Genomic DNA, 72,089 nt, shown 5'->3' with positions numbered 1-72,089 from the left:
GACATGATCTAAATTTTCTCTTATAAGATATATGTTCAATGATATTAAGGTATTTTAGAGGTTGATAACATGTGATGGTGCATACTTAGATGTTTTATGGAGTGATTAAACTTTTTAAACAGATTGTTTGTTTAAAGGAAGTTATTATAATGACAGGATGATTATATAATGAATATTGAATGAGTACTAAATGATTACGAAAAGAAATGTTTGGCGAACAAGCTCCTTATAATATTACATACCAGTGTCCATAAAAAAAGAAAAAAAAAAAGAAAAAAAAAGGAATTTGTTGCATAAAGAGACACGTGATAATGAGATGAGCAGATGATTCCTCAGAGCTGCTCCAGGAAAATTATTTCTGCATAGAGAAAACCTAGTATGAGCAGAATCGTATATATTTATATAATTGAATTATCAAAGAGAATATTTATTTCTAATGAGGTACCTGACTAGAGCGTGTGCGGAGAGACTTGCAACACCCCTGAACATCGACCCGGAGTTTTTCGTGCTGTCGCTGGAGACGTTCGGTATTCTTCTCCATTTCTAGCATCTTTGGTCCCAAGTATTCTGCGTAGGATAACATCATCTTTTTCAGCTGAGTATTCTCCTGCTTCAAATCCACGTGTTTTCGTTTGTAGTATTTGAGCATTCGCTGTAAGACCCCGATTTGGTTTCTTGAGACTTTCAGCTCAACATTTCTGGCACTCAAACGTTGTGCCATGTCAGAAACTGAAGCAGCACCTTGGATACTGAATGCCAATGAGTTATTAATAGCATCAGTATCCGACCTATCAGCTAAGAACGTTTGATCCCGTGGAATTACGAAACCTTTGGCCACTGCTACAGCAGTAGAATCATGGAGCATGACAGAATCGTGAATAGTGATAGGACGATTGTCAAAGACAAAAGTTGGCTGCCATACGTTAGGATATGCAGCAGGTTCATTAGGGTGTGTAACAGGTACGACGGGATGAATAGCAGACACTTCAGGGGGAACAACAGGCACATCCGGTTGCACGTCAGGCATAACAATGGGTTGTGCTGCAGGAGCAATATTCAAATCGAGGTTGTTAACGGATGATGATGATACTCCCATATTTAGGAGAGTAAGGAAAAATAGTTGAGAATACGAAGAATTTGGGAGAGATGAAGTATTGAGAAGAGACTGAGCGTCAGAAACTGAAGAGAATTTTTTTGAAGTTTCTGGAAGTAGCAGACGAGTGGCTTTAAAGAAATTTTTCACTTCAAGTGAAATAAACAGTAAACAACAAAGCGTTAGGCGACCTCGGGCCGCGATGGAAATTTTGTCAAAAGATCCCGTGGAAGTAGGATCTTGTCTCCTGTCATAAATTCGACTGAGCTCATTTTTCAAACCCACTGTTCAATCAACGACTTCGAATACCATGCGTGGGCAACTGAATGAATTGTCATGCCAACGCGCACCACGCGCTCGTTCATTACCAGAAATCTTTCCTATAAATTCACACCTCTTTCTCCATTGCAACGCATGCCTTCTGATCATACTCCTTCACCTGAAATCTTCTAATGACCTTCCATACAATGAAAGCTCGACTTTTCCTCCTAGTTGAGCGTATCCTCAAGAGAAAAATGCAGTCTCACGACTTGATTCACAAACCCAACTCCTTATACTCTCAGTAGTAAACCATTGAAGCAAGATTATCGTTGATCATGTCCTGAGGAAGCAAGATTATCCTTGATCATGCTTCTCAGGCTAAATATCTCCCTTTTCTTCTCAGTCTCCATAAATGACAGAAGAGAGAGAGCATCCGATGTGGGTATTTTGAAAGTCTCACATACATGCCATGTCCTGAAATGCTTTTCAAATCTTCATTTCTAGAAAGCAACAGGACTATCTTTCTCTCTTTTCTCTTCTTGACCTTGCAAGACCCAAGGGAGAGAAATTATAGCATGTGTACTTTGGAACATCCAGCTTGGAAACTTACCCATATCCTACTTTGCTTGCTTATCAATTTCATCTCTAGAACGCAGCAAGCACAATATGTATTAGTCAAGAATGGATGAGAATCTTACATTTGATGTAATCGTGTATTTCGTTTGAGTTGAAATCATAATTACGAGTTTCTATTGTTGAGTTATGATTTATCAAGTAAAGATGTAGTACTGAAAGATTTTCGCTGATATTGTAGCATCAACACAAAAGTTGGGATGAGAAAATAGAAACGGTTGTGTATTTAGAATGAATCGAATTATGATGTCACTTCTGAGGTATATTCATGTAATGATGTTTGAATGTTGGTGCTATTTACTTTTACAGGTTTATGATGGTGAGAAGTTAATAATTATTAGAGCATCATATTAAAATTTCGTATGCATGATTGGGAATACTGAGATACTAAAGAGAATATAGGCAGGAATGATTTTACACCTTTTTGATAAATTGATTAAATTAAATCGAGAAAATTATTGCAGGCTTGAAATGAGGATTATGATGTTTGGAGGTATAAACTATTGATCACATGATTTATTAATTTGATGTTTAAACCTTGATTGTAGACTGTTGATGAATATCTCGATTGTTGTTATTGAGGTTGGAAAGAAACAATGGAAAAGATTTTGAGGTAAGATTTTAGTGTGAATTGATGAATGATTGCAGAAATTGAGACTTTAGACTGTGAATAAGATTTACTCATAGAAGAAGGAGATGGAATTTCAATATGATAAAAGAGAGTAAGCTTTGATGAAGGATTGAAAGGAATATTATCTGAATCCCTCAACTTGAAGATTGGACGATGATATTATAGGTTTTAATTTCGAGGACGAAATTCTAATAAGGAGGGAAGATTGTAGTGTCCCAGAATTTTCAAAGCTATTTAAATAGATTATTTTGATAATGATGTTATTTTAATATCCATTGTAGCTAAGGATTTTAATTCTTGGGAAATTTATGAGAGTGGTAATTAGAGAATGGTAATTGGTGAAATAGTATAGGGTTGGTGAAATAGTAAAATGAGGGTATAATTGTAAATTGAAGATAGAATGAGGGTATAATTGTAAATTGAAGGTAGAATAGTATAGGGTTGGTGAAATAGTATAGGGTTGGTGAAATAGTATAGGGTTGGTGGAATAGTATAGGGTTGGTGAAATAGTATTTGATTTTCTCCTATAAATAGAGCTCTTCTCCTTCAGTATTTTCACCACTCATCTCCTCTCCCATCTCTTGCATATATTCTTCCTTCTTCCGCTTTTTACTCGGTCTTTCTTCTTTCTAAGAGTGTTTACTCAGAACAGAGAGAGAAAGGGCGAGACCAAGCACTACAAGAAAGAAAGAACACAAGAGATAGCGGACTTTAGAAATTTGTTTCAAAAGATATACTAGTGGTGTTAGTCATATTGGAGCAACTGGATTCCTTCATACCACTTTTAGCTTCAGTCTAGAGGTAAGTAAATTCACTACCCCTTCTAAAATTACTTCATGTCATGCTATTTATTCATTCTTTAGTAAATTGTAAATGATTATTTTATTTACGTATTATGAAGTTATGTTGCATGCATGAAGGATTTCTAAAAGAATTATCTAGAAAGTTTCTATTTGTTTAAATGCTTTTTAAGCACAACAAGTTTATATTTGGAAAAGTTTCTATTTTAAGAAAAGAAAGTTGAGAAATGATGATGATTATAAGAAAGAAAAATGATGATAAACCCTCCTACATGTTGCCCTAAGATGCATCAAAAGAAGTACAAAGAAAAGTACAAGAGATGAGATAAATGTTTATGAAATGAGGGCACATGTATGGAGGAGAGTATTTTTGGCCCCAAGATAAGATAAGATGAGAGTTCGGTACCGATACTCGGATGGAGGCGAAACCACTGAAGGAGGCTATGCCAGAAGGTGGTATTCCATCAACTAGACCGTTGAGTGCACCAAGAAAGAGTTAATTGACGGTCGGGCATGGCTGTGGCCACAGTTCAGTGCCATGGTCACAAGGACCCGCAACCCTCGTGCACAGGGGTAATAGTGTACATGGGCCTTATTATGAGAAAATGATACTATATTTTCAACGAAAATATACTAAGATGATTTACAAAGATTATTTATAATGATGCATTATGATGATGATTTATAAAGATGATTTACAACGATGATCTATTACTAGATGTAATAGTATGTATATGTTACGGGAGATGCAACCGTACATACAGATATTATTATGGCTAGAATTATATTTATTTGCGAAAATGATTTTCAAAACTGAGAACAAGGAGTAAAACTATTTATGGTTGTGGATTTTACTTGCTGGGCCCCCTTTGGGCTCATTCAGTTTTATTTCTTGTTTTCAGGTAGAAAGGATGCTGGAATAGGAGGCCGGAATGGGGTGGGAATAATTATTAATTTTCAAAGTCTTTTTATATAAGTTATTGTAATGATATGATATTCCGCAACTAAAGTTTAATGTTTTCTAATTTCGCTTGTAATAAAATCTCTTGAAAAATGTTTTATGCATTTTTCGTATCTTTCAAAATCAAGTACTCTGATAGACCTTATAGATCTTTGCAAGAACTTTTGTTGTGAAAGAAGAAAAGTAGCAAACTCGACCTTAACAAGCTGGGGATGTTACATAATCGGTTATCGGTTGGTGGGTCGGTTATAACTGACCGGGATGAACACCCATAAAATAAAGGATCTTGGTAAATAACAATTATCTTCAAGTCCTTAGAGGATTTTTAGATATAGATAACGCAATAGATATAGAGAGTCTTTGGAAAGATTTTGTGCCACCAATCAGAAGATGATACTTCAGCACATTGTATTAAACTTACACCTAAATAAAAGGCACAGCCACAATTAATTCATACCAAATAATAAACAAAAATAATTTTTAAAATAAAAACAAAATTAGGAAATTAGGAAGGGTGGCTGTGTAGCCACCCCCAGCCATGGCGGTGGCTGGGCGGCCACCCCACAGGCCAGAGGTGGCCGTGCGCCACCCAGTGGTGGCTGATCTTTTATTATTGCAAAGCATTTTTAAATTTGGTTTTTTTTTTTTTTTTAAGGAATAAACCTAATATAATCAGGTGGTTTGGTTTTATTTTGTTACTATGTTACATGCTGAGGTGACAACCTATCATTGGTGAGGTGACAACCCCTCATTGGAGGACACAAAAGGGTTGTTTTGTGCAACCTTCCCATATAACTTATTCTTAACGCAGTATTATATAAACGTGTATCAAATTACCAAATTCTAAATTATAGATAAGCATAGTATTAAAAATCCACAGAAATTGAGATTAAAAAGACAAACTAAATTACGTGTTTATATAGATAACGCAGCATTATCCTTTGAGGATTTCAGTAAATTAAAGATAAGCATAATATAAAACCCAAAAAACTGAGATAAAAAACACAAAGAAACATATAAAATAATTCATGTTTATCCACATATTTTGAATTCTCAGCATAATTGAGAGATTATCCCCAAATTTTATATTCAAACAGAAGATTACAACAGATATTGACATACATCCTTATCCATCACAACCAACAACTCTTCCAAAATCTCAACATAACTGAAAAAATACATTTTTAATTTTTCAAAATAAAAATTCATAATATTTTCACTAATACGACTAGGGCTGGGTATAGGTTAATGAGCTTATCGGTCGGTAACCGATAAGTTATTGGTTAACCAAATCCTAACCGATTACTAGGGGTGGCAAAATGGGTACCCATACACGACCCGATTAGACCCGCGGGTACCCGTTACACGATTAGCCTATACCAAGACACGACCCGTTTAGCTAAACGGGTAATCGGGTTGACACGATTATGACACGAAAATAATCGGGTAACCCGACACGACCCGTTTTACCCGTTTAAAATAACCGGGTATAAATGGGTAGACACGACCCGACACGACCCGATTACCCTAAACTATAATTTTTTTTAAAAAAAAATAAAATAAAATTCAAAATTGTAATAATAATACTAATACATCAATATAGTCAATGCAAAAAATTGAGTTCTAACTTCTAAGAGATTAAAGGTTTTAATAAAGGATAAGAAAAAAAAAAAAAAAAATTGGAAAGTGACCGTAATTGACAAATTGTACTCCAAAATAAATTACTAAACTCATAATTTCACCTAAACTTAAAAGTTAAAAGTTAAAACAAGTAAGTTCATTTATTAAAATAGTCCACTTATACCAGCTAAACATCTAAAAGATGCCTGAAACACCTCCAATTTTAGGGTCTTTTTGGTAGGGGGCTAGAAAAGTAAGAGGAATGAATAGGAAGGATGGAAAAAAAAAATTAGAAAAAAAATGACGAAGGGGTTGTTTTTCTTATACAAACTTTTGTTGGGAACTTGGGAAGGATGAAAAAGTATCTTGTAACTATTCATAGCGAATCAGCGATTACCTTGACACCATTCAAACCACTTATTCATGTCATTTTATCTCCTGCTTTCCTCCTATTTTTGCTGCAACTGGATGGAACATGGTGGGCCCATATGGAAACACATCATCCATCCCCTTCCTTTCCCACTATACCAACAAGAAGAGAAACTAAAGAGTAAAGTAAGGAGTCTGACTCTGAGGAGACTGAGGCGAGAGAGACCCGTGCGTGAGCTGCTGGCACGGAAAAATCAGAAAAAACCGGGTGCGTGAGCTGCTGACCCGGGTCCAGAAAAAAACCAAGAAAAATAAAACCGGGTTGGCGGGTCCAGGAAAAAGGAAAAAAAAACCGGGTCTGACGGGTCGACCCGCCAGACCCGCCAGACCCGCACAGTAATCGTGTCTGGCGGGTCGACCCGTCAGACACGAAATTTCCGGGTCTTAATCGGGTAGACCCGATTACGACCCGAACCCGATTAGCCCAAACCCAATACCTGTTTTTTCGTGTCGTGTTCGTGTCGGATTTGCGGGTCGTGTCAAAATTGCCGGCCCTACCGATTACCGACCGATAAGAAATGTTACCGAAAATTATCGGTCATATCGGTAATCGGTTAACCGGTCGGTTAAATCGGTTTTTTGTGAGCTTTTTATTGAGCTTTTAACTGGTTGCTAATTTGGCCAAAAATTAATTGTTTTGGAGGCCCAAATACGTTTTGTTGGGCTAAAGCCTAAAATAGCTTATTAAAAATTAGTTATTTTTGGTATATTTTTAGCTAAAATAGCTTATTGAAGCTTTTTTTTTTTTTTTTTTTTTTTAATTTTTTATATTGATCCACTAAAATATAAAATAAAAACCAAAACAATGTCGTTTTGGTTTCAATAATAAATATAAAATTAAAAAAATTAAAAATTAAAAAAACTTATCGGTCATATCAGTTTTTCGATAACAAATTATTAACCGACCGATAACTATTGGTTACGGTTACTATCGGTTCAGTTAAATTCAATAATCGGTCGGTAATTAGTAACCAGTTAATCTGTCTACCCCTATATATATATATATATATATATATATATATTGCTAACGGTAATCAACGTGATTAAGGAATTGGAAAAGGAAACAGAAAACTGCATATGAATTACAACCGAGAATGCAAAAGAGGCTGCTAACATGAATTTTGTGAACAAAAACAAAGAAGATACCGGATTCTAATTAGCTTACTCATTTTGTGAAAAAAAAAAAAAAATGCCAATAGTTGTAGCTTTTTAAAGAAATGGGAAAAAAATTGTTGTAGGAATATTGAGAACTTAAAACACAAATAAACAATAGGTTTATCTCTAGATTTTGAATTCTCAGCATAATTGAAAGATTATCTCCATATTTTGAATTCAAACAGAATATTACAACATATATTGACACACATCCTGAAAAATTTGAGAGGTTTTATTATTCAAAGTGATAACTTTACAATGCAGTATTAATGTTGTTTATATACACAACTTTGACCTAGTACTGAAACTACTAGGAAAATCTAATTTACAACTCATGCTCAATATTTTGTTCTTCCTTGCTGCACACGTCTTGAGTTACTAGTGAATCTTCCCTTCTCGAATCAATTTGATTGTGAGCTGTAGTATCAAGAGAGTATCCTTGTGATACTGCCAGTAGGGATCTTAAGACTCGTTGAGACATTCCATATTGGTTTTGAGTTTCTGCACCGCCACTGGTTTTGATTGTCTGTGTAGTTACGCTCTAGCGCATTTGACTTGCGCTCGAGCGCTTCGGAGCCTAATATACTCTAACACCCCCCCGCAAGCTGATGGGTGGAGGACTTAAGCTCAAGAAACCGTGATGGAGAAAGTCCTTGAGTAAACACATCTGCAACTAGATCCTGGGTGGAGATGAATTTGATGAGAATTTCTTTGTTGAGAACCTTTTCACGAACAAAGTGGTAATCAACTTCAATATGTTTGGTGTGAGAATGAAAGACTAGATTAGACGCCAAGGCTAATGCACTGAGATTATCACACCATTAAACAGGGGGAATATTGAGAGAGATGCATATCTCCTTGAACAGCATACAAAGTCAGTATAATTCAGTAGTGGTTAGTAAGAGAGCTCGACATTCAACTTTAGAGCTGGATCGAGAGACAATTGCCTGTTTCTTAGCACTCCAAGTAATGAGACAATCCCCTAGGAAGACTGAAAGCCAGTAGTGGACCTTCTATCATCAAGGCAGCCTGCCCAATCAGAATCACAGAATGCATTCAATTGCAGATGACTTTTGGAATAATAAAGGTCATGGTCAGGAGAGCCGTTGAGGTATCTTAACACCCTTTTAGCAGCAGTCCAATGAGCTGATGAAGGGGAATGCATGTGTTGACAGAGTTGATTGACTGAATAGGCAATCTCTGGTCGAGTGAGAGTGCAATACTACAGGGCACTTACAACTTGCATGTAGGTAGTAGGATCAGTTAGGGGCTTTCCATCATGTTTAGAAAGTTTGGAGCTAGATGTACAGGGTGATTTGGCAGGTTTGGATTTTGCCATGTGTCCCTTGTAAAGGAGCTCATGGATGTTCTTTGTCTGGCAGAGGTGTAGGCTAGATGATGTGCGAGTTACCTGAATTCCAAGGAAGAAGCTTAGAGGACCCAAGTCTTTGAGTGGAAATTCCTGCTGCAGTTGAGCAATGAAAGTGGAGACTACTGATGGATGAGTTCCAGTGATGAGAATATCATCAACATATACCAGCATGTACACCTGGATGGATCCATGAAGAAAAATGAAGAGTGAGGTGCCAACTAAGCAGCTTTGGAAACCAAGGTCCAGCAGAAAATTGGAGAGCTGTGTGAACCAAGCCCTTGGAGCTTGTTTGAGGCCATAGATAGCCTTATGCAATTTGCGCACTTGATCAGGATGAGCAGTACCAATGAATCCAGGAGCTGCTCCATGTAAACCTCTTCTCTTAAAGAACCCTGCAAAAAAGCATTTGAGACATCAAGCTGTCTAATAGGCCAGTCAAAATGAATAGTTAAGGCAAGGATAACTCGTATAGTGGATGCTTTGATTACTAGACTAAAGGTCTCAGTATAGTCAATGCCACTTTGTTGATCAAACCCCTTTGCTACTAATCTTGCTTTGAATCTCTCCACAGTACCATCAGCTCTCTTTTTTATTCTGTAAACCCACTTGTTGCGTATGACATTGTGATGGATTGGTCTAAGGCACAAGGTCCAAGAGCCATTGGAGATAAGGGCATCATACTCCAATTGCATTGCTGCTTGCCACCTTGGATCAAGGGGCAGCCTTCCTGTAGGATACATGTTCAACTTCAGGGAGTGTGGCTTGGTAGAGCTGAAAATCAGAAAAGAATTTGGGTCTTAAGGAGCCTATTTTGGATCTAGTGGTCATGGGATGAGTTGGAGGTGGATGGTCTAACGTTGCAAATGCAGAAGATGGTGGGAATAACTCTGCTGCTGTGACAGCAGGTGGTGAAGATGTAGTGACTGAGGATGGGGAGTTAGGTATAGTAGTTGGAGAGGATGGTTGAGATGAAGTCAGAGATGGTGAAGGGGTCTCAGGATGGTCAGTAGCTTCAATGTGATCAGAAGTAGTTGGCAAAGTACATGAATTTGGACACAAAACAGGAAGAAATAAGGGAGCATCACCTTGAGCATTTATCTTGGATGGAAGTTGTGAAGTGTCTTGATCCTTGGCAGGGAAGGACACCTCATCAAAAATAACATGTTTAGACAAATAAGCCTTATTGGTAACAAGATTCAAGCACTTATAGCAAGCATAGTTATATCTAAGAAAGATACATGGTTTGGACCTATGTTCTAATTTGTGCAAGTTATAGGGTCAAAGTAGGGGATAACAGAGACAACCAAAGACTCTAAGTTTTTGATAATTTGTATCTGAAGCCTGAGTGTGATGCTGGTTGATTAACATCTCATGGCTGAGAAGTTCATCCTGAAAGTCTTCAAAGTTGATGTCGTTGGCTGTAGTGTGAAAGGAATAAATGGTAATGAAGTGTGTAAAAGATGAGTTTAGGCCATTAAAGATTTAGGATATGATTTCTTCATCAATGTTGGGATTTTCTGCTGCACCAAGTTGGCCAGCAAGAGTTTTGGCAGATTGGATGTAATCTGTGCAGGATTGAGGTCTTCGGGACAGGTTTTGGAGTTGCTTCTTGCGATGAGAGATTCTGGACTTGGACTTGGAGGCAAATTTGGTAGCCAAAGTTGTTCAAGCTTGATGAGAGGTATTTAGCCCATATACTGTGGCGAGAACCTTTTTTTGAAAGAGATGATGTGATGATACTTAGGAGATATTGATTCTTCTTGTTCCAGTTAGGATATTCTGGATTGGGGACTTCCTTACCTTCAGCATTAGTAATCAACTGTGGAGGGCATGGTTCTGTTCCTTCCACTATGCCCATGAGATCATAGGTGTGCAGAATAGGGTTTATTTGCGTCAACCAACTGGTGTAGTTATCAACATCAAGTTTGAGTAGGGAGTTTTGAAAGGTAGTGGGTGGAATGAAATTGAGCTGGGTGTTGCCATTAAAGGGATCGATATAGGAGAAGGCGTTGGCCTAGTGATGCTCTGATACCATGAAAACTTTGAGAGGTTTTATTATTCAAAGTGATAACTTTACAATGCAATACTAATGCTGTTTATATACACAACTTTGACCTAGTACTGAAACAACTAGGAAAATCAAATTTAAAACTCATGCTCAATATTTTGTTCTTCCTTGCTGCACACGTCTTGAGTTACTAGTGAATCTTTCCTTCATGAATCAATCTGATTGTGAGCTGTAGTATCAAGAGAGTATCCTTGTGATACTGCCAGTAGGGATCTCATGACTTGTTGAGACTTTCCATATTGGTTTTGAGTTTCTGCACTGCCGCTGGTTTTGATTGTCTGTGTAGTTACGCTCGAGCGCATTCAACTTGCGCTCGAGCACTTCTGAGCCTGATATACATTAACACATCCAAAATTATCCCCAGGTTTTGAATTCAAAAAGAATATTACAATAGATATTGACACACATCCAAAATTATCCCCAGATTTTAAATTCAAATAGAAGATTATAACAGAAAACTTACTCAGCGTCGAGGGAGATTTATTTTGAAAAGGGAAAAGAGACATGTAGCATACATATGTAACGCCACTTGTTTTGAATTCAAACAGAAGATTACAACATAAAACTTACTCGACATTGAGGGGTTGATAGTGAGTTTTATGTTGTCTGAAAAATAGTGGGGAAATCTGAAATGATGTTGACAAATTAGATATTAGATAGATTAGATTAGATTAGATAGGTTGGACTGTTGAGGAAAATTTGTGTCCCCTAAAAATTCTTCAACTCATATTTATCCATATATATATACTATTTATTTAGTCTTATCTAGAGTTATTTAGAGCACAAATTTTATTCATATATACTATTTAGGGATAACTTCACTGAAGACCTCTAAACTTCCACCCGATTTGACAAATCCCTCATCTCAAACTTCAAAATCTCTCAATTTAGTCTCCTAAATTTTCAATTGCAATTAATTTGGACCCCTCCTTTAGATTTTAAACGTTAAATGACATTTATACCCCTAACCTTTTTATATAATTTCAACTTTACCCTTAATTCCAAAAACAAAAATCAAGGATATTTTAGTCTTTTTTGGTATTTCTAATGGCTAAATTTGACGAAGAGGTTTAAATTGAGAGTAATTAAAAGTTCAGGGGACTAAATTGAGAGATTTTGAAGTTTGGGGGTTTGTTAAATCGAGTGGAAGCTTAGAGGTCTTCAGTGAAGTTGTCCCTACTATTTACTTATCCAAACTATATATAACTCCAATCTAGATAATATTTCACGATCAATTTTTTTTTTTTTTTGTCCTCTCTAACTCCCTTATATATATATATATAAAAGATTAGATTAGATATTAGATAGATTAGATTAGATTAGATTAGATAGGTTGGACGGTTAGAGGAAATTTATTCCAAACTGATTTGGAGAAAATTTGTGTCCCCTAAAAATTCTACAACTCATATTTATCCATATATATATATACTATTTATTTAGTCTTTTCCGGAGTTATTTACAACACCAATTTTATGCGTATATATTATTTAGAGGTAACTTCACTGAAAACTCCTGAACTTCCACCCAATTTGACAAATTCTCGCAAACTTTAAAATCTCTCAATTTAGCCCACTGAACTTTCAATTGCAATCAATTTTGACCCTCCGTCAAATTTTAAACGTTAAATGGCATTTATTCCCCCCCCCCCCCCCCCCCCCCCTTTTTTTTTTTATAAAATTTCAACTTTACCCTTAATTCCAAAATGTTTTTTTTTTTATTTAAAAAAAAAATTAGGAATATTTTAGTCTTTTTTAGTATTTCTAATGGCTAAATTCGATGGAGGGGTTCAAATTGAAAACAATTAAAAGTTCAGGAAACTAAATTGAGAGATTTTGAAGTTTGAGGAGGGTTTATCAAATTAAGTAGAAATTCAGGGTCGTCAGTGAAATTACCCATACTATTTACTTATCCAAACTATATATAACTCCGCTCCGGATAATATTCCACCCTCTCGATCGATTTTTTTTATTTTTGTTTTCGTTCGTTATATGGTTTTATCGTTCTCTTGCATCTATAGTACTCTCATTCTCCTTGAAAGGTTTCTTTTTTCTTTTTCTTTTTTTAATTTATTTATTATTTTTTTTTTTTTTAATTTGCATGTCAAGTTATCAAAACCTTGTTCTTTTGGGTTGGTTTTTAAATTTCCTTTTACAGAAGGATCGATGCCGAGGATTTCCATGCCATTTGTGGGGCTCTTGTTCCTGTTCATCAGCTGGGTGGCCATGGCTGTAGCAGAAGAAGCAGAATACATGAAATACAAGGACCCAAAACGCTCCATAAATGGTAGAATAAAAGATTTGCTGCAGCGGATGACGGTGGCAGAGAAGATTGGTCAGATGGTGCAGGTGGATCGTACGGTAGCCACGGCTGAGATAATGAAGGAATACTCAATAGGAAGTATATTGAGCGGTGGAGGAAGCGTGCCACGCCCGGAGGCTTCGCCGGAGGATTGGTTGAAGATGGTGAATGATTTCCAAAAAGGTTCACTCTCTACCCGTCTCGGCATTCCTATGATTTATGGCATTGATGCTCTTCATGGAAACAATAATGTCTACAAGGCCACTATTTTCCCCCACAACGTTGGTCTTGGAGCTACAAGGCAAGTGTTTTGTTCCTTTCTCAGATTTATTAAACAACTCAACAATGACGATTTAGGCCCCATGCAGTTTATATGATCGATTAAAATTACTGTAATGATATATACAACAAGAATCTCAAACCATTAACACAGATTTTTGTTAACGAATAGAAAAACCTTTTCTGGGCAGTCAAACCCAGTGGTAGGAATTCGTATTAGGAGGGGTGGGAAAAGGAGGAGTATAGGCAAGGATAAAAAAACTTTAAAAAATTACCTTAAAAATTTCTTTTAAAAAAAATTTTGTGGGGGAGCGTTCACTTGTGCGACGCACTATAGGGCTGTAAACGAACCAAGCACGGGCGAGTTGGAGGTGTTCAAGATCGGTTCGTATGTACTGTTCACAAGCTCGAGCTCGGCTTTAGTTCGTGACGAGCCGTAAATGGTGGACTCAGCTCAACTCACCAAGAGCAAAATCTTGTGCGAGATCGAGATCGAGCTCGAACTCGTCTTCTAGGCGAGCCAAGCGTCTTATCAAGCACTCGGCTCGACTCGCCAACTTCTCACCTTTCTTGAGCCACTCCGTCGGCTAAGCCCCAAAATCGCCACCATCTTAGCCGCACACACTGTTTCTCGCTCTTTCCCTCTCTCTTAGGGGAGCGGAGGCAACGGAGTGGAAGAAAGAAGGGGAAGAAGAAAAGAATGGGCTACGTGTTGTACCAAAAGCAAGGGCTTGGTCCCTTTTTTCTGTTTTCTTTTACTAAGGCTAAGGGGATAAGATATCCCCATATAGCGAATCAAAGCCACACACGTGGTAGTATGTAGATTTTCTTTTTAATTCAAACCTCTCACTTTTTTAAACTACACTACTGCCCCCACCTTATTTTATTTCCATCATTTGTTAATTAATATTTAACCCCTTATTTAATTTAACTACAATTTACTATTACAAATAATTATTTATGACGCTAGTACTTATTATTACTATTTTATTATTCTATTCAAGATTAATTCCTGAATATCCCTATAATTTAATTAATTCAAATTATTTTGGAGATATTCAACGTGAAAATCAAGTGGTAACTTTAAAAGAAACAACTGCAAGAATAATCTTACAATGCATTAATTACAAGCAGTAACATAGTCTTGCAATGCGTTTAATGTTATAAATTATAATGATAATACATTAATACTTAAATATTATGAAACTTACACCATAAATCTTTAACTATGCTTACTAAGTTACTTAACTAGTAATTATATGTTAATATAGCAAAATGTTAGACCATATGATAATTGATGTAACCAAATTCGAATGATAATTCATATGATATAAAATCTAAATTACAATGATAATACTTAATTTGTGATTGTAACAAACATTTTTTTTTTTTTTTAATAAACATTGTAATCTTCATTCATCAAAAAATAGATATCTAGAGCATAACACTCCAAACATAACAAGAGCATATAGCTCTAAACAAACACATTGTTGATTATAATATTAATCACTTAATTTGTGATATATATGATCATATGATCTAACAATTCACATAATCTTTAGATCATGTGATCTGACACTAACTATATTTAGTATTTAGTATTTAGTATATTAATACTTGCTTGTATATTAACTATTTAGTATAGTTATCTATTTAATTAGTTAACAACTTAACCATATGTCATAATATTTTATATTAGTTACTATTTATGTAACTTGTTTTGATTAACTTATTTTGTTTTTGTTTTTGTTTTTTTGAAAATAGTTAACTTACTTAGTAATACTAAGTTAATATATATTAACTAACAAGTAAGTATATTATATATTCATATATATAATACACATACAAATATTAAGTAACATATAATTTTTTTTTTTGTCAAAATAACCTATAGTTAATTATAATAAGTTAGTGATTTAATATATATTAACTTAGTTAATATGTTAGTTTATTAACTAACTAGTTATTAAATCTCGGGGTACTTAATTGTTGTATTAGTATGAGTTTTTATACTTATGACTTATGTCATATTATATATGTATATTTTGTTATTATATAGTCATATGATTTAATCATCAATTAATCATTTGATATAATCATATAAATTATAATGGTAGACCATATGAAAATGTGATTAAATTCGGATGATAATTCATATGATATAACATCTAAATTATTAATGATATCTAGAGCATAATACTCTAAACATAACAAGAGCATATATCTCTAAACAAACACATTGTTGATTCTAATATTAATCACTTAATTTATGATATATATGATCATATGATATATAATAATTCACATAATCTTTTTTTTTTTTCTAATTAAAATTCACATAATCTTTAGATCATGTGATCTAACACTTAACATAATAGTAATACCAATTTAGTATATATTAACTAACAAGTATGTATATTATATATTCATATATATAATACTAATACAAATATTAAGTAACATATAATTTTTTTGTTTGTCAAAATAACCTATAGTTAATTATACTAAGTTAGTAATTTAATATATATTAACTTAGTTAATATGTTAGTTTATTAATTAACTGGTTACTAGTTAGTATTAGGGGTGGGCACGGGTCGGGGCGGGGCGGGTATGGGCTTTTTTTCCACCCGCCCCGCACCCTGCGGGTTTTGAATTTTTCAACCCGTCACCCGAGCAAAATTAACAAAACCGCGCGGGTTCGGGTTGTGCGGGGCGGGGCGGGTTGTGCGGGTTGGGTTCTTCTCCTCCATTTTCGTCTATTCTGCAGGTTTCTTGTCCTCCATTTTCAAACAAACCCTACATTAGAATACCAAGAAACAATCAAACACAACCCAACCCAACATCAAACCTATAATCAATGGAATAGAAAACCAAAGAATGATTAGATCTGAATGATAAAAGATCTTTTGGTTCCCATTCATGAAAGAGGCCTAGAGAGAGAGAGAAAAACCTGGATCGTGGATCGTGGATCGTGGTCTGTGGAGTGGAGGTGGGACCGGCGCAACAGCCAGTGATTTGAGGTGGAGCGGCGGCGCAGACGAGCAAGCAAGAGCGACAGAGAGAGAGCGAGAGCGAGAGCAAGAGAGATGGAGAGAGAGCAAGAGACGAGAGGTTGAGAGAGGAAGGAAGGGAGAGAGGCGGCTGAAACTGAAAGAGAGAGTTAGGAAATTAGGTTAGGGTTTTTTTAGTTTTAATATTTTTATACTTGGGCGGGTCGGATCTGGGCGGGGCGGGTACCCGCATGAAATAAATCTTTATACCCGCAACCCGCCCCGCCCCGCACGGGTTGGAGAGATCCTACCCGAACCCGCAAAAATATGCCTAAAAACCGCTCGGGGCGGGGCGGATCGGGGCGGGGCGGGGCGGGTTTGCGGGTCGGTCGGGTTTTTGCCCACCCCTAGTTAGTATGTTAATATATACTAATATATAACACACATGTATAATACAATAAGTAATATACATAGAAGTATTGAGTAACATGTACTTAATTATATTTACTTAATATATATATATATATATATATATATTAATTAACTAGATAATATGTTAATTTGTGAATTAACTCTAGCTAGTATGTCAACTAATACATACACATGAATATTAAATAATTCATATAACATATATTATTTAATTACTAATATACATATTTAAATATATATATAACTATTATTTTGTAATATATATATATATATATATGAATGAACTAACGAGCCGATTCATGTCTTAAACGAGTCGAGCTCACGAGTCCCCGTCGAATTTAATCGAGCGAGCCAGTATATATTATTAACTAATCGAGCGGGTTTCAACAGTAACGAGTAAGCTTGTACAGTGTCAAGCTCGAGTTCGGGTCGAGCTTAACTGAGCGGGTATCGAGTGAGCTGTCAAGTTGTATTAGCTCGCTTACACCCGTAGGCCGCACCCTTTGCATCCACCACTGAACCTAGTCCACTGTGAATTGAATAATTTGTCAACTTACAACCCTTTGTAACTTTCTAGACTACTCGCGCATACAAGATTCTCACTTGCCTTCTCGGTCTACTATGAATAATACGAGGACAAGGCAAACTTACAACCCTTTGCAACTTTCTAGACTACTTGCGCATACAAGATTCTGACTTGCCTTCTCGGCTCCTCACCAAGCTTCAGTTTCTCATTTGTCACACTTATTGTAAAATCCTTATTGACCCAACGGTAAACTTCATTGACAGACAACCGTGTAGCAGTAGCATTGGGGTTTGATCTCCATTCTAAAGCCTTCAGCACATGAACACGACACTTGGCACTAACCCTAAGATCATCGTTGTGCACGTATCAACACAACCATGGATTTGGTTCACCCTAACCATCACTCAACTCCTCTCTTAGCTCTGAAATTTCATGGTTGAGAGATGGAAACAATGAAGCAAAATTGGTATTTTAAAGACAAAAATATTGTGTTTTGCATGGCGGCGTCCGGAATAACCATATCCCGACGTCAGTTGTTGTACTTGTCGTCTTGAAGCAGTCTTCATCATCTTCACTTACAAACCTACGTACACGCAACTACACAATCTCCAAATAAATAAAAACAAGTTTGGACACCGAATGCACCAATCCAAAAAGCTAACACTTTCCATAATAAGAATGATATGATGTGATTAGGGGCGGAACCACGTTGGGCCTAGGGGCCTTGAGACCCTGCACCTTGGTCCCAAAAATAAATAAATAAATAAAAATTATAAAATTCCTATAAAATTTAATTTTTGACCCCCAAACACAAATCTCTAGTTCTGCCACGGATGTGATATAATGTGAACTAATGTTTCAACAATGGTAACCATCTTGTAGGGATGCTGAGCTTGTGAAGAGGATTGGTGCAGCAACTGCTCTTGAGGTTAAGGCTACTGGGATCAACTATGCTTTTGCTCCATGCATTGCGGTATGGAGTCAATCCCGATCGAGAATCATTTCGTGGAATTAATTGCATAATCATTTATTTTGTTGGGAATTAATCCAATACATCTAATTTGCATGGTAGGTTTGTAGAGATCCCAGATGGGGTAGGTGCTACGAGAGCTACAGTGAGGATCCCGAAATTGTCAAAGAAATGACGGATATCATACTTGGGTTGCAAGGCGAGATGCCAGCTGGTTCGCGAAAGGGTGTACCGTATGTTGGTGGAAAGTAAGTCATTTATTGCAAAGCAATGCAATTCATAAGGATTGATTTTTCATTTTTCGTAAGTATTAAATTTAGTGCATATATATAACTATAATAGGAATTAGGATCCTCTCCAGTTTTTATAGTCGATGAGTATTTTTGTCCACTCAAAAAGTGTAAAAACAAAAATACCCTTAAAGTATAAATAACTGGATATTCTTAAGTTCATTTGAACTAAAGAGGATCCTGTTCTCTTCTTTGTTGCTTTGGTGGTTCAAAGTAATTTTTCGAATGCTGCAAAATAGTCATTATTATGATTAAAAAACTATTATACTATTTGATGTAGTTTGTCCACCTTCCTTAATTTTGCATGGAAATTTGATTAGAAGTGATGATCGATGTTCTAGACTACTTAAACATCAAAACATGGCCCCTGGGACGATGGCTTAATGGTCGAAGCAGCTCAAAATCACTACCTTGCGAGTCCGAGGTTGTGGGTTCAAGTCCATGCATATTCCATTACTGCAAAGATGTATCCCATGCCATGTACATCAGGGTTTAAGTGGGCCGGGGCAGTGATCAACATTGGTGAACCCTTTTTTTAATTAGGAAAAAAAAAAAAAAAAACATCGAATCATTACTAACTTATAGCAATATTGGTAACATCCTATGTTTAATGTTTTAGTTGTCATCATGATGGGTCCTTGTGTTTTGCACATGTATTGAAATGTCAATCTTAAATTTTATATGTCCTTTTGTTTCCTTATAAATTCTGGTATCTTTCTTATGGGTGCATGTGTTATATATAGGGATAAGATTCTGGCTTGTGCAAAACACTTTGTGGGTGATGGTGGCACCATCAGGGGCATCAATGCAAATAACACTGAAATTGATTGGCATGGATTGTTGAGTATTCACATGCCTGGCTACTACCAGGCTATTACCAAGGGTGTTGGCACAATTATGGTTTCCTACTCCAGCTGGAATGGGAACAAGATGCATGCCAACCGCAATCTTGTCACCAATTTTCTCAAGAAAACCCTTAGGTTTAGGGTAAAACAATTTTCTTGAACTTCTTGTAAATTTCTTAATTATATGCACAGTAATTAATTAATTTACTGTACAAATTTCAGGGTTTTGTTATCTCTGATTCAGGGGGGATTGATTGGATTACCTACCCACCCCATGCAAACTACTCATACTCAGTTTTGGCAGGGGTTCAGGCTGGTATTGACATGGTTAGTGGATATGGATCTCTCTTATTTTTCATTATTTATTGAACTATTAAAGACTTACTAAATATAATGTTACAATATTTACAATATATTCTCTATATTTAGCATTTATTTTATTCTTCTATAGGTCTATTCTCTTCCTTATTTAGTGTAGGATTTTCTTGTTCATTTCTCATAGTTAATCCCTCTACAAATATCATTCATTGTAATACAACTTTATAATACTTCAATAGTCAAGATGTAGCCTTAACAATGTAGTTCTAACAGTATTCATCAGTCTCATTGTCTGCTTCTGCTCTCTTTCTCCTAATATATTCTATTAAGTAATACTAGAAACCACATTTTTATCTCACAATTATCCAACATCAATCCTTGTTAAAAATAAAAAATAATGGTTGGTTAGGACTGCTAAAAATGTGGTTTCTAAGGTTTCTTTATTCTATTATATATTTTTGTTTGTGCCCTGGTGTTATTTGTTTGAAGTGAAATAATGCTCAACTTGGAAGGCTTCATAATTTTGGGTGTTTGCAGATAATGGTTCCCTACAACTACACCGAGTTCATTGATACTTTGACAAACCATGTGAACAACAAGGCTATTCCCATGAGTCGGATCGATGATGCTGTCAGGAGGATACTAAGAGTCAAGTTCACCATGGGTCTCTTTGAGAACCCCTTAGCTGATCACGCCTTCGTCGGCCAGCTTGGGAGCCAGGTTAGTCACTTCTTGAAGTATTATACTTAATAAACCCTATTATAAATAAGGTTGACAATTTGTGTTGACGTGTTAGGTTGATTATCATGAGTAAACTTAATACTCAAATCCAACCTATTTAGTTAAACGGGTCAAACATATCAATCTTGACACGATAACCCCCTTAGCTAATCAGACCTTTCGTCGGCTAGCTTGAAAACCAAGTTAGTGATCACTTGAAGTATTACTAAATAAATGCAGCCTACCATAATAATAGAGCTGGTGTTTCGGGTTCGTGTTAGGATTACTCAATATGGGTCAATTCTAATTCGATTCATTTAATTAAACGAATTATACTTCTCAATCATGACTCATAGAGCTGGTGTTTCGGGTTCGTGTTGGGATTACTCAATATGGGCCAATTCTAATTCGATTCATTTAATTAAACGGGTTATACTTCTCAATCATGACTCGTATATGAATTTAAATGTATATATATATATATATATATGAATTAGCCTATTAGGGTTTTATTTTTCATTGAAAAAAAAAAAATGAATTTAATTTATACAGACTCGAAAAAATCATCACCCCGCCTACCATAACTTCTGTTTCATTCACATGATTACAATTGATAAAACCTGATCATATTCGGCTGACAGGCTCATAGAGATTTAGCTCGGGAAGCTGTGAGAAAGTCACTTGTTCTCCTAAAGAATGGAGAAAATGCAGACGATCCTCTGCTACCTCTGCCCAAAAAGGCAACAAAGATCCTAGTTGCTGGAAGCCACGCCGACAATTTGGGCTATCAATGTGGCGGTTGGACTATCACTTGGCAGGGACTCGGTGGAAACAACAACACTGCCGGTATGCTTGTCGAATCATTTCACTTCAATTCATATGGATTAGTAATTGAAAAATGCTATTTTACTTGGGACAACGTACGTAGTAATAAAAATCAATTTTTTTATTTTATTTTATTATTCTTTTTTTTATTTTTATAAGTCCTTGTTAATCTACAAGTTGATTTCACTACCACTCAGAGCATGTTTGAGGTTGCGTTTAAGGAGCCTAAAAGTGCTTTTAACACTCAAAAAGTCTGTTTGAAGAAAAAAGTATTCGTTACGTAAAAAAATTAAAAACGCTTTTAAGAGTCCAAGAAGTCTAAAAATGACCAAAATGCACTTTTAGCAAAAGCTTAAAAATGAAGCTTTTGCCATAAAATGTTTTTTGATTTAAAAGTTATATTTTTCAAACGTAATCCCAAACAGGCTCTTAATCTCAGTTGAATGACAGTTGTATAATAGTTTATTAAGAGTTTGTTTGGCATTACGATTTTGCTAATAAAAATGCAATTTTAAACTAATTCTCACAAAATATATTGTTTGGGACTACATTTTGAAAATTTACAATTTGAAAACGTAAAAATTAGACAATGGGTGCTTTTAAAAAAAACACAAAATTTAAAGGGTAAAACTATATGCATTTTCAAAAATCATGTTCTAATCAAACATTATAAAATCGCTTATTGAAATTGTGAATCCAATCCAACCCTAAATAGCATTACTCTTTGTGAAAAATTAAACAGGAACTACCATCCTGGGTGCCATTAAAGCAGTTGTTGATCCGAGCACAGAAATTATCTTCAGCGAGAACCCGAACGTTAGTTTTGTGAAAGCTAACAACTTCTCTTACGCCATAGTCGTCGTTGGAGAGCCTCCTTACTCCGAGACGCAAGGCGACAGCTTGAACTTGACAATGAGCGAACCGGGTCTGGACACAATCACCAACGTGTGTGGAGGAGTGAAGTGTGTTGTTGTTGTGGTCTCTGGTCGGCCAATCATGATTCAACCATATGTGACACTGATGGATGCGCTTGTGGCGGCATGGCTTCCCGGCTCCGAAGGCCATGGAGTTGCCGATGTGCTTTTTGGAGATTATGGATTCGGCGGGAAGCTTTCTCGTACTTGGTTTAGGACCGTTGATCAGCTCCCAATGAATGTTGGTGATCCTCACTATGATCCACTATTTCCGTTTGGTTTTGGGCTTACAACTAAGCCAGTATAGATGTAGATTTGTCTCTTGTGCTTTTTTGTTTTTGGTGGGGTTGGGGGGGGAGGGGTGTGGGAATTTTGTTTCATATGATTATTTAAGTATTTTTAATGTTTACGGATTTGGTTTAAGTGCTTTAAAAAAATTACAGCAATTGTCATTTTTTCAACCATCTAAATTTATCTTTGCTATCTCTCTTTCTCATAAATAAAAAAAAAATAAAAAAAAAAATAAAAACTTCAAATTATATTTGAATCATTAAAAGATAGAGAAACTTCACTTAAACTCCCTCAATTGTCGGACACAATTACGAACATGACTTTATGAATTGAGCTCATTTGACTGGTGTTCGAACACAACTTCAACTAGAGCACTCTACCTTACACCAGTTCAAACACCACTCCGGCCGTTCGGCAACATGTAGAAACTGCACCCTAATGTGTAAAACCTACACTTCTTTTACTCCAAATAATCATATACAACAAAACACGCATCTAAAAAACACTATCGAAAATCCATTCGAAAGGGACGCTTTGTCTCCAAAGTTTTTTAAGTACCTAGGGTGAATGGGTCTGTATGTTCTCAAGCCATTCGTGCTAAGGCTTGAGCTTGACCAGGTTTTGAGGCTGTGTTGTTGAATGGAGTGCAAATAGGGCAATACTAAATTTTCTTCAGGAGAAACACAAAAAGAAACATATTTTTTTTGGGATAAAAAATAAGTTTGAAGTCCAACCCATAAAAAACAAAACAAAAACAAACAAAATTTTAAGACGTCTTTAAAATTTTAGAGGATTTTCATAAATTTTTGGCATGGGAAGCTGCGCACTCTCTGGACTACGAGGAGAATTTACAAAGAGAAAGGTGAAGCTGGTGAGTTAATTAGCTAACATGATATACCTCTGGGTACACACCTGAGAGAAAGAAAACACGATACCTTGATGTTATTAGCTAACATGAGAAGATTCAACATAAACCTAAAACCAAGAGCTCATGAAAATGTTTTGCATCCACACAAATAATTATCAATCTCCGACAAATTGGAGTTTCTGAGTGCAAACTCCATCCTGTCTTCAAAGAGTAATTTTCGTGTCAACACCATCAAACACAACTGAAACACGAATTCACAAAAAAATAAAATAATTAAAGGAGAAGAAAGCCAGGATACTCTTTGTAATATTAGATAAAGTGTAAACCTACACCATTTAGATATTTTTCTCCAAATCCTAACGTAGGTAGTTAAAACATGATTCAGAAGAGTTGATTAGCTTCTATACAGTCTTGTAGCTCCACTAGCAAACCTATATCAGAGTTTTAAACAAACCTATACCAAAGCTCAAGCGTCCAGAGCATTTCCATCTTCCCAGGGCTTCTCCCTCACACAGCGGCAGCAGAAAAGAGTATCTTACAGCTTCCCAATATAGATTTAAATACTTCATGGGACTTTGCAGCACCTACCAACCTACAAATACTATATTCAGAGCCACAAACTAACACAATTTAATTTATTGTACCATGGAAACGCTGCCAGGCAGCTGGGAGTTGAGCAAATCACTATACCAATTGAAGGCAACTAATAAAGATAGTATTGTAATGATTCACAAAGTGTAAATCTTGGTGGAAAATAAAAAGAACGTGAAATTTAAGAGAGGTTCACCTTCATCAATTGTGGGATTGGTCTTGCTCAATAAAATCAAGTGCATCTTCCTTGGAGACAACATTGACATGGCTCACCCTGTTTTTATGTGTCACCCCATATATCTTGTCAGCAACTTTCACAAGCTCTGGCCTAAATGTTGTAGTTATAAATTGAGTATTTGCCATGTCTGCCAGGCGACGAATCATATCTACCAAACAAGTGATTTAAGGATCTACCAGCATGACAGTTTAAAATAACAGAGTTATTAGCCAAAACGAGGCTGCAAACATCAGGCATAAAGATTATGCAACAACGGTATTTACTTTATCTAGTATAAATGCAAGGTAATTGAAAATTAAGCAAATGGATCAACAGCAGCAACAAATGGCAACAAGGGCAACTTGATGCAATCGGAAAGTGTATACGGTTTATAGCTGTTTACAGCAATCCGCTAATCAAATAGCTCATATGACAGTTAAAATTAAATAAATTCACCACTACTGAAGAATAAAACTATAAGGATACCACCATCTTTCCCTTTAAAATGATAAAAACCAGAAATCAATTGAGCCCATATCAAAAACACAACGCATTAAAGGTGCATTATTATAACTGAAAACACAAATGCCAAGGGGTAGGTCAATTGGTTGAGGACCATGCCTCATAAAGCGGAAGTTATTAGTTCGAATCTCCTTTCCCCCCTCCCCTTAGGGCCAAGTACTTGTCCAAAACTAAAAATATCACAATCTCATCCTTACAATGTGAAGTCCATTTTTTTTTTTTGATAAATAATGTATATTTATTCAAAGCACAGAGGAGCACAATCCAAGTACGCATGTAGTATACAAATATACAAGAGAACCCCTAATCTATAGAGAAAGAAGAATATAAATCTAAAAACTCAAAAAAAGTATAAACAGACAAAGTAGTCCATGCCACTCTCCATGTATACAGGGTACGCAGCACCAACTTCTTCAAATCAAGCAAACCAATCTCACGGTCGTCAAAGCTTCGGGCATCATGCTCTCACCAAAGACGCCACATCAAACACAAAGGGGTCATCCTCCATAAATGCAACACTGAACACAAGCAGCCACCTAAAGTAAACAACCTGGGCAGGACTGTTTCAGAATCAAACCATTTCTGAAACCAACACATTGTAGAACTACCAAACTCAAGTGGAATCCTAACCAACCAACCCATATCCAACCTATTCAATCATTAAAAAAAATAATTTTACTTACAGCATACCTATTGGTATCATTTTGCTATTCACAAAATGTTATTTCACAGTTTTGGAGCAATTATAATATGAATTCAGTGTTTAACTTAGTTTGAACTCACAAATTTTAGAAAAAACTTCACTTTAGACCCTTGAACTACCTCGCGTTTTGAGAAGACCTCCCAAATTTTAAAAACTCTCAATTTCACCATCTGAACTTTCAATTTGATGTCCCATCCGTCAATTTTTAAATGTTAAAAGTGATAAAATAACCATTATACCCCTAATTTTTTTATAAAATAAAGTTATTATAAAAATTAAAAACATAAATAAAGTTATTATAAAAAAAAATCACAAGATGACTCACGATTGGGTCACATTTTTTTCTTCATTTTTTTTCATTACAAGAAAAGAAGAACGAATATTGAAGGGTAATTTAGTCTTTTTAGGGGTTTCGTTAGGGTTTAACGGCAAAAATTGACAGAGGAGGGTAAATTGCATCAAATTGAAAGTTTGATGGGTGAAATTGAGAGTATTTAAAATTTGAGGAGGGGCTTCTCAAAACGCGGGGTAGTTCACGGGTTCTTTGTGAAGTTTCCCCAAATTTTTAAAAATGACCCAATCTATCAAGTGCAGCCACCTGAATGCAACCAACTCAAAGTCAAACCCACAGCTAGCACTAGGATCCCTAAACATAATGTCTTACATTACATTCTGATTCATCAACCAAAAAAAAAAAAAATGATGAGTAAATTAATTCAATAAAAACGGGTGCACCCAATACATAGGAAGTATACAAACACCTAACCAAAAGAGGAAAAAAGATAAAAATAAAAATAAAAAAAGTCATGAAAACTAGAAATATGAAAACACTCATAGACAATCATCCATTGGTAGATTATTGAAAAAGAAGGCCTTCAATTCCATAACCGTGTTTTTCCTGTCTTTAAAGCTTCAATGATTTCTTTCCCTTCAAATACACCACATCAAGCAATGCAAAATCATCTCCCAAACAACTTCACTTTGAGGACTACCAATCGCCCTATCACTCGACAGGGTATGACCACTGCTAACCCAAGAAAACTGAAAATAGAGTTCCACAAGGCATTAACTATCTCGCAATGAAATAAAAGGTGGTCAATGGTGTTTCCACTCTTATTGCACATGCAACACCAACCTACCACAATAATTTGTTGCTTTCTTAGGTTATCCAAAGTGAGGAAACTAAAGCAACCAACCAAGCAAAGAAAGTCACTCTCAAGGGGGGCCTTAATCTGCCATATACTCCTCCATGTGAAATGATTGCTTACATGGCGAATTAACACAATATAACACGATCTAATATCAAACAACCCTCTCTTGAAGGGAGCCCAACAAAGCTTGTTCTCAATGCCCTGTCTCAATATGATGGAATACAACTGATTGAAGAATGAAGAAAAGAATTCCACCTCCCAATCATGCACCACTCTTACAAAATTAGCATTCCCCTAAGGAGAGCCATTAAATAACTGAAGATCCACCACAAAGGCATCCCTAACGTAGACAATGCTAAAAAAACTCCGAAAACAGTACCTTAAGGGGTTTCTCCCCACACCCCACATCATGCTAGACACTAATCTTTGAACTGTCACCACCTCAAATATTGTATACTTTGAAAACTCCTAATGAATTCGGCCAATCACGTGTGACCCATTAGCTTCATTAGAACACCACTCACCCCAATGACTACCATATTTAAAGCCCACCACCACCAAAAATTCTCTCATAAGTGTAGTGCCATAACCACTCACCTGAGTCACCTGAAGAGCCCGGTTGGACATAATCGACACCCCTTATCTAATTACCATAATTAAGAATATATTATTCATGTATTCTTAATTGAAACTCCAAATAGTCATAAATTGTTTCCAATGCCATCTTTATTTTGCTAAGACTTCTTATTGAATTTGCGGTTATCAACACTACTTACCTTTTTGTTCAAGCGATCTCAAAACACTTTAAGTGCTCTATAGAAGACAATATAAAAGATATAATAAGTTTTTTTTTTTTATAAATAAGTAATTCATTGAAAAGCGTAAAGGGGCGCAACCCTAATACACGGGAAGTATACAAAGAAAGACCCCACTAAAGGCAGAAAGAAGAACATAAAGATAAAAATTGAGACACAGTAGAAAATTGAGGCACACTAAAAGCGTCGGCCCAATAGAACAGAGTTTGAATAAACAACTTTTTGACCTCTTCCATTAACCTTTCTTGATCTTCAAAACATCTTCCATTCTACTCTCGCCAAATAATCCACATGACGCACAGTGGTGCAATTCGCCATACCTCATTAGCTGAAATATTGCCTCACTGACTGCGCCAACAAGCCAACAAGTCTACCACTCCTCTAGGCATGACCCAATTAACAGCAAAAAGAGAGAAAACCATACTCCATAAAGCTCGGGCCACTTCACAGTGAAAGAGAAGATGGTTTACAGGCTCACCGCTGCCCTTGCACATACAATACCAACCCACCATAATGATACCTCTTTTACGCAAATTATCCTAGGTCAAAATCTTTCCAAGAGTCGCCGTCCACACAAAGAAGGTAACTCTCAATGGAACTTTTACTTTCCATATACTCCTCCACGGGAAAAAGGATGTCCCCAAGGAAGAAAGCTTACGAAAAAAAGACCTGAGCTCAAAAATATGTCGTTTAGAAGGAATCCAACGCATACAATCCGACACCCCCACGCGATTACGGAAAGTATATAACTTCCCAAAAAAAAGACATCACCACTTCTGCCTCACAATCCTGTACCGGCCATGAAAAAGGAACATTCCACTGTTTAACACCATTGACCAGCTACATATGATCCCTAACCCATGCTTCCTTTAAGGACTAATCCCCACACCAAATATCGTGTCAAAATCTAATGTGGGAGCCATCTCCTACTCTAAAGGTAATAAATTTCAAGAAAACTTCCCACCCTCTCCAAATATGTTTCCACATCCCAACTCCATGAGGGCCCTCCACCACCTTGGTACACCATCCACTGTTCATACACCCATACTTAACTTTTACTACCAACCTCCAATACACTTCCCTTTCCATTGCATATCGCCATAACCATTTACCCAATAAAGCGCGATTGTGAGTAAGTTTCGAATTCCTAAACCACCATCTTGTATGGGAGAACAGATCTGAGCCCATTTCACTAGATGGAACTTGGGCTCCTCATTTAGACCACCCCACAGGAAATCTCTTTGTAGCTTCTCCAATTTATTCGCTACACTCACAGGAATAGGAAATAAAGACAAGAAATACGTAGGGAGATTGGACAAAGTACTTTTGATAAGTGTAAGCCTCCCACGCTTTGATAGATACATTTTCTTCCAACTTGCCAATTTCCTTCCCATCTTCTCGATAATATCATTCCAAATGGTTATAAACCTGTCAGGCACCCCCAAAGGAAGACCCAAATATTTCATAGCTAATCTTGCCACCCTACACCCAAAAATGTTTGCCAACCTATCAATATCCTCTACCTCACCAATTGGAACAATCTCAGACTTTGACAAGTTAATTTTCAGCCTCGAGACCACTTCAAAACATAGAAAAAGACACCTAAGATTTCTGAGATGTTCCTCATCGGCCCCATAAAAAATCATTGTGTCATAAGCAAACAACAAATGTGAGACACTGAGACCAGGATTGTTCCTTGATCCCACTAAAAAACCAACCATAAGACCACTAGCTTCAGTAGCCTCCATCATTCTACTTAGTGCCTCCATCACAATAACAAACAGAAAAGGAGATAGTGGATCCCCTTGTCTTATACCCTGGGAGCTACTAAAAAAGCCTGAGGGTTCTCCATTAATCAAAAATGAATATCGAACTGTGAAAATACAGAACGCTATCCAATTCCTCCATTTCTCCCCAAACAAACCCACTTCGTTGCAATATGAATAGCAAAAACTCCCAATTCACGTGATCATACGCCTTCCCTAAGTCCAATTTACATAACAAACTGGGTTCACCAAATCTAAGCCAGCTATCAATACATTCATTAGCTATCAAAACCAAATCTAGAATCTTTCTCCACTTGATATACGCATTTTGAGACTTCAATCTAATCTTATCTAACACATTTTTCAGTCGATTCGCTAGCACTTTGGAAATCAATTTATACACAATGCCCACCAAACTAATAGGTTGAAAATCCTTTAACTCCTCTGCCCCTGCTTTCTTTGGAATAAGTGCTATAAATGTTGCATCAAGACTTTTTTGAAACCTTCCCTTGTTGTGGAAATCTCTAAAAACAGCCATTATATCTTCTTTAAGTACTTCCCAACATGTTTGCACAAAACCCAATGAGAAACCATCGGGGTCTGGGGATTTATCTCCTTTACCACCTCTAGCACCTCACTTTCTTCAAAATCCCTTTCTAAGCACAAACCTTCCTCACTTCCAATAGACTAAAACGATGAACCATCTGGTATAGGCCTCCGACTACAACTTTCAGTGAACAATTGTGTATAGAACTGAACAATGTGCACCTTGATATCAGTGGCTTCCGAAGACAAAGAACCATTGATAATTAAAGACTAGACTGAAACGATAAACCATCCGGTATAGGCCTCCGACTACAACTTTCAATGAACAATTGTGTATAGAACTGAACAATGCGTGCCTTGATATCAGTGGCTTCCGAAGACAAAGAACCATTGATAATTAAAGACTCAATGGCATTGTTTCTCTTGTTTGAATTTGCCCTTCTGTGAAAGAATTTGGTATTCTTGTCCCCCTCCCTGACCAATAGAGCCCGAGATTTTTGATGCAAGCTTATCTCCTCACACAACAACAATCTCTCCAACTCCGAAGATAACTCATCTTTTTCCTCCTCGTTCAACCCTCTACCTTTCCCACAGATGTCAAGCTCCCTTATACCATCCAATAACACCTTCTTCCGTTTACCGACATGCTCAAAAACTTCATTATTCCATCATCGCAGGTCACCTTTCAAAGCTTTTAATTTGCATGATAACACATAGCTGGGACTCCCATTAAATTGATAAGATTGCCACTAGGTTTTCACCTGATCCACAAACCCCTCAGGGTAACCACATATTCTTGAACTTAAAGTATCATCCTCTTCTCTTCCTTTCTCCACAATCAAGTAAAATAGGAGAGTGATCCAATAATAGACAAGGTAGTCGTTTCTGCACCACATCAGGAAACCTCTCTTCCCATCTAGGAGATAAAAGAAATCTGTTAAGTCTAGACCAGCAACGATTATTTGACCATGTGTACTGTCCACCCACCAAAGGGATGTCCATTAGGCCCTGACAAAAAATGAAGCTAGAGAATTCCCCCATAGGACTGTAAGACCGAGCAGCACCGACCCTTTCACTCGGATATCTTTTTTTTTTTTTTTTTTTTTTTTTTTGATAACGTAGGAGAACTTTACTCAGATTAATTGTACGTCGCAAACGCATATTGTACAACAATCCTCACCGTTAATTAAACTCCTACAGGTAACTGACCCCACTCGCCAGAACCAGTTACCAGGTAATCTAGGAGCTTTCACCCCTGACGAGCTAAGCAGTTTATCCTCATGCCCAGGAGGCACACTTGGATATCTAATGGCATTAAAGTCTCCACCAATGCACCAAGGCACTTCCCATAAACTCATGATACCTACCAATTCATCCCACAATAGCTGCCTATCATGATCATCATTGGGACCATACATACCTGCGAAAGCCCATTTGAAGTTATCACTGACACTTCGAAAAGAACATGCAATGATGAAACGCCCCACGCAAACCTCCAACTTTTCCACCACCCTTCTATCCCACATAAGCAAAATACCTCCGGAAGCTCCTTGAGACCCTAAATAACACCAATCCGTATGTGCACAACCCAACAAGCTTAGTTTATAGATAGTTTATCTTATGTCTGCATAAATATGCTCTATGCGCACACATACATATGCAGCTATGCATCTATGATAAGCCATTAGACACAAACAAGCTTAAACTAGTTTGTTTCTCTGCAAAGGAGGCTGAAAATTATACTAACTATCTAGGGACATGCTGATTGTGGCGATCCTTTTGAACACTGACCAGAGATGCATAAGCTGCAGTCAAGGGTGGAGTGAAAGGTTTACATACTAGTCCAATAGACCAACTATTAAAACAAATAAAAAAAATATAAAACAAGGTGGATTAAACAGTAAAATGCATGAGAGGAGGCATGCAGCTAACACAAAAAAGAGGATACTTCCAACAGCAGTTCTGTACTGAGGATCCAATGCTGCATCTATCTCATCAAAAAGATAAAAGGGAGCAGGATCACATCGTTGTATGGCAAATATAAGTGTCAGGGCAACAACAGTTTTCTGACCCCCTGACAATTGCTTCATGGACTGTGTCTCCCCTTGCCCAGTAAAAGAAACCTGTCATGCCAAAATCCATCATTGAAAATTGTACATCTAAATGCTAACTGCAGTTGTATAAAGCAATGGCGGAGTGGAGGTAGATGACTCATCAGAAAAAAATAATAATAATTAAAAAAAAAAAAAAAAAAAAAAAAAGATCCCTTAAAAAAATAATAATAAATAAATAAAAATATAGAACAAAGTACTTCCCATAAAATCAATGAATTTTTGTTTGAATGGTGTTCACTTCCAAGAGCTACAAAAACTAGAGTGTTTTTCAAATTATAAACAAAATTAATATAAATCCATTAGTTGTAATATCACATCACAATACCTTGTGCCAAAAGTAAATAATTTAATTCCTACTACTTATCAAAAAAAATAATTTAATTCCTACTATCTTCGGGAAGAATTGGTTGACAATATAAGTTGGTGGGGGCTGTCGTGGTGTATTGGAGGTGATTTCAATGCTGTTCATTTCCCGCGTAAAAAATTAAGCAAGTCCCGATAATCAGCAGCTATGTTGGAGTTTTTGGAATTTTTATATTTGACCAAGGACCGATGGACATCTCACTTTGTAGGTGAGAATTTTACTTGGTCTAATAAGCATGATTTGCAGTCTTCATCTAGAATTGACAGGTTTCTCTTATCTCCGGAATGGGAGGAACGATTTCCTAATGTTTCTCAAAGAAGACTCCCTAAAATCATGTCGGATCATTTTCCGTTGATGTTGGATTGTAGTGTATCAGGTGGTGGGAGTAGGTATTTCAAATTTGAGAATATGTGGTTAAAATCAAAGGGCTTTGTGTAGTAGGTGAAAACAAGGTGGTTGTCAAATAGTTTTCAAGGATCTCCTACTTATGGTGTGTAAGCTGAAGGCCATAAAGTCAAACTTAAAGAAATGGAATGAGGAGGTGTTTAGTAATGTAAGAAAGAAAAAGAATGATCTTATGGATGGTATTCGGGAGATGGATTTTATTGCAGAGGGGCGGCCTTTAACTGAAGGTACAAGGTTGAGGAAGGAAGATATGTTTAAGGGATTGGAGAGATTTATCCTTTTTGAAGAAGTGAGTGGAAGGCATAACTTTTTTTTTTTTTTCTGATAAGTAATATTGTATATATCAAAAAAAGCGCAATGCGCCCCTAAGTACACAAAAGTATGCATAGGGAACCCTAAAAAACCCACAAAAAAGACCCTATGCAAACCCTAGAAACCAAAGAATCATAAAGAAATTTGGTGCCCCATAAAAAACCCACAATAACCCTAAGCTCATTATGCAAAACCTACACCACCTTGCCACTAACCCTACAAGAGCCATGACCTCTAGCCTCAAAATCAATGGAGCATTCCAAATTTTGAGAGAGACATAACTTAAGTGCCTTGTAGTTGAGAGAGGGGGATAAAAACACTAAATTTTTCCATTCGGTGACGAATTCTCATTGAAGAAATAACTTGGTGAATTCTTTAGTTATCAATTGGTCTATAACTTCCAACTCTACCGAAATATAGGATCATATGGTGCAATTCTACAAGATGTATTCTTAACAATGTAGTTGGCAACCAAAATTGGATAGACTTCCATTTCTTTCCATCAATGCAGATGAGAGAGGTTGGTTGGACAGGGAGTTTGAGGAGAATGTGGTGTGGGAGGTGGTAACGGATTTGAATTGTGACAAGGCTCCAACTCCTGATGGTTTCTCTATGGTTTTTTTCCAAAAGTGTTCGAAGGTTATGAAAGATGACATTTTGAAAGTTTTAAGGAGCTTCTTAGTCTACAGAAGTTTGAATGCAACTTTTGTCTCCCTTATCCCAAAAGGCTGGTGTTGTGGACATTAAGGATTTCCGTTCTATTATATTAGTGGGTAGTGTATATAAAATTATCCCCAAGGTCTTAGCAAATAGGCTAAAATCGGTTTTGGGAAAGATTATTTCCAATTTCTAGAATGCGCTCATCAGAGGTATACAAATTTTGTATTCAAATCTAGTTGTTAATGAATTTTTGGATAATTAAATTATATATGGGGAACCTGGAATGTTATGTAAACTGAACTTGGTGAAGGCGTATGATCATGTTAATTGGGAGTTTTTGTTATATTTGTTAAGGACTATGGATTTGAGGAGAAATGTAGGGATTAGATAGCGCATTGCATTACTAAGGTGCGGTTTTCCATTCTTATTAATGGTTCACATCTAGATTATTTAGTAGTTCTCGTGGATTGAGACAGTGAGATATGTTATCACCATGACTGTTTGTGGTTATTATGAAGGCGCTGAGCAGGATTATAACTACTATAGTGGATAGAGGACTTTTATTTGGTTTTTTGGTCGAGTGGCAAAATAATGAGGAGTTGTTAGTGTCCCATCTAATGTTTTTTTGATAAATAATGTATATTAAAAAAACGCGCATAGGGGTGCAACCCATGTATACATGAAGTATATAAGAGAACCCCTACTAAGTAGAGAAAGAAGCACATAACACTAAAAATTTAGAAAAAGTAGAAACAGGCAAAATATGCCATGTCGTTCTCCATGAAAACAGAGTGTGTAACACCAACTTCTTCAACTCGAGCAAGCCATTCTCACGATCATCAAAACTTTGCACATTCTGCTCTCACCAAAGACACCACATCATACACAATGGAATCATCCTCCATACGTGCAAAGCAAGACGATTACCCAACTATCCCCTCCAACTTTCCAAGCAGTCACTCACCCTGCGCAACATAACCCAATCAACACCAAAGAGCTGAAGAAGCGCGCTCCATATCGAAGTTGCAACCTCACAATGCAGGAACAAATTGTCTATTGACTCTCCACAATGCTTACACATGCAACACGACTCCATCACCATAATATTCCTCTTACGTAAATTGTCCAACGTTAAGATTTTTCCTAGAGCTGCTGTCCACACAAAGAAAGCCACTCTCTCTCGAGGGAGCCTTAGCTTTCCAAATGCTCTTCCAAATAAAGTGTCTCATCTAATGTTTGTAGATGATACGTTGATTTTTTGTGAGGCAAACTCAGAACAACTCTGACATTTGCTATGTCATTTCTTATGTTTTGAAGTGGTATCGAGATTGAAGATTAATTTAGCAAAATTAGAGATAGTTCTTGTTGACAATGTAGGAGATGTCGAAGGTTTGGCCTGTATTCTTGGCAGTAGAGTTTCTTCTTTGCCGATGAAGTTCTTGAGTTTTCCATTGGGTGCTTGTTACAAGGCTACATCGATTTGGCATGGCATAATTGAAAAGATGGAAAGTCAATTGGCTGTATGGAAAAGGCCTTATTTATCTAAGGGAGATGGAATAACTTTGATGAAAACCACTATTTCCAATTCGCCTACTTACTATTTGTCTCTTTTTCCTGTTCCAGTGGGTGTGACTAATAGGTTTGAAAAACTTCAAAGAGACTTTTTATTGGGAGAGGAGAATTGGTGATGAGTTAAAGTTCCACCTAGTGAACTGGACAAGAATTTGTCCTCTAATGAAATCAGGTGGTTTGAGGGTCAGAAACATGATTCAGTTCAATCAAGCCCTACTAGAAAAATGGTTATGGCGTTATGTTACGAAGAAGGAGGCTTTGTGGAGAATGGTGATAAAAACTAAAGATGATAGCGTAAAAAATAAAAATGATAGCGTAAGGGGATGTTAATGTTCTAAAGAGGTAACATGGCCATTTAGGGTGGGAGTGTAGAAACATATGAGAAGGGGATGGGAAACGTTTCCAAAATTTGTTAGATATGAGGTGTGTGATGGGTCAAAGGTTAGTTTTTGGCATGACATGTAGTGTGGGGAACAACCATTGAAGATGTCTTATCCGAACTTGTATAGTATCACACATTGTAAGGATGCATGGGTGACAGATCATATACACTTCCAAAATGGAAGCATTCAATGGAACATAATCTTTCCTAGACCCGTACAAGATTGGGAGGTGGAGTTGATCTCCTCTTTCGTTGACATTTTGTATTCTCTTAGAGTAAGGCAAAGAGATGCGGATAGCATATGTTGGACCTTTCAAAAGGTACAAGTTTGAAGTGAAGTCATATTATCATGTGTTATACATACCTACGGATTCCCAGTTTCCTTGGAAGAGTATTTGGAGAGTTAAAGCTACTTCAAGAGTGGCATTCTTTATGTGGATGGCAGCATTAGGAAAGATATTGACGTTGGATAATATGAGAAAGCAGAACGTCATTGTGGCGTATTAGTGTTGTATGTGCCAGAAGAGTGAAGAATCTACCGATTACCTTCTTCTTCATTGTGAAGTAGAAAGAGATTTATGTAGCTTGCTTTTTAATTTGTTTGGTGTTGATTGGGTTATGCCTAGAAGGGTAAGAGAGTTGTTTGGGGGTTAGCAATGTCAAGAGGGGCGTCGTAACATTTTGGAAGTTTGGAGATTGACTCATTTATGTTAAAGTGATATATTTGGAGAGAGCAGAATGCACGAAGCTTTGAAGATGGAGAGACTTTGACGGTAGAGTTGAGAAAATTAAATTCAACTCGCTTTACACATGGATAGCAACACCTAATTGTTTGCTTTTTTCTAGTTTTGCTGATTTTATGAACTATTGTTATTCGTTTTCTCCTAAATAGGAGTTCTCTTGTATACTTTATGTGTATTAGCATTATGCCCCTCTCCACTTTTCTAATGAGATTAAGTTACATATCCAAAAAACTATTCTAATAATTCGATTTTTTTCTCTTTTTGTTTTTTAATCCTTTCAATAGGCGTACTTGAATTAGAAAAGGAACTCTTAAGAAAAAAAAAAGTGTCTCAGCAATATGTTATTTCAGGAAAGAGGTGAAAAGAAGATTACAGAACTATTACTACTTTAAGCTCATGAAAAATAGTCGAGGGCAATTAGGCAAAGCATCAATTAGCATAACAATATTAACTAGTTATCCATTTTCCTTTAATAATGTCTGTCAAATTAAATTTTGCAGTAACAGTTCAATCATGATTCATGCTGTTCAAGTCTTGGAAATTCACTCCTGAAATTGAATACGCTTACCCATTCAAGTCTCCAACAGCTTTAATACCATCAATACCTACCACCCCTCCCATAATAATATTCTACGAAACAACATATACAATGGAAGTGGACACAAAATTGAAAAAGATTATGATTCTGGCATCAAAAATCAATCACCAAAATTGCTCATTAAGTAACAATAAGCAGAGAGTGTCGTCCACAAGTTGAGGAATGCTTAAAGATTTAAGCCACCTTATTTTTCCTTTCAAAGTTTGACCATTTTGTACTTTTATTTATCTATTCAATTTATCAATCTGTTTATCAGTATTGTTATTCATTCTCGCCTTCTTACTTCTTTCAGCTTGAAGGAATTGATGCTCAAGCAAAAAGATACATACCTTCACTTTCACACCAATGTATTTCTCGACCCTTCCCTCCAAATCTACTTCCTGAGGTCCATCCTCATCAAGATCATCATCGCCATGTTCTCCATCCTATGGAAACAAAACCAAAATTTACACGAAATCATTTCACGATCAACTAGATTTTTTATAAAAAAAAACAAGACAAGTTTTCCAAAAGGATACCTAAATTCCCAAAATCAAAACCCTAAATATGAAGCTCCCAAAAAAATTAAACACCAGCAGAGAAAGACAGACAGAGAGAGAAGCAATGACTTCACATAATGAACATTGTTGAACATGAAAAAGTATCAAGTTATATTTTGACAAATGGTGAGGACAAGATAGTTAAATTGACGTGCTACCATACACTAGAAGAAATTTTTTTTCTAAAATCACCAATAAGACAGCAATTTTAAGCAAGGAGACATGGAAACAAGCACATTTCATTGAGTAATAATGACAATCAATGAAGAACTTAATGAATACCCTCCTTTTATTAGAAAAAAGAACAAAAAAAAAATTGAGGAAAAGTGAGTAGCCTGTAAAGGATGAGGTTCCCTTCATTTTCCTATTTTTCTCGGAAAAAGAAGGGGAAGCAATAATGATATGGCAGCAATAAAATACTTTCTTATCTTTCTAAAAGAAAAAAGGGGAGACATGTAAAACTTCTGGTGCAACATACTTCAAGAAAGGTAAAACTCTTGTAGCAAAAGAAACTCCTAAAAGAACTTTTTTTAATGATTTCTTCATACATTTTTACGGTCAGTTTAGGCCAATGACAAAACAAGAATCTTGAGACTCCTTTCAGAATTAGATAAAAATAAGACAATATAATGGAGAAGTTTAAATGACAGTATATTTGAAAATTTTCCAAATCTAATGATAAAATAAAAATTAAAATAAAATAAAATTAAAATTAAAATAAAATAAAAAAACGTACTTAATAATCAGAAATAGATGATAAAATAAGCACCATCCAGCCAAAGACACCAATTCACTCAATAATATGACCTAGAAGTTGGACACATTAAAACATGATGATACACAGCTAACCTCGTTAAAACACTTACAATATTATTTCACATGCAGATAGTAAATGTTAAAAAAGTCATTGCCTATATATCATTCTCAAACTACAAATGATGCACCAAATAGACAACCTTCCAAAGTCTAAAGTTATTATTAAAGGTTCTAATAAAGTGAGCCAAAAGCACAGGCTCTTTTGAATCAACTCAGTGAAGGTCCAATGGTGTTTGATTTCAGATTGAGCTCAACCTGAGATACACAGCCTAGCCCAAGCTGCTGGGTCTGATTATCAGAGAGCGAGACCAAGCAAAGTTTATTTCCAAAAAGCATAGAAACAACCACACATTTCATTTATTTTTCTTTTCTAGGCCATTTGCTAGGACAGTGAGACTTGGTAAAAAAGCAGAAAGAGCTTGAAAGATAACTAACAAACCTTTTTCTTCATCATAACCAGATGTCCATGCCCACCTTGCACAAGTTCAGAAAATACTTCTCGGAAGTGCCTAGCAACACCTTTAAAAGTACGTTCTATCGATTCATCCTTACGCTGATCTAAAACAGATATGAGTTCTCTAATTTTCTGCAGAAATTCAGAAAAATAATATCTTAAGTTCATGTTACGTACGGGAAATCAGTAAAATTTAGGGTAAAGTACACTTCTGATCCTCCAACTTTCAATTTTTTTATCCAGTTCCTATTCTTCCAATTGCAGAAAGGTTACTTTCCTGTTCTTTTAACTTTTTTTAAATTAAAGTTAATGGAGTTAAGTCACCTGCAAGTCATGTGACTAAAATGGCTGACCTAGACAAATAGTCCAAGTGGCAAATGCTACATGACCACTTCAATTAGAAAACCTTTTGTTTTTAATTATGAATTTTTTATTAAATATAATCTTCAACTGCCAATTTCAATTTCAATATTTTCCAAATCTGTAAAGAGAAAAATCAGATGAAATATAAAGATATTGGAAAGAGTATAACATTTTCCCTGAACAAAACTACACGGGGAATTAACAAATCTCCCATGACCACAACACTATATTTTTGTCTAGCAAAGCAATTCCTTCTACCACAATTTCTGCTGCAGAAAGCATAATACCTTCAACTTGCAGATAGTGCAGATTGTTTGTTCCTGTGGAGGAAGAACAGAATACAACACCTTGACCTAAGCAAACAACCCCCACCCCCCCCCCCCCCCCCCCTATAGCAGGAAGAGGCTATGTTGGAGAGGGGTATAAAATATATAAGGGGGTGGCCAAATTGCTTCATATCTCTTATTGTATTTATCTTATGTATTAATTTTTTTTTTTATTGATTTTAATTTTCTTTTTTAAATTTCTAGGTGAAGTTGTATTAAAAAAACAAAAAATAAATATTTTAAATATTTTAAAAAAATATTGCGACATTTCATTTTTTACAGCATTTTCAAATCAATTATTTTTTATATATCCGAATGGGCCATTCCATTGTTTATAGTTTAATATATCCAAGCGCCCCTCTGCGTTCTTTAATGCATCATTACTTATCAAAAAAAAAAGAATAGTAACAAGAGGTTTTTCAAACCAGAATATTTTTCCCAAAAGTTGAACACGAACCTAATTATATTCTGGGTTTAAGCCAACAAGGAACTCATAGATGCATCCCTCTTCCATTATTATCTGAATTTTTACAACATTTACTACACACTCAGTCTATTAATTTTGGTAGTAAGACAATTCTTGCCACATACTATAAAGCTTATAGAAATAAATTGCTCCAGACCATTCACTCTTCATTGTCCTATAAATCTGACATTTATATGGTGTGTTCCCCGTTTTGAAAAAGGTCTGCGCCACTGCATCTCAAATCTCCTTTGCAGTACGGAGAAATAAACATCTCTGGCTGACTTTCAGTTGCATAGAACGTATTACCCAAGACATAATTGTAAATTTTTTCGTCTCCCATTCCTGATGAATGGGATCATCTAGCTATAGGTCTTGGACATCACCATTTATGTATCACATTTTCCTCTACTTTTAATATATAACAGTGCAGGCTCTGACCAAGCAAGGTTGTTGAGACTGTCCAATTTCAATGTTGTAATTTGGAGAGTTGTGTTTTCTCTGTCCAATTTCAATGTTGTAATTTGGAGAGTTGTGTTTTCGTTTGGGGTGGGCAAACGTTTGCAGGGGTTTAAGGAGGAAAAAAAGAAGGGAATTTCCTTTTTTTTTAAAAACATCTTTCTTTCAAAAGATGAGAACACGCCCCTTCACGGGTTGGTCAGAAGTCAATCTTATAGAAATTATAAAATTAATTAAAAATACATAAATATTGTTTTTCTCATTTCATGTGGACTTCACTCCATTAACTTAATTTAAATGAACTTGGACAGAAGAATTAAATTGAAACAAAGTTAAATATTGGATGACAACATTGCTGCAATTGGAAGACCAAAAGTGTATTCTACCCTCAAATTCAAGAGATTCATGTGATTGAAATTCCAGAAAAAATATATATATACCTCATCACCTGCATCCAGTTCAGCCTGCCTTTTCTGGAGTTCTTCTCGTTGCTCAGTAAAATTTACATACTGGTCAAGTGCTTTCTTGTTTACATGGCTGAACTGCTGTAGTTGTTCATTGCACCTGTGCAGCATTTTGTGCAATTCTTTGATACTCCTCCGCTTGTACCTACCATTATGAGAATCAATTACATAATTGAAAATGAAGAAAATATAAGTAAAAATGTGCAAGCATGACCAATTGGATGCTGAATACATAGCAATAGATCCCTAGGCACCGATAACATCATAGTTTAACATTGTCAGTCATACATACTCCATCATCCTAAAATATACGGGAGTTTGAAAATAGCACATATCTTAATAAACAACATAAACACATCTTTCTGAAATTCGCTTGAGTAAAAATGTGGGTTCAATTTCACAAAAAAAAAAAAAAAAAAAAAAAAAAAGGATTTAAGTAGGAAGGTGGACTTAGAAATATGGTAACAGGTGTACTTTTTTTTGATCGGTAAATATCAATTTATTAAAAGCGCAAGGGGCGCAACCCATGTACACATCAAGTATACAAAAAGGGCCCACATATACAAGCTTTTAATTTGAAAATGACGCACAAAAATCTAGGAATTCCGCAAGTGTTGAGACTTGCGAAGAATGCCACAAAACTCTCCATGAGAAAAGCGTTTGAAGCACCCTTTTCTTCAATAGACAAATATTGAACTTAAATAGACAAATATTTTCATTTTTGGAGATTCCCATATATTTTGGAACACACAAAAAAGGAAAGCACGCTACCCATTTTGGAGCAGCACTGACTATGGGACAACTGAATACGCCAAATTACATTGGTCAAGAGGACTTGAGATGCTTCAAAATGATTATAAAGAAAGCAACAAATATATTGATATATAAATTGAGATAAAGTATAAAATAACTCTAGAACCAGAGGTTGATGTCATTTATGAGAAAACATTAAATATAGAGGAAACTTTAAATTTAAGACACAAGTAATAAAATCCAGCTGGGAGAAAAAATAGATTAAAGCAAATGTTTGCTCTTTCAAAAATCACTCAAATTTTCAGTTCATTCCCTTAAAAACTTCACATTTTAATGTGGTCAATATGTTTTACAAAAAGCTTTAAAAAGCTTCATTTCAGTCTATTAAAGTAACTGAAATGAGAGAATGAGCTCAAGTGGAGACTGAAAATCAAAAACAAAGCCCAAAAAAAAAAAAATTCCAAAATAAAAAATAAATAAATAAAACCACTTCTTTTTTGTTTTGTTTTTTTTAAAAAAAAAAATGCTTTCAGTCTTCTCGAGTGCTTTCGGTTTTTTTTTTTTTTTTTTTTTCTGCTTTTTTAAAAACGCAAGGACCAATTTGATACATGACATTTTTAAGGAACTAACTTGAAATTTGGGCAATTATTTGAGGACCAAATATATGCTTTTTTTACAAAAAAAAAAAGGGAACAGTCAGAAGTAATACATTTCGAAAGCATCTGATGACAATGGACCCAATTCCCTGATTTTCTTCGAGTACTCTTCTTGTTTAGCAAGAAAAATATTTCTTTTACTTAATAGTTGTTCCAATTCTTTAGCTTCATCCTGAAGTGTCCTTTCATACTCGTCCTCCAAAGTCTGCATCAACAACTGATCATCTTAGCAGCTGAAACAGAGACAAATGGTAGCCATCCATGAATAAAACTCAAACCTTAACCAACAATCAACCAGCATAAGAGGACTACCTTTAATTTGTTCGTTTCATCTTTTTTCATCCTGAGTTGCTTTGTTTGTTCATCAATACGCTCAGTAACTCCTAAGGAGCAGATTTTCAGTCAAAACACAACCATATTCTAACATATCAAAATAGGAAATGCGCTGGATGAAATCTGAAGCCCTCACTTTTAAGCTGCTGTGTGGCATCATCAACCAATAATTTAGCATCGTTTAATTCCTGCCTCTTTAATTCGGCTTCACCAAGCAAAGTTTCAGTCTCAGCGGACAATATTATGGCCTCCAACTCTTGCTTCCGCCTCTTAAGGTTAGTTGTTAGATTAGTCTCAAGCTCTGCTTTTCTCGTTTCAGTCTATTGAGTTAAATGCACATCATTAGGACTTTAATCAAGAATGATGATCTATGCTAATACCAATAAAGCTGCCCAGGAATCAGGGCCAACACAAAAAAAAAAAAAAAAAGAGGGGTGGGGTATGTATGGTGGGGGTAAAACAGAACATTAAAATGCATTTTGCTAACCTCCATACGATCTGTCTTGCATTTAATAAGCTTCTTTTTAAGGTTTTCAATTTCAGGGTTCAATCGTGAGAGAAGAACTTTTTCCTCAGGCGTTAAATGATCAATGAGCTCCGTGCCCATTTCAGCCTGTTTCATTGCCATACTGGCTCTAAGCTGATCAATCTGAGTCTGGACATCTGCAAGTGATTTCTCCTACAAAAAGGTGACGAGAATCTGAGAGGACAGAACTGAAAAATAAAAAATAATAATAATAAAAAAGAAGCATGTAAAGTAGTCAAAAGGTTCTAAAATACCTTATTTTCAAGAGCTTTAGAAATCGACTGTTTCTGCTTATTAGCATTGGTAATGTCCTGTTTAAGCTGTTCCAATTCTGACTTGTCATGAGCCTGCTTGGCATCAATTTTCTGCTGCTCAGTAACAAGTTCTGTTATCTTCTGATCTATCTGTATGATTTACTAAGTGAAAACCAAAAGCATAGAAGATAAATTTATGACCAGGAAGAACACCAACTCTGCGAGTGTCATCTACTAATAGTCAGATTTTAACCATTTGAACCTTACAATCTGACAGCTTTAATTTTTCTGGTAACATCTTCTCAATAATAAGTCCCAATAAACACAAACATTATGTATAATGAATTCCATTAATATTCTTCTCCCCTTTCCCCTCCCCTTGAGGTCAAAAAATTACTCATAAACAAAATTATTCTTCTCAAACTTTACGGAAATTTTCACGCGTCAGAAACATTACAATTATTCAGCCATCGTCACTAACAATGAGATTTTCTAATATAGAAACCTAGGCAGGTGCATCCAATTACAGTTTAATCACAAGGAAGACATATACCACGACATAATAATGCATCAGAACCCATCAAAATGTATATGATAGGCACACGTACTAAAATTGGAAGACAAAAAAAAAAGAAAAACCTAGAATGGAACCACCGCAGCTCAAAATAAGAGGAAAGTGTATTCCAAAAGGATATCTTGAAGCATATTTCTAACGTCTTCCAGCTCTTTTTCCTTCAAGTTGAGAGATCTTTTATTCTGCATAATCATATTCATAAACTTCAATTTCGAGCGTCTGTGATCATAAAATCCACCAGTCATACCACCTTTCTTGCTGACTTGATCACCTGTTGTAGGATCAATATCAAATTGTGAAGGCATCAGAGACTAACCAAAGTTTGTGCAACATTTAGTGCAGAGTTTCTATGCCAACCTTCCAAAGTTATGCAGTCCAGACCATCAGCACGAGCAACCCTGGTGGCCACATCCAGATCACGGCAAATCACCGTCCTAGCAAAAACCTAGGTAAAAAGAGCATATAATATGAAAAATTAGGTCAAAGGACATCCAACATATCTCAGGAGTCAAAATGATATTATTAACTGTCGTAACTCTGCAGTGCTGAAATATATTCAAATTGTTATAGTTTGTATGAACGGTTTAGACACAAAAGGCGGAGGCTACTATATTGTTCAACTTATGTTAACTTAATACAAGCATCCTATTATATAGGATTAGGGAAATACCATAAAGACTAAAATACCCCCAAAACCCTAATGACTCAAACCCTAACTCTTCTCACACTCCCCCTCAAGTTGGAGCATATACATCATATGAATCCAGTTTGGAAGATACAAGCAAACGAAAACAACTAGAAAACATATTCTAACACTCCCCCTCAAGCTGGAACTGCTTGGACCACACAAGTTAATTAAATAAAACTTCAACGCCGGTCGAAAACTCGTTAGTAACTTGAACAACCATTTGATCGGTTCTCGCCGAAAAACACCGAGGCCAGTCAGATGCAACGATCACTTGATCGGTTCTCGCCGGAGAATCCAAGGCTGGTCGGATACATCGATCTTGGGATTGGTTCTCGCCGTAAAACACCAAGGCCGGTCAGATGCATCGATCACTTGATCGGTTCTCGCCGGAGAATCCAAGGCCGGTCGGATACATCAATCACAAACAACAAACAAGCAACAAATTTTCACATGATTAACCAACAAGATTCGCCGGAAAACAGATACTGGAAGAACAAAAAACTTTGCCGGAGCTTGGCTGGAAATATGCCGGAACTTCGTCGGGGCTTCAAAACTGGCCGGAAACACACAGAACTGGCCGGCAGTGCCTAAAAACAGAAGAAAAACACTGAAAAATAGAACAGAAACAGTCACTGGAGGCTCGCCGGACCTTTGCCGGAGACTCGCCGGAGCTCGACGGAACTTGCCGGAGAAGACAGAACACTCCGGCCACTTCAACAACAGCAACTACAGAATCAATAGAGGGCCACACAGTAACGTTTCAACACCAAAAACATCAAATCGTCGGAATTTTTTTTTTTTTTTTTTTCCCAATGGCCGCTGCAACTTTTCCGGCCACTTCAGACAAGACAGAAAACCACCGCAAAACCATCCGGCCAGCATCACAGAAGATCAAAAACAAACAAAATATATATTTTTTTTTTTTCTCACCGGAAGGAGTTCCGGTCACCATAAAACAAGAGCAAAACAGCTCTACGGAGCTCTTTGAAGGTACTGCCCGTGTGGGTTAGCCCACACGGGCAGTGCTGCCACCAAGAAGAAAACTAAACTACCCAAGAATCGAAACAAGCTCTAATACCATGTTATAGTTTGTATGAACGTTTTAGACACAAAAGGCGGAGGCTATTATATTATTCAACTTATGTTAACCTAATACAAGCATCCTATTATATAGGATTAGGGAAATACCATAAAGACTAAAATACCCCCCAAATCCTAATGACTCAAACCCTAACTCTTCTAACACTCCCCCTCAAGCTGGAGCATATACATCATATGAATCCAGTTTGGAAGATACAAGCAAACGAAAAACAACTAGAAAACATATTATAACACAAATATTAAGGTCACAGTAAGCCTCCCTATCTATTTACTCTTGTGGCCCAATAATAGAAACTATTTTACCAAAAAATTCTATTTTACTTAGAGAAGAGTTTACTCTTATAATGAACTCCATCAAAAGATATAAAGAAAATGTAATTTCCTAATATCGTGTATTTCTATCATAATGATAATGATGATACACCAAAACTGAAACCATAGGCCACCATTATTTTGCACTGTTACGATTGACCCAAAGCTCATGAGAGTAATGATAAATGATAAACCTCTTTCTGTAACTGAAAGCTGAACATAATGTGATAAATCCCTTTCTCCCCTTTCTCTAACTTAAAGCTGAACATGATGTAATGTACAAAAATTTAACTACACAAGCAGCTGCAGCCTTGGGAAGCGGGACAGAGTTAATGTACATACATAGATACAAATATACCCGATGCATATACCTGCTAAACATAAAACTTAAAGGAATCCATCAAGAAAAATACTAATATGGCATCATAAACCATGCATGGATCCAAAATATAGGTGTTTCTAACAAGGAAGAGAACCCACACAGATGCTAACCTGTGCAAATGCTGGAGTAAAATTGGGAGAGAACTTCAATTTCTTCAACAGGGGTACCACATCAGAATTTTGTGGATAAGATACATGGGGAGCCCTCACCCTGTTCAGCGGTATAAAAGTAACTCGTCCACCTTTCAATGAATTAAGGTGTTTAATTATCTTGGTTGATATTTCATCATTTTCGACCACCACATGAAATAAGCTGCTCAGACAATAACAGATGTCAACTAAGTCTTTTTCAAGCAAGAAACGCACACACACAAAAAGTCAATACACTACCTACATTAATTTCTCAATAAATATTACAATAACATGCTTCTCCAAAAAAAAAAAAAAAAAAAAAAAAAAAAAAAAAAAAGAGAGAAATTTAAAAATAAACAAAACTGTAAATACCTGTTTCCAGCAGTAACTTCAACCGCGGTAAAAAATCTTTCATCACAATCAAGCAACTCAATAATTGGACCAAACACCCCACGAATATCATACTCTTTGCAGATGTATTTGACAGTTTTCATCCCTCTCCTCACATCCTGTGCAGTATTCAGTGGAATAAAAATTGTGAAGATAGATACAACACTGCCTTAATGAAAGAACTATGTTCCAGACAGAATCTTTGAACATCCAACAATTAAGAAGAGGCAATTTATAGAGAGAAGAAAAAAATGGAAGTAAAAAAAACATTCATGATTAATCCATTGAATAATAATCCAAGATGATAGGCCACAAAGCCACATTTTATGATGAAATCTTGATACGTATTGAATCACAACAAATTAATAGATGTTTATGCTATTCCTGAGGTAGATATTTTAACATGCTGTAGACATTAAAATAAATAAATGGATAAATAGCTTGAAAGTTTTTGTCACTTAGCAAGTTCAAATTTTCTTTTTGATAAGTTCACTTAGCAAGTTCAAATTTATGGTATAATAAACATCAATAGGCTTCAAAAGAATTCTAACGTCATATATTCTTGATTTAGAGAGTGAGCATGAGCATGTACATAATTGTGAAGGGAAAGATGTATTTATATTTCATAATATTTCAGGATAAAGGCTAAGATCACCCATTGACAACCTTAATTCTTTTTTGGAGAAACTTCACTTCACTTACCGCCCGTGTAAATGGGTTGCGCCCCTTTGCGCCTTTGCTTTATAATACATTTACTTATCAAAAAAAAAAAAAAAAAACTTCCATCACTTTTGTAATTACCCCCAAAGTTTAAAAACTCTCTTTAGTGTATCGAACTTTTAATTTTTTTCAATGCCAACCCTCCGTTAGGTTTTCCGTTAAATCCTAACGGAGGGTTGTCAAAAATACCAAAATACCCCCCCTTTTTTTGAAAAAAAGAATAAAAATTTTGCAAAGATTCAAACGTTGGTCAAGATTTAACAGAATTTACAAAATTATCCACACCTGAATCTTTGCAATTTTTTGTTATAAAAAAGAAAGGTATTTTGAAAATTTTGACAAAATTTTACGGAAAAACCTAACGAACGGATGGCATTGCAAACAATGAAATTCGATACACCAAATTGAGAGTTTTTAAATTTTGGGGGGTGATGAAAGTTTATTGGGGTTAAGTAAAGTTTTCCCTTCTTTGTTTTTATAAGTATTGATAACCTTAATTCTAATGAAAAACAAGTCAAGTTTATGGATCTTGGTTCAACAATTCCAGGTCAACAACTTTTTTTTTTCTGCCATTTTCCCCATCTAAATCATACCCTCTGTCACCTCCATATTCATCACATCCATTTTCAATGTCAGCACCCATGCGTTTTACCATCAATCCTTCAACTTGAATAGAAATGCCATACGATATTAGATTATAGAAACGTATGACATTGTCAAATGATATTAGATACACGCAGAGATTAGGATATGCATGAACTTTTTGAGATATGTATGATCTTTCAAGACCAAATCAAAGAAAAAGTGAAAAAATAAATAAATAAAAATCCAATCCCAGAATGCTCGGCGGAAAAAGAAAAAGAACAATCCATCACAAGAATGTCAAAGTCCAATCTTAATGTGCAATGTATTTTGACTTTCCTTCCAAAGCCACTAAATCAGACACAGCATACTTTGTCTATGATGGTAAAACTGTTGTCTACAATTTACATTCGCTCCAAATGACCTCCATTAGTGTTTAAAAATTGGATTGCTGGAATTGAAAAAAAATCCAAGTTTCAAAACTTTTACTTCCCTCGATCGACTCATAGTCAAAACATCAGTGTGAAACATAATTTTGCAAAATGTAAATATTTATACCACTTTGGGTGTGTAGAAAAAATTTGAGCCTCAAACATACACATTAGATTGCATCACTTCTTGTAAATCACTAACTCAGCAGTACCAATGCAGAGGTTCCCCTAGGCACTTCAACAACCATGTTCAGCAAATTTAAAAAGTAAAACAAATCAAATGCAATTACTCACACCAGGAGTTGCATGATCAAGGCTCTTTTCTGCCTTTTCAACTTCTGTTCTCAGCTTATCAATTTCAGAAGAAAGTTTGCTTTCTTTGCCCCATAAAAGCCTACACAATTAACCACTTTAAACATGTTGGAGTATTTTAAAAACCTTGATCAAAATCGGAAGTGCAAAGATCATACTTCCGCTCATTTTGCAGCTTGTCTCTCTGAGCTTTATGATGACTGAACCCTTCACGTGACTGGGAGATATGGGCATCCAAAGTAGCAATTTCAGTTCTGCGACTCTCAATATAGGCATCCCGCTCTTTTAACTCAGTATCAAGCCGACGAATTTCATCCTGAAGTTTTTCCTCCTGCAACCAAAAATAAGAGAGAAGATAATAAAATAATTTAAAGTGATCTACTAACTATACAGAATTTCCCCTCCCTTTTCCCTTGTATTCCTCAGGGGAAAAAACAAAACTATACAGAAATTGATTTCAATAATGCTACTAATTGTTGGAAAGAAAAGAACTTGAAAACTCAAATACAAGGTCATGCAACAGATTGAGAGCTGATAGCAAGTTAGTACAGACAAGTCAGCCAACAGATCATGTGTTTCTGCTTTTTATTCCTCCAAAAAGAGAATCTAGCATCATTCTCGTAGACAACTAAACATAGAAGCCCACCAAATGGGAGAAGAAAAAAAATGCAGAAGGAAAAGACCACCCAACAGTCAGGGAGATACAGTAATCCAACTTCTGCAGGGAAGAGTTACCAAGATAGAGAAATTGAAAATAACTCTAGTAACCACTAGGCTAACTTGGCGGCTCAGGCAAAATGCCAACTACTGACCACTTCTCTACATTCAATAACTACATGGAAGTACAGAATCCACTTATAGCTCCATGGAATAAGTGTGTTTTCATACTAAGACAAAGATGGACATTCTTAATAAAACCTTTTTTTTAATAAGTAATCACATATATCATTAAAAGTTTAAGACGCCCTTAAGTACACAAGAGGGAAAGAAATTATAGAAGTTTTGAGGACCAAATCAAGACTTTGGAGGAGATCAAGTCTCTTCTTTTTTTTTTTTTTTTAAGTAAACGAAAGTTTTATAAAAAGTGTAAGACACCTCTATGTACACTGGCAGTTCACAACAGGAAACACCTAACTAGAACGAGCAAAAACCCTCCAAACCGGTCAAGCCTAGACCCAGAGCGATTATTGGACTAGGTGGAGATCCCCCCAACTAAGGGAAGATCCATGAGGCCTTGCTTCGAAATGAACTCACCAAAATCCCTCATCGCAGCCTGAGAAAAAGCTCCCATCGACCTTTCACTTGGATAAAGAGTAACATTGAAGTCCCCACCAATACACCACGGCATATCCCAGCAACTCATAACCCCTGCCCGCTCCTCCCAAAGAAGACGTCTGGAGCTGACTCTATTAGGTCCATACACCCCCGCAAACGCCCAAACAAGACCATCCGCAACATTTTTGAAGGAGCAGGCCACCACATAACTACCCAAAACAGCATCAATCTTCTCAACAACCCTCTTATCCCACACGAGCAAAATGCCCCCCGAAGCCCCGATAGAGGGAACATGGCACCACTCCACACACGGACAACCCCATAAGCTCATCACTAAGTTGAAGGAAATAAAATCCAACTTCGTCTCTTGAAAACAAATCAAATCTACCTTCCAACTTCTGAGAAGATTTCTAACCCTCAACCTCTTAGCCCTCTCATTCAAACCTCTCACGTTCCAAGAAAGAATCTTGAGCTTCATGATTTAACTCTATTGACCCTCCCCTTGCTCCTGTCCCTCCCAGCAAACTCCAAAAAATTAACAGAAGACTGCAAATTAATAAGCTCTCTCTTACCTTTTTGACTGCAGGCATAGCCTCTTCCCTTTCCAAATCATTACCCTTGTTGTCAGTGATTAGTTATCCCTATGGTCCCCTCGAGCTTCCTTTCGCCACTCCATCACAAGAGATGCCAATTTCTTTACAAACCTGGGTAATGAAAACCCTCTCCTGACCCGCCAACGGTTCCTCATCCAGAGAATTTGGGACGAAAGACTCTTGTGACAACGATACCTCTACTGCAGGGGAATCTTCGCCCAAATTTACAATCGGCGTCGCACACGTGCACAGCTCCCTGTCCAGATTACCCAACTCAGGACCACCCGAAGGCTTATCCCCAAGTCCACCCCCCAAGAGTTCTTCCCTCCCAAACTCCTCACAAGCACCGGCAACAACCCCAGAGCGATCCGATGATGCCCAATTAGCAGGCTTCTCCCCCAAAATCCCCAAAGCAGAAGCTCTCGAGCCACTCTTTGGATAGCATTGATCAACCAGACCGATAACCGGAGAAGGAGAAGCTTCATAATCGAGAGAGACAACCTGCGACTTACCCAGAAAATCCGAGCCAGTACCCATCGTTGATTTAGCCTGGGCAGTGTCAGAACCGAGGCAGAACCCACCAAGAGGGACAACCTGCGACTTGCCCAGAAGTCTCGAGATAGTACCCACCGCCGCAGCATCACCTAGACCTCCAACCCTCACCGGCCCCTTTCCAGGCGAAACTACCCTCATCGGCGTCTCTGCCGTAGCCGCGGGATCGCTCGGCATGCGGGAACCAGAGTGAACATCCCTGACAGAGTGTAACGGCCTGGAAGCGAAACACTCGGAAGCACCGGCGACGCCCACCGAAGCAATGGGACCGCCCGCCGAAGTGTCCGGCAAACCTGCCAGCTTCGTCCCTGCTCGCAACCCCTCCCCTCTCCCCAAAGGCCTCGCCCCAAGCTCCACATCCGAGTTGACTTGCACCTGCCGGGCATTACTATCCTGACCATGATCGATACCAATATCCGAGTTGGGCCGAGCCTTCTTCCTCCTAAAGTAAGTCTTAAAAGGTTTCAAGGGCTTTCCATGATTCCACTTGGGCCACACCTTATACACTGTCTTGTACTGGGCCACACCATGTATGGGATTAAGCCCAATTACCAAACCACAAATGCAAGCCCCATCAACCATAGAAATAGAACTCAGACCTTCTAGATATTTAAACGCACTGTCTAGCCTTTTCAGACCCACGTCTACCTCTCCCTTGAGCCTGTTCAACGACTCCCTGGCATTAATGAATTCCATTTTCACACGAAAGAGGGACTACACATCGTGGCAAGCATCCCCCTCCCATCCCTTCACGTGATCAACGCCAGATTTCGATGTTGTCATCCTCGCCATGGAACACAATCTGCTCGCCGGAGGTGGTAAGCAGCTCTCCATAGCCCTACTGGACTCCCCCGGAATCTCCCCTTCCTTTGGGTTGTGCGTTCCCGCCACAACAGCAAAGAAGGTCCTCTTAGGATCCTCCACACCACCACCGGCAGCCCACACCGGGACGTTGAACTGTTGCGAACCCACCACCTACTTGACAGAAATATGTTCTTGCTTGTCCATCACTGCAGAGGCCTCTTTCAACCACCTAGGCACCCTGGCTATTGGTTCAGAAAAAGAGTTAAAACAATCCTCTGCCGGTTGCATCGACAACCCCAAAACCTCCACATAACTCCTCCTTCCCGCCCCCTCCTTATCCTTCTTCCCCTCCTTGGCCTCTCTTCCCTCACAGAGATAATTTTGCGAGACGCACCTCCCTGATGAAGCGTTCCCAGCCTTGTCCATAGCGTCCTTCTGGAATGATAATCGAACCACACCTTCGTCTTCTATCAAATTCTACTATTAGAAAACGCCCATGTCTATTGGAACATTTCTGTGCAATTATTCGTGGATACCCTACTCTGGATTGATCCCAAAAGACCTCAGAATTTTCCATTGCCACCAAATCCTCCACTATGCGCATCAGCCACATTAACTCATCCTTCTGCAAGAAGATGGATTTTTTCTTCCTATTACTTTTTTCCAGGATCCTCACCCCTGATGCCCCTCCCTTAATTAGCACCTCAAAAACTTTGGACTCCACAGACCACCTTCTCAAACCAGCCATGACACTAACCAATAAGCTAAAAACAGAACTCACGCGCCACCCACACGCCTGCACTTAGGCGAAGGTGGATGAGAGAGAAGAAAGCTTCCTAACAGTAAAAACCAGCTACAAGTGACAGGGTCGTGTCAAAATTGCCAGCCCTACTCACACCTCAAATCTGGTATGACACAAAAAATTCCCTAGCCCATAAGAAGTCATACTGGAGCTTCTCAATACGATTAGAACACTCAATGAGAAAGGAAAGAGGGACATGAAATACATAGGCAAATTGGCAAGGGCGCCCTTGATAAGGTAACCCTACCACCCTTGGACAAATACATCATTAACCATAGCCAATCGGTTTCGATTAGCTATAATGATTTCCCGGTTTCGATTAGCTATAATGATTTCTTTGTACGTTTTTCCCTTTCTAGTTAGGTGATCCTCCTTGTATACTTCCAGTGTACTTCGGGGCGCCTACGCTTTTAATAAAGTCAGTTACTTACTTATCAAAAACCATAGCCAATCGAAGCTCTATCTTCTAAAAAAGCAAAACAAAATTCAAGTGCCTTATGTGCTATTCATACAGTTATTACTTATCAAAAAAAAATGTGCTATTCATACAGAGTATTTAGACATTACTATGACATTGTTTTTTAAAAAAAAAAAAATGAATAAGACTATGATATAGTAGTCAAAATAGCATTCTAGTTTCCTAGAACAAACCAATGTGAACATTTACCTGCACCAAATTTGAAGAAAGCACCCGTTGAAGATCATCAATTTCCTTTTGAAGCCATTTGTCACGAGCAGCTTTACTTGCAAACTGGGTAGCACGACCTTGTTTCTGATAAAGAATGCTAAGCTGCTTTTCACGCTCCATTATTCTACGCATCACCAAAAATATTGATGAGAAAAATATATTAGCAATTAAAATAGCAGGAAGATTTCTCCAGATCACACAAGTACAATCATTTTGGCTAGACAAGCACACCTGATAAAGTATGCATGCATAGGTGCATCAATATGCATAATACTGCTATCCCAGAGTTCAGACAATGAAAAAGTACAGTACAGGAACAGAAAGAAGATTTACAGAAACTAAAAGGAATAAAAGGGAAAAGGCAATCTTTTGGACGGACTTGTAAGCATGACGGATATAAGGCCACTGTTCACTAGAACAAACTACAATGCATTAATTATACCTATATAAAACAGTTGCAGTTTGTCTAAACAGAGATTTACTTAACTATGAGGTGTTGACCCAAAAAACCCGTTTCTGCAAATAAGAGGCATACTGCCATGGATTTTTTTTTTTTTTTTTTAATAAGTATTCAAGATATATTAAAAGCGTAAGGTGTCCCAGATACAAAAGAAGTATACAAGAGAAAGAAGTATACAAAAGGAGCAAGCACTGCAGGCTGGCTTGCTCCTTTAGTGATCAATTTTCCTGATTTTCTTTTTATGTTCTCTTCTTCCTTCTCCCCTACTTAGTCGCTCTCTTGTATACTCCCTGTGTACTTGAGTTGCGCCCCTCTGCGCTCTTTAATGCATTATTACTTATCAAAAAAAAAAAAAGGAGAAAGCACCTAGCTAGAAGAAGAAAAAAAAAACAAGGAAATCATGAAAACTATGCACTAAAGGATATAAAAATGCAGTAATCCAAACATAAAGTGTGTAGAATAAAAAAGATTTAAACTCCTCCAACCCTTAATGTCACAAGTTGCATGGGCCACTAGATGTGGGCGTGATGAACTAAAATTATCACAAGGCTTGGACAAGCTTACCTCTGCATTGGGATTTGGCTCAAGACCCACAAAGGCAAAAGACTACAACCATTATCACTTGGGCCCAAGACCAAGTCCAACCAATCTAAACAATGAAGGACATCATGATTTATACGTTTCAACATCTCTTTAAGAGAACAGAGATCAAGACTTTCACCCGACCTTCCTTCCATTCTCGGGCAGACTTCACCAGCGTAATTCTTGGGATTTCATCCAAACCCAAATGCAATTGCAGAGGACAGCCGCCCAGTCACTATCTATCCCATCGAAGTATATATTTGGGAGTTCCCCGAAGCACCCTTCAAAGAGGGGACTGCTTAAGATTGTAACACGTCTACAAACAGCCTCTTCCTCCCTCCGCCAGAGAAATCAGTGTCAGCACCAACCGACTTACCCACACCCAACAACGAATGGGCAGCAAAAAATGATTGGAAAAAATTTACTACCAAGCAGAGCTCCGATGCGAATATCCTCCACCTTACGCCATTTCTCCCTTCCAACACTAGGATATGACCCCTCTGTCCGTCTCCCTCCACCAAGCTCCTCTACTACCAAGAACTACACATGCTTGTTAGAGCAGCGTTGGGCGAGGTTAGCAGGGAAACCAGCTCTAGAGCATCTCCAAAAAACCATTGTTCCCTTCTCTCACAGCAACTCCTCTACGGTGGCTAACAGCCAACAACTTTCAGCTTTACCCAAGTAAATGGATCGAATAGTACCCCTGCATCTTTCAATAATCCAAACCTGGGAAGATCTGCCCCCCACCGCCAACTCAAAACCTTTGGATTCAATTGAACATCACCTTAACAACCCCATAATTCTGATCAACTCACAAACTCCAATGCCTAATGCAGAAAGAAAGAGAACTAAACTCAGCGGACGCGCCTACACTCACTGCCGAGAACAAGGGAAACCATAATAACAGCAAACATAACTACCATAACGCGCCTCCATTTCTGTCTACACCGCTCAATTCTTAATTCAATCTTTCTTGTTCTTCGTCAAGGGCTGCACTCTCATAAAATGTTTGCAGATTTGTAAACATGTTTACAGATACTTTGAAACTCTCTTTTAGTGTAAACCCTAATTTTGACACATCATGGCTGCCCTAGAATATTATAAGTATAGTCACATGTATATACTTAAATATCCATATATAGATATATGTATACATTGAATCTCTGATGGGGAAAAAAGACAGATCATGACATTAGAAAGTTGGCATAGATTTTTGATAAGTTGGCATAGATAATGAAGAAAATGTATCAACTAAGTGCCACAGACATACCCTTTTGTTATCTCCTTTTCTTGTTTGAATTGTTCCTCATAAAAAGGATGTATTTTGTCAAGCTCGACCATTGAGTCCTTAATTTCCCTCTCTAGAGTCTCAAGTTGTCTCATAGCATCCTCCTGAAGCATGCAAGTTTAGCATCAACATTTGCAAGATTGTGTGTGTGCATGTGTGTGCATGTCTATGAAGAGCAATATCTGTTGGCCATAATCATACTTTCGCGCGGTTACTTCCATACATCTTCTCTTGTAGGTCTTTGACATCAAGCTCAAGTTCTGTGTGCTTTTTTATTGCTTCTGTTCGGCGCTTTTCTACTGCTTCTTTCTCTTTGATTAAACCTTGAACTTCTTTTGTCAGATCTTTCAATGTCTCCTCCAAGTCTTTAGACTTTTCATGGGCATCCAGCACACTGTTGTACATCTTTGCTGATGTTTCAGAAACTTTGTTTCGTGCCTCTTCAACCTAAAATCAAGGTGAAAATTATATAACCTTCAGCATGAAAGCCATTGCTAAGTAAAAATAAAAGAAACTCAAATTTTTAAACATAAATGAATAAAGACACATCAGGACAGGACATTGGTACAGTTTAGATCCCCAACACAAAACATCAATTTAATGTCTTAACAAAGAAATTATTTTTTTTTTTGATAAGTCTTAACAAAGAAATTATTAACAGCATACATGATACCACACTGAAGTTAGAAACAATGTCAAAAAATATTCTTAATAGAGCCAGTTAATAATTGCAGCTTTATTTTTATTTTATTTTTTTCCTTTTCTTATTCAGAGAGAATTACATATATTTTCTGCAATACTTGGCTCCAAGATATGGGAAGAAGGGCCCAAATTTCCCTCTAATCCACAGACTTAAGGGTTCATTGTAGAATCTGTCACAATCCAGACTCATTTCCCAAAGCATGAATTGCTAATATTAAGCATTTGTTATGGAGCAACACTTGTTTTGGAGCGACACTTCTCCGTTGAAGCAAAAGCCTTTTGCTTTATGGCAAAGGAAGGGCTCTGATTTTCGGCTAGAGGAAAGGAGGAAGGTTTCGTCGGAGTCATTTTTGTGGGTCTTCAAAGTTCAGCCTGGTTGGTGGATACAGTGGAAGAGGTGGTTCTATCTCTGGTGAAGGAAGATACGGTCAAGTATTACCGTGAGGATGCGAAGGTGTTGATGGTTCGTGGCAGTGGTAATAAGGCAAGATGATTTTTTTAGGTGGCTGTCTAAGCTGAGGATGGACGGAAAGGGATTATCTAGCTCCATGAGGGCACCGAAATGGGTGGAGCTGGCGTTGGTCCATGGGTGAGATGTGGCCGATGCTGACGTTTCAGGGAGACTAGTCTGGGTTTGTGGCCTCTAAATCTCCATCCTTGCCGGGGAAGCAGACTGAGGTCAAAGTGAGAGCTTCTTCTAGGGAATTTTTTGGACGGTCCTTCATGGATGTGCTACAATCGGCATCTTGCGGGTTAAAGTTTCTGTCTTCGTGCATCCTTGACATGTTCCCGATGTCGACTTGTTTTGAGCCGAGTAATGGCGGAGTTGAGCCGCATTTAGAAATGGATCGCTATGATTTGGAGGTTCAGCAGGAGCAGAAGAGTGCATCTCTAGCTGCACCTTCGCCGGCGGCACAATCTCAGGTGGCAGCTGTCTCTTTGTTGAGGATGAAGAAGACGAAGGGTTGGGTGAAGCATCATTTAGGGCACCTTTGAACTGAGCTAGACCGGGCCTTAGTTGGGTTGGTTGAAGGCCTCTTCGTTGGGCTGGACTTGACGCCCAAAGGGATTCAAAACAAGGTCGTTTTGTTGGGCCATGAGGGTTTGGGTGCCGATTCAGATCCCAGTTCAGAGTTGGTTTCGGTTCATAATTCTAGCCTCGGTTTGGAACCCAGTACGTTTTCAGCATCTTTACCTTTGTTGGTTCCCAGCCCCAAGGACAAGCATAAAGTGGGCAGCTTGGCAGTGGACTGTCCGGCGGTTGTTGGGTCTGCCCAGGTGAGCAGTGTTATTTTTTGCTACTTGGACCCGTCTTCCTCTAGGTCAGATATTTTCTTGCCGGAAAACCCTATTTTTGCCTCAGGGGTTGTTGCTCTGGATGATAGACTATGTTCGCTTCTGAAGTTGTCAGAGAGTGGGGCTCCCTTAGACCGATCAATATACAAGCAAACCTTGAAATACTACCAAAGAGCTAAGGAAGCCAGAGGAACACAGGTGAAAGATTCCTTCCTTCTCAAGGCAGTGCAGTCTCTCAAAGCTTCGCCTGTGTAGTATCAATCCACGCTTGTTGCTGGGTTCGTTGCAAAGATCTCGTCGGAGGCTATCCACGGCCAAGTGTTTTCAGTTTGTGTTGAGGGAGCTGAGAAAGTTACTTCTCTCGTGGTTGCAGCTCCAGTGAAGCATGTCCCGGGCCTACTACGGTGAAGGTTTCTTAATTCTAGGCTGTTTGTAAAAGGTAGTCCTCCCTTGCCAAAGTTGTCAATAGCTTTGTCGTCGACTATGGTGATTGCTGAAAATGGTGAGGATTCCACATTGAATGGATTGACCCAATCCCAAAAGTGGCCGGTTGGTTTTGGTCTGTCTGAGGAGATCGTTGTGTGGGATCAGGGCTGCGAGATTTGGGATGAGGAGTACCCTTTTCCTCTGGATGCTTATCCCCCATACATGTTTTTGGATTGGTTGTCGGATAGTGAAGAGGACGAGGATGCGTCCTTGGTGCTTTTGGAGGCCTTTGAGGAGGATTATCATCGGGTTGGTAAGGTAGCTCACCCTAAGTCTAAGGGTAAGAGGGAACTGTTAAACTTAAAGAGTTTCATTAACTATGGCAATGCTATCTCCTCCTCTCGATGCGGGAAAGGCAAGGCTCAAGTCCTGTAATGTCGTGTATTCCCTGAGGGTTTCAGGTTTTGAGGGTTTTTGGTGGTTTTGTTGGGTTTCTTTTGGGGTTTCTGGTGTTGTTGGGTTTTCACAGGTGCTTTCTCTTCTTGTTTTCTGTTTTTTCTGCCTTTTGTGTCTTTTTTGTATATTTCTTTGATTACCCATCAAAAAACATAATTTCTTCCAGTTGAGAAGCTCTATTTCCATATTAATACTCCTGTTGAGGAGGAAAAAGAATTCTGAGGGGATAACTGGCTTGCTTTATACCATGGTCACAAAAAGTGGATGTTCTCCAGTAACTAAAAAACAACAAACCAAAAAGAGATTCCCTCAGAGTAATCAGTTTGACCACTGTTTTCTCCTTATCTCAGTTAATGATGTGTTAATTCTTTAACTACATATCCTAATCAAATATGTCAACGGAACAGGCATGCATCTTTGTGAAAAGAATTTATAGTTTATAACTAAATGAAAATAAATAATAATGCTTTCCAATAATGATGAAAACAGAAATGACACAAATATTATAAATCCAAGCATCTAAACTTAACTGACCTCTGCCAGTTTCTGCCGGGCATCATGAAGTTCCTTATCATAAATAGTATATTCTAGAGATTTCCTCTGCTTGTCAAGCTGCTGGTATTTTCTCAGTTCCTCTTTCTCTTCATCCAGTTCCTTTAATCTCTCATCCAAGTACTGAACAACTTGAATTATTTGCTTTCTCTTATTTCCTGATTAACACCGGAAAAAAAAAATTATATATACATATTCACATACAAAAAAGAAAAGAGGAAAAAATGACTTACCCGTTTCTTGCATAATTTTCAAACTTTCCCGTCGTCTCTCCTCGTAAACTCGAGTGCCACCAATTTCCTTGAGTAAATCCAGCCGCTCAGAGTCTTTCATCAATGTCAATGATGCTATCTATGGAACAGTCCAGATATAATTGGAGAGAAGAGATTAAAAAACAACATGAATCATCAAGCAGAATGAAATTATAACAATGAAGTTCAATTAAGTCAAAACATCAAACAATCATACCTTTCCTTGCTGCACAACATAGTAAGGATTTGAGCGAGAGAACCCAGCACTTTCCAATAAATTCATAACTTCTGTTTTCCTGCAAATCATGTTTACCCATGTTAGGCTACAAATTTAAAAGTAGAGCAAAATGCTAATGAATTGTAGTCATGTATAATATAAAAAATGGGTTTTTCAAAACAACATTCAATACTCACGTGATGTGCTTTCCATCTAAAAAATACTCATCCTTTTTCAAGCCAATTGTTCGACGCAAGCACACTTCCTCCTTATCAACCTGAAAAGACGTGGATGTGCATATTAATATAGTGAACAAACAAGAACAACACATACAAGCGAGCGTCCAACATATCTCACTTGTGATGTTTTCTAGAACAAAAACAAAGGGAGAGATGGTAGCACGGATTACAATTATACAAATATAATATTACATGGTACCAACAAATATAACTTAAGCTTTTAAAGGAAAAAAAAAAAAAAAAAAAAAAAAAAGGTACTTGTATATGGCATCTACTTTTAGACAGGCCACATTAATGCTTGAAACTAAAGAGAATAGATAAAAGGAACTTATAAAACTGCAATTGTAAAGCCTTCCCCAAGATAGCCTTGTCATCAATTCAAAGGCCTTCAGGTGTGCTCTGGTCTAGTGTGTGACATGGACTCAAGTGTTAAGGGGAGAATCACATAGGAAGACAACTAAGAGTACTTTAATATACAAATTAGGACACCACTTCTAATCCAAAAGCTTAAGCTAATGGGCTTGGGTCCACTTAAGGTATATTAACTACTCTTTTTCTTTCAATGTGGGACACAACACTTACAAGTGCACTCTCAATAAATCTCCTCCTCACTTACGAGAATCTTCTACATTTAACAGAGTCAAACCAAATGCGTCAACAGTGGAAGCTAACCAACGGATCTAATACCAATTGTTAGGAAAACAACTAAGAATACATTAATATTCATATTAGAACACCACTTCTAGTCCAAAATCATAAGCTAATAGGCTTGGGTTTACTTAGGTATCACTCACAACAAGTATCATCTACTAACTACTTTTGCAAATAAATGGAGTACAAGTGGGAAAACTTTCTGATTCACTAGCAAAACTACGAAAAGAAAAAAAATAAAAATAAACTACCTAGGATTTAGAGAAAACATCAAGGTTTAACCACTGATCCCATCCCCCTAATAAAATGTTATGTTACAAAGTGTTACCGGAATGCGATTGTCAGAATTATCAAACACAATCTCCACGAAAGCGGATAAAACTTGGTGCCCTGCACCTTCCTGTGCAATAACAATATAAAGAATATTGTTAGAAGTAAAATAATTGATATTAAAATCACAAATCAGTGTGATTACTTGAAAATGAACAAATATGCAGTGAAACATACATGGAGCAGTGCATGCCTATCTTCACTCCGCAGGTTATGGAAGAGATCGCTTAATACAAATCGTATCGCTACAAAAGATATACCAAATAGGAAACTTAACGTTATTTTTTTCCCAACAAATAAGACAATGTAACCAAAAACAGGTACATGCTCACTTACCATGGAAAAAGTTTGTTTTTCCAGATCCATTGGCACCAACTGCAGAGCACATATAGATTAAAAAATTAGTGATGGACATCATAAAAATACCTAATTTAAAAGAAGCAAAAGACATACTAATATTCCAATAGCATATAAACATTGTAATACACATACTTATAAAAAAAAAAAAAAAAATTGTAATACACATTCTTTAAGATAGATATTTATTTTCTCTTTCTCATTGGTTAGTTACACGCATACCCAATGAGTTTTAACCCACGACCTTATGCTCCACCTTATTATTACAAGGGAAGGAAGGGACATTCAAGCTGAAGCATTGGCTCTTTTAGATATATATTTAGTAATATTATAAGAAGAAATGCAAATGAGTAAGAACACATTTCAAAGAATAATCACTCTATGCTTTAAAATGCTTTTCAAGGCTCCTTGCTTGACATTTAAATCCACCTACTGTCCAGGTAATCAATTTTGCCAAGAACTCGAAATGGTTCTACAGGGTTTGACTTTTCTCTACAGACTTAAATTGTCACCCTGAAATTTGTTAGCGAATGATAATCAATGCCAATTAGTTAGCCTTTAAAGAGAAACTGGACTAAATTGTTTATACGAGACATCAAGCATTTTCATAATATAACGGTTGTTCTTCAAAATCAAACCAGACTAAAATGCACCTAGAAGATCTTAAAGAAAAAAAAAAAAAAAAAAAAAAATCCACATATACATTTTAAACATAACTACGTAAGTAAAAATCATTGTACATCTATATGGAAAATATTAAGCAGCTAGAAATATGGAAAGTGATTCGATTTAGCAACTTAATACATATACTAAGCCATTTTTAAGAAAACCAAAAGTATTACATTTCTCCATACCAAAAGAACTAGATGAATCTTAAAAATACAAAAATTTAAACTTTTGTTGCTGATTCATCAACAACAATATTGAACAAATACAGGAAAATTATCATAAAGAAGGAACAGCAACATTACCAACACAGTTAATTTTTGGACTGAAAGGCTCAGTAGCGATTTGCTCTCTGTAGCTCTTAAACCCTTCAATTACAACCTAAATTTGAAACCACATATATCAAAAAAAAATCTAGTTAATAATTAAATAAATATACTGAAAGTGGCAAAAGAAAAAAGATTTAACAAAACATCATATAAGAATGACAACATTACCTGCTTTATGTACATTCTGAGACTACCAGATTATCCAACTTCTGTCCAAGAATGTGAAAGAATAACTATCAGGAAGCTGTTAATCCTAAGAACATAACTCAAAAGCATAGCACAAGTCTCATAAACCATAAAATTAGTATTCTTAACGGGAATGCTACCATTGATTAGCATTTCAGATGTATTTCACTTGCTACTTGAGAACTAAAAACATCAAATCACTTCATAAATACTCACCAAACAAGGTCCAAGTTTAAGGACCTTAGAATTATTATTCTGCGCATGACAAGCTCAAAAACATGTTGGTCAAGACCCTATTCAATTGGGCAAGGACTTTTAATGTTTCACAGTTTTCTACTTCATCTCAATTTGTGGATTTTTGTTCCTCTTTTTCACCTTTAGAAGTGTGTGATGTCTTTCTTTGTATACACATCTTATGTATTAGGGTTGCGCCCCACTGCATTTTTCAATGAATTAATTATTTATCAAAAAATTATTATAATGCAAGTACTTTTACGTGCCATTTGACCACAACTGCCTTTAAAGACAGAGAAGTACTTCCAAAACATACCACCAAGCAGTGTCCAAGGCTGTCACTGTTCTATCAGCATATCAGAAATATATTTCATGCTTTCCAGAAACAAAACTCAAGGCATTCCAGCAATTACAGCAGCCAAAGAACAGAGATACTTCTGAAATGCTAAACAAACCCGAAATTAGGCAAATTTTGCTTCCGAACTAGAAACCAGTTCCACAGTGCAACCACCACACAAAGCTAGAACACCAGCAGGGGTTACAGCACTGAATTCAGAGCAAGAGCTAGTAATTAGAATCAAACCCTAGCCTACTATGCTGAAAACGAAGCCTGTCTCCGAAAATTCGAATTCAAGAAGAAGAAAAAAGGGCGCGGAAGTGAGAGCAAACCAAGCTCAAAGTCGATTCTAGGGTTTCAGCAACTGCAAAGTTTCTACCAGAAGTGAGAGCAAACAAAGCTCAGAGTTGATTCTAGGGTTTCAGCAACTGCGAAGTTTCTACTAGATTTCGCTTTGAATAGTTGAAGCTAAAATTTACAGTAGCAAAAGAGAAATCTGTGAGAAAAGGCTTACCAAATGAAGCTGAAGATCGAGCTCATGTACGCCGCAGAGAGAGCGAGAGAGAAATTTACTCGCAGAAAAGAAATGGAGGACAGACTTGAAGCTTGGGAAGTGTTTTGAGCAAGTTTTTCTGAAAGAAAGGGAGGGGTGCGTAGGTTTAGGGCGTAGTGCACCCAAGGTGAATTTTAGCGCCCGTGCTTCGGTTGAGGTGGGCTTGGAGGTAATTCTGGAGAAGCAAAAGTGAAAGGCGGCAAATTAGAAAACGTTATTGCAAGCTGAAATCGGGAATCGTACGCAGGATTGCAACAAAAGCACTTAGGTCGTAGTGTTTGGGTTTTGGGATATGCTATTCCGCACCAAGGCTGAGTAAACGACATGAAAGGGATACATCAAAAAAAGTTGAGGGCTCTTGAATCTGATGGGGCCCTAATGATGCTACGTGGCCCTTTTAAAAAAAAAATTAAAAGAAATTATATTTACTTTTTCTAACTTCCTCCCATTTTTAATTTTTTTGTTTTAAAGTAATATTATTTAGTACATTCTTGTACAATTATATTATATTAGCCCATAACCCAGGTGATACGTGAAATTTTTCATTATAATTTAATTATAAAATTTAAACCCTTTATTTTATTTTAATTCATATAAATAAAAACTTGTTAAAACCTTTGTTTCCATATGAGTAGTTTAAAATGAAAAAAAAATAATAATAATAATACAAGAGGAAATTAAACTGCTTAAACATCTATTTGACTCTTCTACCAAAGGCTCGCTTAACTATCTTACTTAATCCCTTCTTTAGTTGGGATTTTTCCATTAAAGCTAACCAATATTTAATTTGCATGCAACAAAACCTACTTATTCTTCCCTATCATCCAATCTCTAACCCCCTGCGTGTGCGTGTGTTTCAGGTTCAATTGATCAAACATTAATTAAGGGGTCGATTGAACCATTCTATTACTAGTTCGATTTATCAAATGTTGAGCAAGATATCGATCAAACTATTATGTTTCTAGTTCGATTAACAAAACATCGACTTTAACCGATCGAATTAAGTATGCCTTAAACTGCTATTTAACATATTCTTCACACAACAACATGATAGAGTTCCGCTCCAAGAAGACCACGCAATAATAGCAGTTCATATTATCTTCTTTAATCTTTAAGAAATAGAGCTTTTAAGTCAAAAAGAGTTTTTGGACAAAAACTGTCAAAAGTGTTTTTTTGACAATTTTTAAGCTTTTGGGATCCTTAACAGCATTTTTAATGTTTTTTTATTAAACGAGTTTTTTTTTTTTTTTTTAAATGAACTTTTTGAGTGTTAAAAGCACTTTTAAGCTCCTCAAACGCAATCTCAAACATGCTTTAAGTCCAAAGTTCAAGTCCTAATAGTCTTAATTTGAGACGTAGTCTAGTAGTAGTAGTTCTTTACATATTGCCTCCACCCCTCGTTTGTGAGTGCATCCATCTCTAAGACTCTAACCGAATGCCTACGCATCCTTTTTTTCTCATTATTTCTTTGTTTTATGTATTTTGGATTTGGTTTATATCATTATTACTTCAATTGTATTTATAAGTAATACATTGTTTACATTTATATTATTCATATGCATATATGTATAATTATAATTTATAACATATATAAACTTATAAGTATATAACATACATTGAAACTAAGTCTCTAGGTACTTAATTTTTGTATTAGTATAAATTGGTATACTTATGACTTATGTCATATTATATATGTATAATTTGTTATTATATAATCCTATAAATTAGAATGATAATACATTAATACTTCAATTGTGGTTATAAGTAACATATTATTAAATCTAATGCTAATTACTTAATTTGATATTATACGAATCACATTATCATTGTACATTAATAATATGATTAACTTGAATAAAGTATTTAAATTGTCATTCACTACAAAAAAAAAAAAAAAAAAAATGGCATTTTCTGACGTGGCTACAGTACATGTTTTGTTGCCACGTCAAAAAATTTTCTGACGGGTGAATTTTAAAACGTCAGAAATTAATTTTCTGACGTGTAAATAGTGGCACGTCAGAATTTTCTGACGTGTCTATTTTAACACGTCAGAAAATTCTAACTTGGTAACAATTGGAACGTCTGAAAGATTTTACAGATTTTAAAAATTATAAAATTATATATTTTCTGAGACGTGGTGCATTGCCACGTCAGAATTTTTCTATCGTGGAGGTGTACCACGTCAGAATTTTTCTGAGGTGGTGTACTGCCACGTCAAAATAATTATGACGTGATAGTTCACCACGTCAGAAAAATTCGAACGTGGCAATGCACCACGTCTAGCATGTCAGGAATTCCTGACGTGCGACACCTGGTGCGTCAGAATTTCCTAACGTGCCAAGCATGGCACGTCAGGAAATTTTCTCGAGCCCCCTGCCCGCGCAGACGCGTCCCATCCCCCGGCCCCCAGCTAGCAGGGCGCCATGCCTCTTAATTAAGAGGCCTGGCGCGTTTGAATTTTTTTTTTTTTTTAATCTTTTCTTTCCCCCAGCGCTGGAAGCTCTAGACATCGCCCAAAAGTTTTCCTTTTTCTCTCCATTTTTCTTTCTTTCTTCCGCCATAGCTGAAGCTCGAGTTGCTTCCTTTTTCTTTTTTTTTTCTCTTCTCCACCGTATATATACTCTCTCTCAAGCGATCAGTATATAATTTCTCTCTCACGATTCTAGTGATCCTCCGCCCGCAGCTAAACCCACCGGCCGTCTCTCCGCCATCGATATCCAGCCGTCGTCCTCTCTCCCTCCGTTTCTAGCTCCTACAAGAGCTCCTCACAGGTATATACATGCATCATTGTATTTATTTATTTGTTTGGTTAAATTTGGATTTGGTGTTTGTATGCAAGTTTGGGTGATATTGTTTGTGAAAAGAAAATTATTATGAATTTGGTTCACTCTGTCGTGCCTCCCTAGCTAGCTATATATATGCATTTCAATTTTTTTGTTATATATATATATATGGCCGGGTAGCTATATATTTCTTTATATATATATATATATATATATATATATATATGGGTAATGCATATGTATATATATGGCCGGCTATATATATATTATATATAATAATTTCACATTTATTGTTAACTTATTTAAATTTTTGCTTTGTTTGAGATAGTTCTTTATTGTTAATTTGTTAATTAATTAAGTAATTCGTTCTATGTGTTGTGATTGTTATTTGGTATGCACGTGGTATATATGAACAACCATGTGGTTTTGATCGGTTATATCCGGAAAGTAGTGATTAACTTAGATTTATTTATTTAATTTGTTTAGTGATATATAATAATAAATGCATTTAAATTTAGACTTGTATATTGTTTAGGATTTGCCCCATTAATACTTATAAATGCTATACGACCAAATACTTTGACAATATGAATATATATATATATATATATATATATATATATATATATATATATATATTTTCCAGTCGAAATATCTATATATATATAGATAGATATTGCATATTTGCATTGATGACGATTTATAATTGTAGTGAGTGCACTTTTTGTTCTATTATAATAATGTCATTTTGGTTAGTATATATGTTAAAGTTGTTATGGTGCCATTTTTTGTGTTTCGCCTAGGATCCTGATAAGAAAGGTACATATTGCTTCTTGATTGATTGTTTTCTCATCTCCAGGTATTGTGGAGAAGTTGGAGAATGAGGAACCTATCGACCTAGATTGAGCATTGTATGTGAGTTTGTAGTTGGTAAACATATTATATATTTTGTTCTTGTTTTGTTGATGTTTAATGTTACATGTAATTAAGTCTATATTCGTGGTAACATATATAGTTTGGTTGTATATGATTGATGTAGAGCCTGCATGTTTGTGATACATATAATTATGTCTATATGATAAATAGTAAGTTGCATTTGATGGATGTTTAGTCAATACTTCGTTTAGGGTTTAATATGTTGGGCCTCTTGTAACTATGAGTACTTGTTATTCTTTCTGAAGAGAACAAATTATGATATTTGGGTACCGGTAGAAAATATCAATTATCAATTTGCTTCTATGTTCTTGAAAGTACTTTATGCTTCAATTTATAAATTAAACTGTTAGTTTTTGTTAGGTTTTCTTGTTGTTTGTGAAATAGATGTTATAGTACCTTTCTTCATGTAAATGGCAATTCTATGAATGTAGATGGCAATCAAATATAAATACATATTGATTTAATAAGATTTTGTGGTAGGTCATGAAGAAAAGTTTATACTTTATTCAATTTTGTCTTCCACAAGATAGAGTAGAGTATTTGTTTCTCTTTGTAGAGTAACATTTTTTCGAATTTATTTCTTAATGCAGATTGTGAAGAAGCTCGTGGATGTTGTTGCCAGTATACATCAAGCTATCTGAGAAGCCTTTGAAAATAGCGGTATGAGAAGCTCGTAGATGTTGTTGCCAGTATACTATGGCCTCTGCATATTGCCAAGTATAACTTGGTCATATAGGATATTAATTTGGTTGGATTTTGTTTTCCATTTTGATTTGGCATATATCCTAATATAATTGTTGAACTAACTCAATGACCTACCAATTATTCCATGACTTTCTCTATTTATTTCTTATGTTGATAGATCTGAATGTCGAATTCCATTATATGTAACTGAATTTCTGTACATACATCATTTCTATTGTTGAATTTATGTTGGCATGGTTTTATCATGCCAAATGCAACATGGCATTATTTCTAAATTTGGTACCATTCATTTTTTTTTTTTTTTTCTTTCTGTTCTAGATCCATGCTAATACTCTTAAATCCTTATGAAATTGTCAATTGAAAAAAAAAAACAAATCAGGAAACAAACAAACTAATCAGGAAAAAAAAAAAAAACCTAATTTTCTAACATGGGAGTCCTACCACGTCAGAAAATTTTCTGATGTGGGAGAACTCCAACGTCAAAAAATTATCTGACGTGGGAGAACTTCCACGTCAGAAAATTATCTGACGTGGGAGTTCTGCCACATCAGAATTTTTTGACGTGGTAGAAATGCCACGTCAGAAAATTATCTGACATGGAAGTTCTCCCACGTCAGATAATTTTCTGACGTGGCAGGACTCCCACATCAGAAATTTTCTGACGTTTTACTATTTCACACGTCAAAAAAATTTTCTGACATGTGATATAGTAGAACGTCATAAAATTCTGACGTTCTACCCATTGACGCATCAGGAAAAATTTTTTGCTGACACCTATGCTTCTGACAATCAACACGCGTCAAAAAAAATTTCTGATGCGTCGGACACCATAAAACGTCAGAAATCTCCAGCAAAAAAAAATTTGTTTTTTTTGTAGTGATTGAATCATATGATTAGGTATTGATCTTATACATTTATATTATTTATATGCATATATGTATAATTATAATTTATAACATATATAGGCTTATAAGTTTATAACATACATTGGAACTAAGTCTCTAGATACTTAATTGTTGTATTAGTATGAATTGGTATACTTATGAGTTATGTCATATTATATATGTATAATTTGTTATTATATAATCAAATGATTTAATGATCAATTGATCATGTGATATAATCATATAAATTATAGTAATAATATATTAATAATCAAATTGTGATTTAATTATCTAAAAAAAAATTGTGATTTAATGATCAAGTGATTATGATATATGTATAAATATTATTATAATTATAATTATAAAAATATATTATATAAAAAAACGGTTAGCGGTTAACGATTACGGTTAGTAAACTCAATAACCTCTAATTGCTAACCGCTAGGCGGTTGTAGCGGTTAGCGGTTAATACGGTTAAGTGGTTAGCGGGCGGTTTATAACTACCCGCATTGACACCCCTAAACAATCACAATCAGACCCAAAAAACAAAAAAAAAAAAACAAAACAAAACAAAAAAGAGCACAAACTTACAACCCGCCGTGTTTGTGCCAACTTTTCTGGTAACAGGTGAGATTGAAAATTTTGTATAGGACACACAAAACAAACACAAAATTAACCTAACATTCTTGTAAAAGTATTATTGCCTTTCAGTTGTTATATGTCTACCTAACATTCTTGTAAAACTATCCTCACTGTGCAACATACAAACAAACAAATGGGAAGGAAATCTTCTGCATGATGGGATGTGAAGAGTTTCTACAAGCGAGTAATGCACGAAAGCAGAGTCATCTGCATTTTAATTAAGGGAAATTTTATAATAAATTCTTGAGTAACTAGTGAAAACTAAAAACTTATGATTATTATTATTATTTTTCAATTTAAACTCCTTGAGAGCATTCCCATCATTCTCTTTAAAATTTCTTTAAATTTAACTTTGAAAATGTACTTTTTTTTTTTATATGTAAAATTCACTTAACTCCCTTAAACTACTACCCTAATGATAATTTACTCCCCAAATTATCAATTGCAACAATTTACCCTCCAAACTACCAAAACAATGACAATGTACCCCCAATTTAAATAAAATGATGAAATTACCCCTATAAAATTTTCAATAAGACAAAATTACCCTTAAAAATTTGAAAAAAAAATTAAATTCTAGTATTTTTGTTTTTATTTTAGTAAGGGTAATTTTGTCATTTTTTGTAAATTAGAGGTACACTGTCATTGTTTTTGTAGTTTTAGGAGTAAATTGTCGCAATTGATAGTTTGGGAAGTAGATTGTCATTGGGTGGTAGTTTGAGGGGGTTAAGTGGACTTTACCATTTTTTATTTAACTAGCCACATTTTAAAACTCTTAAATATCAAACTCTTAAAATATTTCTCTACTTTAACTAAATATTATTTTTTTTATTAATAAATGTAATTGTCATGAAACACTCAATTTGATTCTATGTGAGAGATTTACTAAAATGCCACCCCAACAATCAAAATAATATTAAAAAATAAATAATTTTTGCTTTTGGTGTCTTTATATTTGGAGATAAATGTTAAATTTGAAGAGTTTGATGGGATGCCCGAATATGTGTGTTACACCCCTCCATTGCATTTTCTCTCAATTTCCTAACATCGGTCCACCGATTTACCTCTCTTGTCCACCAAAGTAGAAGGAAATGTCGTGGAAATTAAGTTGGATTCAGGGTAATATGTCTGAATTGTTGGGATCGAAATTAGAAAAATTGTCGGGTGGCCTACGTGAAGACCAAGTTTCATGGAAATTAGGAGTGATTCCCTATTTGTCTACTGATTTATATTTTCTCGTATAGGTTGGTTTTATTATGTAATATTCTTCATTAATTCCTTAATTGTATTTGCTATTTTAACTAGCAAAAAATGTAAAATTAGTCATTGTAATTTACCTGATTTACAGTTAGCTACATTTGGTATAAAAATGAACTCAAAGGTCTCTGAGGTATACCAAAAAAATAATTTCGTCCACTAATTTAACAGATTATGTTAGTGTGACACTGACTTAAATAGAACAAATATCATAATTTTATTGGCTCTAACGTTTCACGCTATCATAATTTGTTAAGTTAGTGAATGAAATTTGGTTGTAGGGATTAAATTATTTTTTTGGCATACTTCAGGGACCTTTGAGTTCAGTTTGATATCACAGAGAGCTAATTGCAAATCAGTTAAACCATAGGGACTGATTTTGCATTTTTTTTCCTTCTAACTACAGCCATAAATAGACTCTTTTTGTAAACATGCTTTTAGAAGTGTTTTTTCAATATTTCTATTGTATTATTCTAAAACTGATATGAATTTTAAAATTATTGTCGAATCAAAATCCAAAAAATTAAATAAATCACTACAAAATCATTGTTGAATAAAAATCCAATAAATAAATAAATCACTATAAAGGGAAGTTTGAATGAAGGTAATATTTTAAAATTGCTGGGAATTCTAAAAATTTTGCACTTTTGTGGAGGGAATCCTTTTTGCTTGGAATGTGAAAGATGTGAGAATCCACATTCCCTTGGCTTGAAAATGTGGTATTTTTCTAAAATAACAAAAAACCTGAATTGCTAGTGACTTGAAGCGTAGTTCACAACCCTAGTAATGTTAGAAATTTTTCTTGTATTACTTTAAGATCGAATGATGTGATTTATAAAATTATCATTGAGCTTGTAATTGATTATTTTAAAGTGACAAAAAAATACAAAAATAACTTATGGAATTACTTTATACCAATCAAGCAGAGTCCATTGCGTGTGTTGAGGTATCTTAAGACCACAAGAAACTACAAGCAGTCT

The 72,089-nt window shown here is 36.3% G+C and overlaps 2 protein-coding genes across 4 annotated transcripts; one reads left to right on the top strand and one right to left on the bottom strand.

The window, feature by feature from the left end:
• The first annotated feature begins 13,133 nt into the window (after positions 1-13,133).
• Positions 13,134-22,760, top strand: LOC132164218 (uncharacterized). The gene is made up of 8 exons (XM_059574672.2): positions 13,134-13,622; positions 18,428-18,518; positions 18,618-18,763; positions 19,549-19,792; positions 19,873-19,977; positions 20,506-20,688; positions 21,330-21,534; positions 22,256-22,760. The coding sequence occupies exons 1-8, from the start codon at positions 13,186-13,188 to the stop codon at positions 22,732-22,734; spliced, it is 1,890 nt and encodes a 629-aa protein (XP_059430655.2). The 5' UTR covers positions 13,134-13,185; the 3' UTR covers positions 22,735-22,760.
• A 1,079-nt stretch (positions 22,761-23,839) lies between these two features.
• Positions 23,840-64,090, bottom strand: TTN7 (Structural maintenance of chromosomes (SMC) family protein). 3 transcript variants are annotated; one of them, XM_059574670.2, is made up of 30 exons: positions 63,864-64,090; positions 62,761-62,801; positions 62,569-62,644; positions 61,577-61,615; positions 61,418-61,485; positions 61,239-61,310; positions 60,218-60,297; positions 60,021-60,099; positions 59,786-59,903; positions 59,535-59,710; positions 56,322-56,567; positions 56,103-56,224; positions 53,770-53,914; positions 49,235-49,407; positions 49,059-49,158; positions 47,014-47,150; positions 46,621-46,822; positions 44,385-44,472; positions 44,149-44,298; positions 43,454-43,605; positions 43,161-43,352; positions 42,810-42,993; positions 42,653-42,723; positions 42,394-42,545; positions 40,908-41,076; positions 38,842-38,988; positions 37,377-37,472; positions 31,846-32,020; positions 24,374-24,563; positions 23,840-24,187 (listed from the first exon to the last, which is right to left on the bottom strand). In XM_059574670.2, the coding sequence occupies exons 2-29, from the start codon at positions 62,773-62,775 to the stop codon at positions 24,379-24,381; spliced, it is 3,609 nt and encodes a 1,202-aa protein (XP_059430653.1). In that variant the 5' UTR covers positions 62,776-62,801; positions 63,864-64,090; the 3' UTR covers positions 23,840-24,187; positions 24,374-24,378. The 3 variants fall into 3 exon arrangements, with proteins under 3 accessions (XP_059430653.1, XP_059430650.1, XP_059430651.1); XM_059574667.2 differs by having other exon boundaries at positions 23,840-24,178; XM_059574668.2 differs by having other exon boundaries at positions 23,840-24,178; positions 62,761-62,798.
• Positions 64,091-72,089: the final 7,999 nt, after the last annotated feature.

The sequence above is a fragment of the Corylus avellana genome, chromosome 8 (genome assembly GCF_965113065.1).
Source record: "Corylus avellana chromosome 8, dhCorAvel1.hap1.2, whole genome shotgun sequence".
NCBI classification, from domain to species: Eukaryota; Viridiplantae; Streptophyta; class Magnoliopsida; order Fagales; family Betulaceae; genus Corylus; species Corylus avellana.
Note: the sequence above shows the minus strand (reverse complement) of the source record. Positions and strands in the feature narration are given on the sequence as shown.

Excerpts from the sequence above, each read along its gene's own strand:
- LOC132164218 (XM_059574672.2), top strand. The coding sequence starts at position 13,186 with ATGCCGAGGATTTCCATGCCATTTGTGGGGCTCTTGTTCCTGTTCATC. Across the intron at positions 19,978-20,505 it reads TTCAGGCTGGTATTGACATG|ATAATGGTTCCCTACAACTA; the intron begins GTTAGTGGATAT and ends GGGTGTTTGCAG. Across the intron at positions 20,689-21,329 it reads TCGGCCAGCTTGGGAGCCAG|GCTCATAGAGATTTAGCTCG; the intron begins GTTAGTCACTTC and ends TTCGGCTGACAG.
- TTN7 (XM_059574670.2), bottom strand. Across the intron at positions 49,408-53,769 it reads TTTCTTCAAATTTGGTGCAG|GAGGAAAAACTTCAGGATGA; the intron begins GTAAATGTTCAC and ends TTTTGGTTGCAG. Across the intron at positions 44,299-44,384 it reads GGACTGCATAACTTTGGAAG|GTGATCAAGTCAGCAAGAAA; the intron begins GTTGGCATAGAA and ends ATCCTACAACAG.